This window comes from Cupressus sempervirens, chromosome 7 (assembly GCF_028749045.1).
Source record: "Cupressus sempervirens isolate cs-2001-9-10 chromosome 7, ASM2874904v1, whole genome shotgun sequence".
Lineage (NCBI taxonomy): Eukaryota > Viridiplantae > Streptophyta > Pinopsida > Cupressales > Cupressaceae > Cupressus > Cupressus sempervirens.
In genome coordinates, this window is record NC_143124.1 from 267,130,630 (window position 1) to 267,202,718 (window position 72,089).

Genomic DNA, 72,089 nt, shown 5'->3' on the forward strand with positions numbered 1-72,089 from the left:
ATAGAATATTTGAAGAAAGTAAAGACATACCAAAGGAGAAGGAATAAAAGGCCACCCAAGCATTGGTAAGATTACCAACATCTAGTACTCCTAAAAAAATCCAAGAGCCAAATACTGAAGTTGTACCATTGTAGATCTCAGCATTGGGCTCAAGTTCCTTCAAAGTTTCTAAGGTAGTTCGCTATGGAGATGTAACTCTAGATGAATAAATAGTGATACCTAAGTATGATTATGCAACCATAATGCTAGAATAGATAGGCATAAAGCAACAAGCCTTAGTCAAGAAGAAAAATCAAGAAATGCTGAGAAAGGAGTATAGATAGAGGCAAGGATTAAAAGAAATCAAAGACATCTTCTTAGATGCATTCATCTTGAAAACACTTGCTTTGTGGAACTGGTGAACAATGAAGATTAGGACACTAATGCAAAACTTTTGGAATGATCTGAAAGGAAATTTCAAGAAAAAGTGAATGAAAAGATATCTGGTTACATAGCATTGATGCAAGTGTAAATGGCTACAAAAATTGAGAAAGTAAATAAGGTACTTGAGAACATTTTCTCATTGTACACCAGACTATGTGATCCCACACTCTTCACTCAAGAAACAGGCCATAAAATTTTGAGTCTGGAGATAATTTTAAAAGTCTTAGGTATGCAACTACCTTAGAACCCAACTCAGATTGAGAAGTAGTTTAACTCATTACTTCAATCACAAAGTCAATTAGTTATGTTAATAGAAAAAGAGGCTAATATAAGAGCCAAGTTGATTAATATCGAAGTCTTCCTTACCCCCCATATGGAGATACTCCATAAAGAACTAGGATATGCAAAAAAAAATTTGAAGAAACATCTTAATCTTTCTATGTTAGACAGACTAGTTCACCTTGCAACAGAGCTAGCAATCAAAATAAAGTCAATACATTTTGCATGTGACAATTGGGATATTGTTCTTAAAATAATCATGGAGGTCCAAAAATCCTTTTTTAATAAATACACCATAAGTGTATAGACCCTTTGAAATAAGTGTCAAAAAGGGTGAGATAAAAAAGAAAAGGGGGAGATAAAAGAAAAGAGAAGGGGGGAGATACAAGTGAAGGAAAAGGGGGTGATGAAAAAGGGGGGAAATTAAACCAAAGGGGGAGAAAATAAGAAGAAGCAAGAAGAGAGAAATGAAAGGGGAAGCTAAATTAGTTTTTGACCCCAATGATTTATATTTTGAAGAAAACATATACAGAGACAAATACAGAGCAAAGCATATATCAGATGATAGAGCATCGGATGAAAATACATTAAAGAGAAAGAGTATCAGCAAGGGACAGATCTACTCATAATGGAGAATAGATTTTTGATGTAGATTAAACACATTAACTCAGAGGGAGTTACAAAATTTTGACGTATATAGTCTATTACAAAATTTTGAAATTTTCAAGTTTTGTATATAAGAAGAGTTGTGAATATATTATACTCAAGAATATTAGATAGTTATGTACAGTCAAGTGTTTTTGATATTCGTGAATATATTATACTCAACAATATTAGATAGTTATGTACTGTCAAGTGTTTTTGACACTCGTGTCAAAGGGGGAGATTGTTGATCTCAGATTGGTTTTGACAATTGAGTGTCAACACACTTAAGTCATTTACTTAGTTCATGCCAAACTAGTAATACATGTGATGCCTTGCCTAGACATCCTTGGAACAAGGATGAAATACAAGCCAAGATTATCATTTTTTACAAGTATGAATGCACATGTCAACATCATATAGGGATCACTATGACTACAATAAAAGACTTAACCTCCATCCTAGCAACTAGCAGACCTCCTGACACCACTACCAAACTGACACAACACTACAAGAACAAAAACACTAGAAACTAACAATAGAAAAAGAAATCTCCAAACTACCCATCACAGGTAAATTGGGTCAACCCCATGGGTATTAGAAACTCAAAAAACTAAAGGAGACATGTCTTGTTTCTTGCCCTCTACCAGGGTTTCATGCAAAGAAGTGCATCGTGGCACATCAAGAAACACATTTTCATGCAAGAAAGTGCATTTTTGCATGAGGAAGTGTTGGTTGTACCAAAAAAACACCTTAGGATTTGCATAGGATTTGGTGAAAGAAAGTACCAAGTTGTGCCAAGAAACCCAACACACCACGTGAAGATTTCCATCCTCACATGAGAAAGTGCAATCTGGCAGGAGATCTTAAATCAACGCAAAAACACAAAACACAACAAAAAGCTAAGGAAATAAGGTAATGTCATTCCTCCACACTAGGGAGTACTGGATCCATATTTCAAGGAGAAAACACTTGACAAGCACTGAAAGACAACAAATTAGAATCTAACCATCTAATCATACAATGAAGGAAAAGAACACTAGGAACATCACAACGAACTAAAAGCAATATCGCACTTGGAAAAAAGACTATCTCTATACACTAGTCCCTAGTAGTGGTATGGGTAGCTATGTCTTCCAACCACATAGAACCCATAGGTCCACTCCCACCATGTTGATGGAGATAATGATCCAACTACAAACACACAAGAACAACATCCATGGCTAACGCTCACACCAAATAGTATGATAGTTGTAACCAAGAACCTAAGACAATGTAAGGAGTATAGGTCCTATTCAGACTCTCAAAAGGCTACTAAGTAGGGACTAACATCATGGAGAGTCACTCGGTATCAAAAAACCCAAGCTCAGATCATGCGGATTCAACATCCCTCAATGGAATGGCTTGGCACAAGAATTTTATTATTTTTAGTTTTATTACCACCCAATATTTTCTTTAGTTATAACTTAATTAAAAAATTCTTTAATAAAATGGGAAATGGACACCAAAAAGCATGATAGAAGCCCCCTCCATATGCTACCCTACCCTACCCATGCTCAACCTATGAAAAGTGCTTGTGGGCATGCATATTCCCAACCCAACCCCAATGATCATAACTTTTGAAAGTACCATGGAAGATTAGGCCTCACAAGTCACCTGACAAATGTACACGCACATACTCATGTATGGTGCACCACCATTATGAAGATCATAACACAAGGACTAGATGAGAACAAACTAAAAAAGATCACTCAATTGAAAACAACTTGGGAGGATGAATTCTACACAAATCTCAAAGACATAAAACCATACATCATGAAATCACTCCACCAGCCTCAATTTGAGAGTATGGATTCTACACGAATTCCAATGATGCAACAAGACCAAACATCATGAACTCAATAAACTAGCCTCAATCCAAGAGTATGGATTCTACATGAAACCTAGTGTCCACAAAACAATAAGAAAATAGGGTGGCATGCAAAATCAGGTAAAAACCCCAAATTTTGAAAAAACTTTGAAATTAAAACCCATTTGGCTTTTGGGTAAAAAAAAACCCAAAAATCTAAAAATAATTAAGTTCAAACATCGTATGCAAAAATGGCTAGCATAATGGTGCAAAACCCCAAACCCTCATCTTGAAAAATAAAGAAATGTTCGTACCTGCCCAACCAGGTAGAACTAGTGTACAAAAATGGAGGGAAACACTAGTTCTCAGCCTCCTAACAAGCAACTACCAAAAACAAATGTTGAAAGGGAGTAGAAACAAAAAAATGGCAAAGCCCTACCTCACAGCCAAAAGAGGAAAAATGGTAGTCTAAACTAGAAAATAAAAAGCTCGTAGAAGTGGCTAAAAATTGTGGTAATCCAAGGCCTCCCCAAACTAGATCCAACAAACTCAACCTCGCAATGATCCCATGCTCGCAGCTCCTGCAATGAACAAAATAGTAAATCCTCATGAAGATGATTTTGGGTTTTACTCTCAAACTTTTTAATTTGATGGTTAGAAGTGAGGAATTAAATTTGTTTTTCAATACTTATTCACTTTTCGAGTGAATAATCGATTAGGGCAATTAACCAGCCAATTTTGTTAAACCCTGAATTGACCCAAAAAAAAAAGGTTATTCCTCATAATGAGAATTCATTTAAGGAAAATCTACTAGAAATTATTTTTGAGAAGATTTAAAGCCTGAAAACCTAAAAACACAAAAAATCACTTAACACTTTCACGACAGAGTGACCTCTAAATACACATACATGCTCACAAGTCTAATCACATAATTCAAATGAGCTCAGATTTAATAATCACCAAAAGGATTAACTAAACAATTAAAATAAGGATATGTCAACCATACAGGGATGACATTGGTAAAATATGAATAGCTGAATCACTAACTCCATGTGCCACTGCCAGGGATATAAATCCTGCATGCTAAACAACATAATCAAGTGCAATTGCATATAATAATATAGCCAAAGAAATAAATGCATTAAATCACCTAATTTAACTATTTATTTAATTATATCAAAATACTCTATTTACATCGCTTACATTTGCATAAAGGATAACAATGTAGGAATGTAGTAAATAACCATAGCATTAAATCCATCACATAGCATAATCAGGGATATGTCCAAATATCGGATAACCATATATCATCATAAAACACACTATCATCTCAAAATGGCATCATCATGCAATATGATCAACTAAACAGCATAGTAGTCTAATATCTATGATACTGAAATCAAGGTATAACATCTGACCCTTAGGTCATCTCAAAACTAAAACATAACATAAGTAGCAAATATCTCTCTGATCCAAAACATAACAAGGTAAATATCCTCAACACAAAACCAAATAATCCAACATGTACAATCCATTTATGATTATTTAACCATTAAATAATGGTTTCTAACACAACATAAAAAGTCACATAAAATGCATTAGCAACCATAGTCATAAACATGACTAACCACTGCTATAGGAACCTAGTCCAGTTTAGCATGGTAAAAGTACACAGTGCAATCTCTGCACACATCTCAAGGTAATCACAGAACAACCTCATGATACCACATTGATCCTAGTAACCACTAGCACAAACTTCAGTGAACCATAAATCATCATAATCTCAAAAATTAGTCAAAGCATAAACAAAGCAATTGATATAGAAACATGACTCCAATCACCTCAATGGTGTAGACCACTCATGGTACCAATCACAATCCCATATCAAGGAGAGATCAACAAGGTTGCATCCATCAGGATGACTTACAAAAGTCAAATGGGTAAGACACTACATCATCCTCCCCAAAGACTAGGCTTACTCCTGGAAGCCTACAATCCAAGAATAGAAACCAAAACACACCAAGAGAAAAATCAAAACTGAGCAATAGGAATGACTCAAGAAGCTCTCCACAAGTCAAACCCAAATCACTCCAACATTCTCAAAGCATCACATCAACCCAAAACATGTCAACCACAAGAGAATGGGTGTCACACTGACATAAGGTCCTCCAACAAGGAACTTCCTAAATGCTAGGAAAAAATCCATCTAGCCATAAAGTCAACATTATAAGGGAAGGAAAAAGTCACTCTACCTCATCCATAGGTGCCCAACTAAACATGTGCCTACCACATAACCACAAAAAAAGGTCAAAAATAGTGCACACTTCAAACAAGAGTTGGAATCATGGGCAAATAACCATCCCAAAATTCCCAGGAACACAATCATGTCACACATGAGCATTCTTGAAACCACGTAAACTCATCCTTTGAACAAAGTGGATGACAATTTACTAACAAAATTGCACACCCCAAAAGACTACTCACTACCACTAACCACCAAGTGTAGGAGCACAATGCCTCTCCAAAGTAGAAAAGCTCAAATATCACTGAGAACTAGGGTTACACAACCCAACCAGACAAGATATCACCTTTCCACAAGGTTGCAAAGACTTTCATCAGTGGACACAATCATGTAATATTGGCATACCAATTCATAAGATGGTAACATGTGTCCAACGATACCATGTACCTCTAGCACCATGTTGGGAATACCACACCCAACCTACCGCTAAACTCAATCTCTAGCATCAAGTCAATGGTCTAAGAGAAAACTTGACTGAGACAATCCTCTTGAAGAAACAAGCTTAAGGAGGAAGAAACTGCAGAGTATTAGGATTGAGAGGGAGTCTCTCTCAACCTTTGCACTAAATCAACCCAAGGTGCATTAGGGAACTCACAATCCCACCAACCATCAACATACTCATTTGAAAACACTAACTGAGCTAGTGGCATAACCACACTAGCCTGCTTTCTCAAGAGAGAAAAGAATGTGGAGATGTACCAAAGTCAAAGTCCAAAAAGTAGAATCTATACTAATCAAAGAACTAAGTCACTCCCAAATGATAGGGCAACATCAACCTTGAGCAAGGAATGCTCACAAACCACACTTCATGTCACAAGGGTGGGATGGTGCTATAGGAAACACACAACCCCATGCACAAAATCAAATAAGTACCTAGTAAATTATTAAGAATTTTTAACACCTCCCTAAGAATAATCATGAAGGGTTAAACTTCTACAATAGCCATAAATGTGACATGTCACGATTGAATTGGCTTCTACTCAATAAAGAGTACTTGAAACAGTGATCTGCACCTTTAGAAGTGCAAAAGAATTTCTTGATGTTCCCCATGCAAAATTTTGCATTAGGACAATCTCATGTGAAGTTTCTCATCAAACCAAGTGAGAAAGTGCAATGAACCAGGTGAGAAAGTGCATGACCACTAGATTCTCCCATGAAATTTCAAAACAACACAAAACTACCTACACTTTGGAGGCCATAACTTTCACATTCAGACTTTGATTGGCTCCATTTGAAAATTGTTAGAAAGATATAAACAAGGCTTAAAACATGATGAAGCTTAGAGAGTTCTAAGACCTAGGAGGTTTAATTACCACTCAAGACAAAACATCAAAGGCAAAATCAATAGTCTCAGTTACCAAAACAAATGACAGACAAAATGTCCAAAACCACTCAAGAACACACATGCCCAACCCAACATAAGGCATGGAATGAAAGGTAGTTCACACACTAAAAGCATCATTACTTATATTTCATAATTTCATTAGTTAAACATAACATGAGCACTAATACACAAAGAACTTAAAGGTTTTCAAAGCAAGGGTTCAAGAGTCACTTACCCTAAAACAAGTACATATCTTTTAAATTTCTTTCAATAATAACATTACGTTTACTCATAATTTAAACCATCCAATTACATAAGAAATTTTACATCTATGAAAAAAACACTAGTATATTCTCTATGATATTATCCCTTGTACATACTCTCAGAGGTTCGAGATGAACATGGTAGAGTCACGATACACAACTGGGCATCAGTTAGAAACACATTCAGAATAGTCATCATGAACCAAAAAAAAAGTCCGAATGTGGAATTTGTCAATTCCAATAGTAAATCAAAAAAGGTATTAGTTCAACAATAAGTTGAATGTGACAGCTATCACAAAGAGAGCAATAGAAAAAATTTGATGACTACTCCAAGAGAGAAAAATACTGAAAACCAATGCTAGCCCAACAACATGAGGAAAATACCTTTAGCCAAATAGAATAAGGCATCAAACAAATCACATCACATGTGACAACTAAGAACAGTCACACAAGAGTGATAAATCACCACACAATTCTAAGGTATACATCATCCTAGCAATGTTAGAGAACACACTTAGACACACCAAGTAGTATACCATCAGTAACCTCATGCATATGCATACAACAATACTTTCCATGAAATGAAACATTTAGATATCCATCACTTTTAATAAAAATTTCCACAATGCTCAAGAAGTAATTAAATTGGGGACTTAAGTCATTAACCCAAGTATATAATACAAAACCTACTTCTTTGCAATGATTCATAATAAACACTTATTTCTCAAAGAAAAGAACCATTTCATTAGTATAACGACATAATACAGAGTCACAAATAAGAATATTTTATTTACTTACAAGTAGGAGAAAATAGAGAAACAATTTACCCTACTCCAAAAGGAGAAATAGAAGAGGCACTCTAAGCCATCACATGGACACCAATCAATGGTTCCATTGAATACGATCACACAAGAAACCAACCAAATAAGGCACATCAATTCCATCTATAGAACCAGGAAGACTCACTTCCTTCTCTTCACATTGATCTAGTCACATCTCTTGGACAAGAAAGTCCATCACAAGTAGATACTAAAGCAACAAAGATGATGAGCTCTTTACCAAGACACTTGCACTTATACAACACAGCATCAACTATATGGGCAACATATATGTTGAGATCCCAATGTTTGAACATGGGCTCTGATATGAGAAGTGATGCCCTGCCTAGAGATCCTTTAAACAAGGATGAAATACAAGGCAATATTGTTTTTTTTACAAGTATGAATTTACATGTCAACATCATATAGGGATCACTAAGATTAGAATGGAAGACTTAACCACCATCCTAGCAATGAACAAAGCTCCTGATGCTAGTATCGAACAAGCACAACACTACAAGAACCAAAACACTAGAAACTGACAACAGAACAAGGAATCTCCAAAATTCACAACCAAGGTAAATTAGGTCAACCCCATGGGTATTAGAAACTTTAAAAATTGAAGGAGACACCTCCTATTTCTCGTACGAGAACTTACCTCTACCAAGGTTTTGCATGAAGAAGTACATTTTGGCATGTGAAGAAATCCATTTACATGTGAGAAAGTGCATTTTCAGGTGAGGAAGTGTTGGTTGTATCACCAAAACACCTCAGGACTAGCATAGGGTTTCACGTGAGAAAGTACTGAGTTGCACAAAGACTTGTATCCTCACGCAAGAAAGTGCAATCTTGCTTGAGATCTTAAATCAACACACAAACATGAAACATAACAAAATGCTAAGGAAACAAGGTAACAACATTCCTCCACATTGGGGAGTACTCGATCCATATTTCAAGGAAAAAACACTCGACAAGCACTGAAAGACAAACAACTAGAATCTAACCATCTAATCATACAATGAAGGAAAAGAACAGAAGGAACATCACAATGAACTAAAAGCAATATCAAAATTAAATAGAATTAACATCACAATGAGAAATACAAAAAAACTAAGTATGCAGTTCCTCCTAACCATCAATAGCATCATAAGATCATCATGGATCCTAACCATCCCTCATGCATAACATCTCAAGCCACTAACTAGATCATTGGTACTATCATAATAGGGACATCACTACTAAAACATGCTACAATAAAAGCATAGGGAAATATAACATGCTAGTAATAAAGCATAAGATAATCCTACAAAGTAGATAACATCACCTATCACATGCTAACATCATACGAATAGGAGATCTAACATGCTAAACCAATAAGCAATAGATAATGCAATAAAGTAATTCACATCATCTAGTCATATGCCAAACATCATAATATGGCAATGCATCAAATAAACTAACATCATCTAAACATGATAGATAACCATTCCAATGAAAGCATAAATCAAAAGAAAGCATACTCTGGAACCGAAAGTACCAAGTGAAAACATCCAGCAATGGTTACACTAGGACAAAAGACCATCTTTGTACATCAGTCCCTAGTAGTGGTATGGGTAGCTATGCCTCCCAACCACATGGTACCCATAGGTCTACTCCCACTATGCTGAAGGAGATAATGATCCAACCACAAACACACAAGAACAACATCCATGGCTAACACTCACACCAGACAGTATGATGGCTATAAACAAGAAATTAAGAAAATGCAAGTAGTATAGGTCCTAGTTAGACACTCAAAAGGCTACTAAGTAGGGGTTGACATCATGGAGAGTCGCTTGGCATCAAAAAGTTCAAGCTCAGATTGTGTAGATTTAGCATCCCTCAATGGAATGGCTCGACATAAGCATTTTATTATCTTTAGTTTTATTACCACCCAATATTTTATTTAGTTATCACTTAATTAAAACTTATTCAGTCAAATGGGAAATGGACACTAGAATGCACAACAAAAGCCCCCTCCATATGCTACCCTACCCTACCCATGCTCATCCTATGACAAGTGCTTTTGGACATGCATATTCCCAACCCAACCCTAATGATCTTAACTTCTAGGAGTACCATAGAATATTAGGCCTCACAAGTCACCCAACAAACGTATGTGTACTACTTGTGTGTGGCACACCACCATCATGAAAATCATAACACAAGGATTGGATGAGAGCACAATACAAAAGATCACTCAACTAAAAACAACTCAAGAAGATGGATTCTACATGAATCTCAAAGACAATAAAACCAGGCATCATGAAATCACTCGATTGGCCTCAATTTGGGAGTATGGATTCTAGAAGAATCCCAATGATGCAACAAAACCAAAAATTATGAACTCACTCAACTAGCGTCAATCTGAGAGTATGGATTCTACACGAATCCTAGTGTCCACGAAACAATAACAAGGGTCCAAAAAAAACCATAACACCAAGTACAAAATCACTTAACCAAACACAAAGTCAAAAGTACATATGTGACATATATCCCAATGCAAAAAAAAAAGTGCAACGATGGTATGACTAATATCCAAATGGATAATTTAGGTCCACGACCCAATACATGCCAAGAAAACCCAAGAAAATAGGGTGGCACACAAAATGAGGTTAAAATCAAAAATTTTGAAAAATTTTTGAAATTAAAACCCATTCAGCCTTCGGGTACAAAAACCCCCAAAAATTCAAAAATAATTAAGATAGCGTATGCAAAAATGGCCAGCATAATAGCGCAAAACCCTAAACCGTCATCTCAAAAAATAGAGAAATGTTTGAACCCACCCAACCACGTAGAACTAACATACAAAAATAGAGGGGAAAACTAATTCTTAGTGTCCTAATAAATGGCTACCAAAAATAAAAGCTTAAACAAAGCGAAAATAATAAAATGGGAGAGCCCTACCTCAGAGCCAAAAGGGGCAAAACAAGAATCTCAACCAGAAAATAAAAAGCTCTCGAAGTGGCTGAAAATTGTGGCAATCCAAGGTCTCCCCGAGCTAGATCAAATGAGCTCAACCTTGTGACAATCCCATGCCCATAGCTCCCACAATGAAAAAAAAAGTAAATTCTCATGAGGAGGATTTTGGGTTTTACTCTCCAACTTTTTAATTTGAAAGTGAGAAGTGAAGAATTAAATTCCTTTTTCAATACATGTTCACTTTTTGAGTGAATAATTGATTAGGGCAATTAACTAGCCAATTTATTTAAATCCCAAATCGACCCAAAGAAAAATAGGTTATTCCTCATAACAAGAATTGACCTAAGGCAAAGCTGCCAGAAATTAAATTCGAGAAGATTTAAAGCCCAAAAACCAAAAAACACAAAAAATCACTTAACACTTTCACAATAGAGCGAACCTCTGAATGCACAGACATGCTCATTGGTCTAATCGGATAATGCAAATGAGTTCAGATTTAATAATCACTAAAAGGATTAATTTAATAATTAAAATAAGTATACGTCGACCATACAGGGACGACATTGGTAAAATATGAATAGCTGAATCACTAACTCCTTGTGCCACTACCAAGGATATAAATCCTGCACACTAAACAACATAATCAAGTACAATTGCATATAATAACATAGCCAAATAAATAAATGCATTAAATCACCTAATTTAACTATTTATTTAATTATATCAAAGTACTCTATTTATATCACTCACATTCACATAAAGCGTAATGATGTAGGAATGAAGTAAATAACCATAGCATTAAATCCATTACATAACATAACCAGGGATATGTCCAAATACTAGATAACAATATATCAGCATAAAACACACTGTCATCTCAATATGATCAATTGAAGGACATAGTAGTCTAATAGCTATGATACTAAAATCAAGGTATAACATCCAACCCTCAAGTCATCTCAAAAGTAAAACATAACATAAGTAACAAATATCTCTTAGATAAGAAACATAACAAGGTAAATATCCTCAACACAAAACAAAAGAATCCAACATGGACAATCCATTTCTAATTATTTAAGCATTTAATAATGGTTGCTAACACAACATAAGAAACTAGAGTCATAAACATGACTGACCGCTGATACAAGAACCTAGTCCAGTGTAGCATGGTAAAAGTACATAGTACAATCTCTGGACACATCTCAGTGTAATCATAGAACAACCTCATGATACCACATCAATCTTGGTAACCACTAGCAAAAACCTTAGTGAACCATAAATCAAATCATAATATCAAAAATGAGTCTAAGCATAAACAAAGCAACTGATACAGAAACATAACTCCAATCATCTCAATGGTGTAGACCATTCATGGTCCCAATCATGATCCCATATCAAAGAGAGATCAACAAGGTTGCATCCATCAAGATGAATGTGAGGCCTCGCCCCGACCCATCGTAGCATAGTGATACATTACCCTTATTTTGTTATTCACGACTCGAGATGTCGAGACATTATCTGATGCTTAGAACATATTTTATTATTTCTTGTTGTGTGATGTTATTTTTAGATATATTTGATGATTTTCATATAATGTTTCATGTATATGTATGTTGATGAAATCAGTAAAGGTAGGATCGAGGCTTTGATTTAAGATATTTTAAATGGTTAAGAATTAAGTAGGATAAAGAAACCCTTATTGATGTATGTTTTAATTTATGTGAATTTTTGAATATGTATACATTTATGTACATATGATTTTATGGGACTATTGATGTGTGCAATGAGTGTGCAGATATTTAGCCAAGAAACCCTACAGAGGAACATAACTGATCTCCATGTGCTAAATTTGAAAACCTTGTTGTTCGTAATTCACATTTTTGTATTGTGAGAAGTATGTATGCATCTTCCTTGTTTAGTGGATGTTAATGTTTGTAATTATGTTCTTTCAGTATCACTTGACACTCGTAAAATGTCTATGTGTGTCGGTGTGCTGTTAGGGTTAATTGTTTAACCTTGGGACCAAGTTGGTTTAAGTTAGAATAGTAATTTGGACCTATTTTATTCCTAGATTTTATTTGACTCTAAACCTCTTCTTAAGGCTTTAAAACTTGTTTTTTTTCTAACCATAGGGTATGGGTATGGGTTAGGGGTCTTTCCCAACCCCTAAGCCCCTTGCTTTGACTTTTGAGGTCACTCAAAAAGTCGCTTTTTGCCTTTGTGCGAAAATTGATCATGGGTATCTTGAGTTACCTCACCTCATCTCCACTTGGGGTTTAACCATAGTGTAGGTTGAGTTTGGAGTTCCTACGGTGGCTAGTGGGTGGAAATAGTTATTGCTCCTTTTGGGTGGTTGAGTTGGAGGCTTATTTGGAGGCCTTCCTTGGACTAGTGGGGTGGTTACCCAATCTATACTTTTAGAGAAGATTTTCTTGAAGCTTGAAGAAGGAAAGGGATACTCTACTCAAACTTGTTCATTGTCATTACCTCTTTGTGAAGGTAGAAAATTCTCATCTCCCTTATTCAGATTTTATGTTTGGTTTCATGTCCATGTTGTCTTGTTGTTGCTTCACTGTTGTATGGTTGTGGGTATGTGGGAAGATTTGAAAACCATGTCTTTTTGGTTGTTTTCCTTCCTTGTTTATGTTTGCAATTTTTTTGTGAGTTTTCCTTACATGGGTGTTTTGGTATTACTCACCCTTGGAGAGTGCAGAAGTGACCAATTTTGGGAAAGGTCTGTTTAGTTGGACTCCAACCTATGTAGAGTCTCTTCTTAGGATGAGAAGAGGGATAAAGGGTAGGGTGTTATGGGCCCTTACCCGTCAGCACAAACCTAGTATGAGTATGGCAAGTTTAAATGGAAGAATGAAAGTTCTTGGTTATTAGCCCCGATTGGGCATCTGAATGGGTGTTGTGCTTGACTTCTCCTGTTGGAAGAATCCACCTTTCCCTAGTCTTGATTCATTGTGAATCTTATTGTGTAAACCATGTATGATTATGCATGCTTGATGTTCTTTTGGTTCTGCTTGGTTGTCACCCAATCAGATATTGGTTTCCTCCATGGTTCTTGAAATGAGATTCAGAAAACATTACAAACTCCTTGATTATGATCATGAAGAAAATCTGATAAAGTTATTGAAAATTGGGATTAAGATCCTATTGTAAATTGTATTTTTAAACCTTATTGTATATGGCAACGAAGCCGGGTTTTCTTCCTGCTTCTTTCCCGGCTGAGCCTTTGAATCAAGTTAGCCAATAAACTAATGGTTGAGTGTATTTGGTTCTCATAATATTTGATCATAATGTTCAGTTGTATGAGTGCTCATCAAAATAGAATAAATAAATTTGCATATATATAGATGGGAGAATAGAATCATAGATAATGTCTTGATTTATGAATGTTCAAATTTTAATTACGATAATGAAGAGTTGAATTGATATAGTGAGTTTCAATTATGATGTATAAGTATTATGATGAGATCAATCAAGAGCAAACCCTATATTATGAAATCAAAGATATTTCATTTCTTGATAAATTTCATGGTGGTTATAATCAAATTTGAATGAGAATAATCCACCACCTTTTTTAAAAAAATTATGTGTATAATATCATTCACCTCCTAAGTTCTTCAAATATGATCAATTGGACTGAGAGGTTGCATTCTTGAAACCAATAAGAATAATAATCAGAATTTAGAACTCATACCATGTCCTTGAAGAATCAATATAAAACATACATGTTTAAATAAGAGATTGAGAGACTATACCTAATGTACTCCTTTGCATTGGAATACTTGTATTAAGGAAGAATGTTAATAATAGATTTATTCTACTCCTTAGTAACATAAATGAAATGCATAAAATGTCATGGCCATGCCTTGTTAAAATTTTGCTTCAAAAAAAAAAAATGCACTCCCAGGAGTAAAAACTCTCTGGAAAATACATGAGGAGAAATTTCTTTCCTTCCAAGACCACAGAGCATATTCTTGCTCAGATTCCTTTCTAAATGAAATAAGAAACAAATAAATATTATGTCAATCTCATGGGTGCATAATTTTGAATACATAAATAGGTATATTTTAAAAAAAGGTTAACATCATAATATCTTTCCTTCCACCCATAAAAATTTATGTATTCATTGCCCTCCTTGGTCTTGGACGTCAGTTAGCCTTGTTTTTAAAAGGTTTTAGTGTCTTTCCCAAGTCAAAGTGAATGGGATGGGAGGGTGATGTTATCCTACCACCTTGTCCCATCCCCATTCTTCTCCATTCCTAGTGGCCAGTTGGGGAAGATGGCATTTATGTGAGAAAGGAAATTGAGGTGGTCACTTTCATTCCATAAAACTCCCTTGCTCACCTCTGTTCATGTGCCCACCTCTTGGGTTGCATTTTCCTTACCTTGGGCTACGTGACAAGTGGGGTGGAGAAAGCTATGTCATGACATGACATTAGACTTGGATGTTGGCTTAGCTTTTGTGTGGTCTTTGATGTTGCAAGTTAATGCTTATTTGAAACTTAAACTTCATTCCCCCCTACGTACCTTCTCCTTGATGTGCAAGTTTGGGGTTGCGTGGGGCCTAGGGAGAGGTGTAGGGAGGGGTCAGATCCACTCGACTTGTAGTCAAGTGGATGTTAGGAGCTAGGGTGTAGGTAAGATCTTAGGGCAGGAGGGTTAGTGGTTAGGTGTTAGTTAGTAGGTAGGCTTAGTTAGTAGTATTTGATTTAATTGTATTTTAGTTTAAATGTAGTTAGAAATTTGGAATATGATTTAGTATTAATTTACATGGTTTAGTATCTATTAATTGGTTGTTTAATTAGTATAGTTTACCTTTGGTTTTTTTTTTTTAATTTAAATTTTGTTTTAACTTATTAGTTTAGTCTAGTTTCTTTTCTATATACTATTATTTTAATAGTTAGTTTCAATGAAACTTTAAATTGTTAAAGTATAATTAGTTAATTTAATAAAGTTTTAAGGTTATTCTATGTTTTGATTAAGGACTCCTTGTGTCGATTGTTAATAATTTTTAGTGACTTAGTTATGGGTTAATTTTATAAGTACTAATTTAGTTAGTTTTAATTTTAAATGTACTCTTACTATTTTAACCATTAAATAGTTTAAATTTATCAATTAATTGGCTATTTAAATAAGTTTTAATGTAGGTTTGATTCATTTGATATTGCAATAAAATTGAGATCCGAATTCATGCACATTGTTATCTATGTAAGTTTTATTGCATATCATTATAAGTTAATATAATATCATAATTTTATCGAGATTAATCTAATAACAAAAGTTTTAAAATTTTAATGATGTTATCATCCTCATGTTTAAAACCTTAGGATTGAAATGTAAAGAACCTGTACTAAAGCTTCTATCTCAATCATATCAAACTTAGAGCATGTTGAATTTTAAATCAAAAAAAAATTTGTTGTGTTCTTGCCCTCATAGTTTGGGCATGACAATGAATTACAAAAGTCAAATGGGAGAGGCACTATAATATATGTCGAGTTGAAATGAGTGTCGATTCACTCATGTGCCAAGTCACTCAAGTGTTGAGCAGATAGACCATGTTGAGTGATTCAAGTGCCAAGTAAATAGTAGATGTAGAGCAGTTCAAGTGTCAAGTGAAAAATACAATTATAGTATGTGCCAAGCATCAGTAACTTCAAGTGTCGAGCAACATAGATTAGACATATTTTTTTGTGATTGCACAAATAACTATGTAAACCATTGTTCATTTGACCAAAGGATAGAATACAATCCTTGGAAGATAAGGATGAATCTGTATGCGGACTCCCTATGCAATTACATGCAACCAACTAGAAAATAGGAAGGATTAAGTGGCAAAAAGGATGAATCTTAGTCATAGATTCATACTTAACCCTAAGTCTTCTAGTCTTCTTAAGGAGGACAAAACCCTAAAATTTATATGAGTGTGTAAGGAATTGAAGGAGAAATATAGAGAAGTTTGCATGCAAAAATTAGAGCATTTCATGGAGACTTAGAAGTTATAGAGAGTAAATTGTAGAATTAGTTGGAGAAGAACAAAAAATAGAGGAATACAACAATTGTTACATCAGATCAGGAAGGATCAAGAAGGATACTATACATATTTGATCTTTAATTAGGCTACCAGAGGTAATCAAAAGATCTATGTTGAAACATCCTAATAATTGATTTTAGTTAAATCCCCTAGGTGGAGTGGTCCTTACAAACTATTGTAAATCCTTTAATAGGGTGACATTCTAAGTGGATGTTATGAAGTCCTTTAGCCAAGAATACTTTTAATAGGGTGTTGAAATCCTCTAACAAGGTGGGACTTAACAATCCTTGTAAGACTTTAATAGGGCATGCCTTTCACAAGGTAGATCATGATGCATGGTCAATCCATTGTAACCTTAATTGGCTACCCTTTATTACTGTAGTAGTGAAGAATTGTGGCTCTCATCCCCACCCTAGTTTGACCTTCTCTTTGGAGGGTTTTTAGGTAATCATATAAGGTGTCAAATGTGTGATTGCTTATATGTTTATATGATTTAGATGTATGTGGTTTACATGTTATTTCAATTTATCTATTGAATGTATGAGATAGATGAGTGGTGAAAAATTTTATGGGTTCATGTTTTTACTTTTGATTCACACCCTCCCCCCCCCCTCTTAGAAGTTTACATTTCCTACTTGTAATTCCAATAGCTAGGAGAATCATCATCCACATAGATGAATGTACTATAATCTTTAGGTTCTTCATTACATGAAATGTCACTTCTTTCTATAAACTTGTCAACTTTCACATTTGCACTTTCCACAACTTTGTTAGTGTTAAAATTTAACTATTTATTTATCTTTTATTTTGGTAGAATATCCTAGGAATATGCCTTCATCACTCTTTGCATCAATTTTTCCATTCTTGTTATCTTTCAGTATAGAACATCTATTTCCAAATGTTTTAAAATATTTCACATTAGGAGAATATACATACCATGGTTCAAAAGGTGTAGCATTTGTACCTTTCTTTGCTTGTACTCTATTTAGAGTATAGACAACAGTATTAATAGCTTCTCTCCAGTACTTCTTTAATACACTCTTCTAAATCATTAATGTTCTTGCACAGTCTATTATTGATCTATTTCTCCTTTCAACTATCCCATTTTGAGGAGGGGTCATTAGTGCTAAATCTATCTTTTAATTCCTCTATCAATGCAAAATGTATTGGACTCATTTGAAATGAATTCACCACCTCTATCAGATCTCAAGAATTTTAGATTCTTCCCTATTTCTTTTTCAACTTTGGCTAAATACCACTTGAATAGCTTGAAAGCATTAGATTAAGCTTTAACAAACATACGTTAGTATGAACCAATTCCAAAATATCACTAGTAAAGTATATTTTTCTCTTTAAAAAGACTTGATTGTTTTTCCCAATATACATTGTTTACACATGGCATTGTCAAGCTTCTTTAGTTTAGGCAACCCTCTTACTTTCTTATTTTACTTATATTCACTAGATTGTCAAAGTTCGCATGCCATAATCTCTTGTGCCATAACTAAACATCTTTTTCTGCAAACAAAAATGTCTCATTTGATAAATCTAAATATAATGAGTTATCTCTTGCCTGATCACCAGTTTTAATGAAATTACCATCAACATCATGTATCTTGGCCTTCCTATTGTGAAATTCAACTTTGTAACCTGATTTTTTCAGCTGTGAAACACTCAACAAATTATAGTTAAGTCCTTTAACTCAATAAATATTATCACATTTATCTTGTCAATTAGTTGAATAATGCCTTTATCTTTTACAACACATGGGATATCATTACCAAATTTAACACACCCACCTTTATATGGACCAATAACCTCAAATTTATCTTTATCACTAGTCATATGATTGGAGCATCTACTATCAATTATTCATCTATCACTCTTTTTTATATATGAGATTAATGTAGTTTTCTCATCTTCATCAGAATATTCTTTCATAGAAACATAGACAACTTCATTTTTATTACACATAGATTAATTATTAGTTTCTTCTTCAACAATAGAACATGATTTCTTACCTTTTTCGTCCTTTCTTCTCTTGTAGTCTTTGTCATATCTTCTTCCTTTGTACTTTATTCCCCTCCTTTCTTATGTATCCTCTCTATTAGGACACCTAGTAGCAATCTAGCCAACCTTTTTGCATGAAAAAAGAAGGAAATTTTACTTATAATTTACCTTTTCCTCTTCCACATATTTTTGCAATTATGGCTTCAAGTTCATCAATCTCATCATTAGAATTGTCACTATCACTTTTCACATGTTTACCTTTTCTTTCGCTAAGGACTAATTGTGACTTGAATGCAGATTCAATAGTAGTAGGTGTGTAGTTATCAAAGTTAGACATCTCAAAATTAATTTGTCTACCAATTACATCTTCTAAGGCCAAAGTGTTACCTAGTGTGTATCTCAGTTCTTAGATTGCAAAAACTCTAATCACATAAATAAAGAGTAGAGTCCTCAATACCTTTCTTATTAATGTTTCATCTTTTATTTCTCCATTTGCACAATAAATAGCATTAACAATGTGTTTGACTCTTGTGTAGTATTGCACTACATTCTCACCTTCCATCATTCTCCTATCATCAAATTTTCATCCCAGGATTTCACACTTGGCTCTTAAGACATTGTCATCATCTCCATATATGGTTTTCAATTTGTCCCACATTTTATCTGCACTATCAAAATCCTTTAAGTCATCAAAGTAAACACAGCTTAGGGCTAAGGCAATCTCCAAAATTGCTTGATTCTATTCATGCTTCTACTTCAACTGATCAATTGTTAGATGAGTAGTGGTTACCTTTACATACTTATTGTCTACAAAGTTGATAGCAGAATCACTAATACTCAATATGTGCAACCTCATTAAGGATTGCCATGTGGTAAAGTTCTCCTTTTTTAGCTTGGATACATCTCTCTTATGAGTCATCATCTTTAGCCTTAAGTACTTTCAAATTTTTCTTCATAATCACTACACTCTAATACCAACTATTAGAAATGTTTAGAATAGATGAGGTGGGGGTATGGTTGGGGGGGTGAATTAGTTACTCAAGGTCCTTAAGTACCACTTGAACAATTAAACACAAATGCTTGTTATTATGCTTATCCTATTGTTGCTCAGTTTCTATTGCAAAAATATTGTCTTAAACATAACATGCTTTCCTTAGTGAAAAAATCATCAAATGTAAAAATGTAAAGCATGCAACACAAATTTGATACTAAGATTTTACGTGGAAACCCAATTTGGGAAAAACCACCAGCAATATGTCACCATTTTTTCACTCTTTCAAAGTGAGCCCTATTAGGATCCAACACTATTAAAGGTTTATAAAACACAGAGTGGCCTTATTAGAGGACTTTGGTCATTCCATTTAGAATGTCACCCTATTAAAGGATTTACAGAGATTGTTAAATCTTTAAATGACTATTAGGTCAACCTATGTTAAAAGGATTTTAGTACAAATTGTTTACAATGATTAGAAAGAAAATAGTAGGTTATTATATGTATGATTACAACTCACTTTGCAAATTTAGATCTCTATTTAGTTCAAGTGTTGACTCACTGATAAACTCTTCATCATCATCTTTGTTCTCAATTCACTTGGAAACCTTTCAAGAAATCTATCCACTCTTCTCAACAACACTTAAACCTTCTACTTAGATTCACTTATCAACATCAACATCATCTAACTAAGAAATCTCCTTTACCTTTGCATTCACTCACTTGTGTGCTTTTGATCCACCGTTGTCTATATGCCTCCCTTACATCTACTTGTACTCACACTCTTTCATTTTTTCAGCTTTCTCCCTATTTAAGTAGGCAATTATTGCTTTATCATTTTTAATCATCACTATAGATCTTTGGGGTTACAATCAAGTTTGATGTGGTTTGTTGTATCTTTCTATCTTCTTGATTATCCTTAGAAACTTCTCTAAAATTAGTATATCAAGTCTTTATCTATTCCTCTTCTTGAATTTAATGATCTGACTCATCAATATTATCTTCAACATGATTTACATCTACCAAGAAATCAACTAATTCAGCTAAATCTCATGATTTCCTCAAATTCACTCTCATATTGTTACTCAGAAATCTCTAAATTTTTGCACTCAGTCATCACTAATTTACTTGGTCATTGTAAAGCTTTTGGCTTGGTATCAACTATCTTGCTCGATATCAACCATCTTGCTCATTCGATACTAATACTTAGTCAACACTAGATTTTCTCAACACTACTTGTAGCTCAATTAAGACTAGCATCACTTGGAATTCCTTATTCTTTTACTCTATTCCTCGGCTTGGCTTAACTTTCTTGAAATAAAAAATTACTTTTCTTTATCAAAGTCCATCTAATCGAATGTCCATTATAACTTCCTTTTAATAACTCAACCTTTTCTTTAGATGTTACTGTTATGAGCAATTTCTTGAGTCCTCTTCATCAATCAAATAGATACAATATTTAGATTAGGTGGCAATATCACTTATCAATAGGTATGACATCCATGACAAAAAAACAATTGCTCCGATTGTACGTTTCTAAAAAGGGTTAGGAATTCCATAATGTATGATGAGATTGTAGATTCTTGCAGTGGAATTGAGTTGTAAGTCATTATGGATTGTATTCAATGGATAATAATAATATTAGACTTGTTGTTGGTGTATGTAGCCTAGGGATTGTGTGAACCACATTAAATTTTTGTGTCTTATGTTCTCTTCTGTATGATTTATTATTTTTTGAGATTGGTTATATTTGCATGTAATTGTTCTTTCTATCCATGGTAGATCCTAACAACATACGTTAGTCACTTCTTATATCAAACTTACCAATGCCATCATCTCTCTTGATATAACATTTTCTTCCAAAAATTTTGAAAATATTTCACTAATAGTGTTTGTCAAAACTAAATTTCATAAGGTGTCTTATTTGTATGTTCTATGATTGGCACTATGTTCATTGTATTGTCAAACTAACTACCGATGTTCCCCTTCAAGATTTTTGGCATGGCTTAACTACCTCTTATGTTCTATAAGTCTAGTGGTTGTTTTGAGCATTAATAGGTCAATCTTTTGGTGCAACATAAATTCTAGCTTATAACAAGTGGTATTAGAGCTTGATCATAGGTTTGAATCTCCTCAAGTAATGCTAAAGGGAGATTTTTGGACTAACCGCCAATGTCCCCCTTTGAAATTCATGACATAGCTTAACCACCTATTGTGTTTTATAAGTCTAGTGGTTGTATCAAGCATTAAAACATTAATCTTTTAGTGCAACATCAACTCTAGCTTGTAACATGTATATACTACTATATTAATTTCTTCTCTCCAAAATAACTTTGATACATATTTCTCAAACATCATAGCTCTTTTTTTTTCTATCATAGACCTATTTCTTCTCTTAGTAATTCCATTTTACTCAGGAGTCTTAGGATCTGATAGTTTACTCTTGATACCATTTACTTCACAAAAGGTGTTAAACTCATTTGAGTTAAATTCTCCACCTATATCAAATCTAAAACATTTAATCTTGAATCCAAATTCATTCTTAACTCTACCCTTAAAGAACATAAACTTTTGAAATTCTTCAAAATTTTCTCTAAGGAAAGCTACCCACACCATCCTAGTAATTCACCAACATTAATCATGAAGTATCTTTCACCATAGAATCCTCTTGTCTTAGTGGGACCATTCAACTTTGTATGAACAATCTCCAATATTGCTATTGTAGTGAATGTCTTGCTAGGAAAGGAACTCTTGTTCATCTTTGTCATAAATAATGAATGTCTTTCCTATGAAATATAACTGACATCCCTTATTAGTAAACTATCCAACACTCAATAGATTAAGTTTTAATACATCAACAAAGTAAACATCATCAATGTTAGTTTTCCCATCAAGAGTAATAGATCACAGTCCCTTGATATGACAAGCAACATTATTACCAACTCTAGTAATTCCTCCATCATGGCTCTTGAACTAACAAATTTATGATCCAATCATTTTTCTTCTCAACTTGTAACACTAGGGATTTCTCTTTCTAAATTCTTTTTAAGATTTTATTATTTTACAGCAACAAATCCTAACTCATCATCACTTTTACTCCAAAATCTTTGATTAGAGTCATCATCTTCATTTGAATACAAACATTCTTTAGGAATTCTATACTTGAAATTCTTTTTGTATGCTTTCACTCTTTTAGGAAATTTAGAAGAATAATGACCAAATTCATCACAAGTCCAATATTTAAATATTTTACCTCTATCTGGTTCTTTCCTCACAAGCAAGGTAACTCATTCTTTAATCCTTCTATCTTCCTCAGATTTGGATCTACTACTACTAGCATAATCTCCACTGGTGCTTTGCACATCATGACAAGGAAGGGCATACACTTAATGCACTAAAAGTAGTTTCTACTCTAGGAAAATCTCCAGACTATTTCAACCTTATTTCTACTACTTCCAAAAGAGTTTCTTTGTTAAATTTATTAGTACAAGGTATCACTTGCTCAATCATCTACATTGTCTCCTTGAATGGTGGTGTTAAGGTTTTCAAGATCTTCCATATAATCTCATCTTCATCTTTAGTTCCATTATAGGACTTGATTCCTGCAAAATTTAATAATATTCTAGCAATATAACTTCTTACATATTCATCTTCCATCATTTTAGCCTATTGAAAAAAATCCAATTTTGCGATCTGATTCTCTTTGCAGGCTTAGCACCTTCAAAAGTAGATTCCAATTCTTTCCAAATTCCATGAGATGTTTCTAAGGATTTTACCTGATTGTATTCATTTTTAGGTAAAGCTAACAAAAGTGTTTATCTAGCAAGAATGTTACACATTAATTGATCTCTTTTAGCTTCACTATATTCTTCAAGTTTTCTTTCTTCCACAATTTTCTTTCTATTCTTTGTCATCAACCAATATCTTGGACCCATGCACAACAAATGTGTCTTCATATTCTCTTTTCATCTATCATAGTTAACTTCATCAAACTTGGGAATTTCTTTTGTTGAAATGACATAACATTGATCTCCTTAAGTTGTCAAGATTTTTCTTCAAGGACTTGAAGATCTAATACCAATTGTTATAGAGTAAAGTCCATCAAGATAACTAAGAGGGGCAGGGGAGGGGGAGAGGGGTGAATTAGTTATCTCATCAATACAAATTTTATCAACCTTATTAAACCTTAAACATGTGATCAATAAAATTAGAAACTATAAGAAGATACACATACACATCCACAATAACACCAAATATGTTGACTAGGGAACCCTTAATTAGAGGGAAAATCCTAGTGGGGATGGTAGCCACAAAATAATGTACTAATATATAAGTTCCTTGTAAGAGGATGGACTCTATTAGGAGTTAATGAGATACATTCAATACATATCAATCCCTATTAGGAGAATTTGAATCAATGTTAGGAGATTCCAACCCTGTTAGGAGTTGTGCCAACCTTGTTAGGAGTTGTAGAAGATAGATGAACCCATTATCAAAATAGCTTCAAGGGAAAGACTACCAAACTCAATATCCAACTAGTCTTTTTATTATTCATTTTAGAATAATAGAAATGCAATTTATCCCTAGAAACTCAAACTCTTTCTATTTCCTCTTACTATGCCAATACCATACCAAATACCTTTCAAATCTCAATACTAGATCTTTAACTTTACATCTCAATAATCCCTTTGATCACTTGCTAGAATTATATTCATAAATTGACTTCAATATATACTTCATCACAAGGAAAATAACTTTAATTTAAACCATATCCTCAAATTAATTAATTGAGTTGGCCTTGAGGCTTTCCTAATTAATTATAATAGGAGCTTATTAAGATAACATAACTCATTGCATCTTTTCACAATTACAAAGTATCGTTGGCTCACTATCTTCGAAACTTTTTACATGTGTGACCTTAGACCTCACATACTTTCTAACATCATCATTAGGTTATCTATTGTCACTGTTTAACATTTCCCATCATGATTCTATCTCTATTAAGAGATATAATCCAAACATTGGAAAACACTTCTTGGGTACTCTATCTACACACTACCTTATCTAAATCACAAATAACTTTCACATATTTTTGAATTCCTATATGTGCACTTATCAACATCATCCATATACACTATAGAACATATCATCAACTCTGATTGACCTCATCACCAATACTCTAATTTGTACGACCTCATTCTTTGTCTGTTACTATCAGGGTCTTAATAGATATAATATGATGTTGAAATCAATGAAAAATACAACCATAAATGCAACATGCCAATCTTCCAAATGTTCCATAAATTCTTAGGATACTTCCCCAAAGGAATATCATCAATATTCATGCTAACATGAATAGCAGGTGATTGCTAATAATGTTTATGATATTTTATGGTATTGAAAATGTTTGAAGGGACTATAGGATAATTGAACATAAGTGATTGATCCCCCCTCTTAGTTATCTAACATGAATACCTCTTTCCTTTATGGATGACTCCACTATATCCAATAAAGGAAAACACTAGATCTAGAGAAGGAATCTACACACAATTGTTGGAATTCTTTAGAATAACTAGTGGGTATGAATCAGTTATCCAAGGTCCAAATATACAAATAAAACATTTTTAGTACTTCAAATATTCATTTCCATAAAACCATATAATGTATACATCCATTAGAACATCCAGTACCTTAACTTAGTAGGTCACTATCCTAGGTCAAAATAACTTTGCAGTAATGTAAGCACGAAATACCACAAACTCATTCACACAATTTGACACAAGGATTTTACATGGAAACCTAATTTGGGAAAAACCACTAGTAATATGCTACCAATTTTCACTCTTTTGAAGTGATGCCCTGTTGAAGGCTAACCATATTAAAGGTTACAAAGCACATTATTAAATGTGACCTAGTTAAATGATTTCAATCATCCTATTAGGAGTGAGCCTTGTTAGAGTACTTTAGAACATTCTATTATAATGTCACCCAGTTCAAGGATTTACAAATAACTACTAGGACAACCTTAATCCAAAGGATTTATCTAGACTGATATAGTTGTTAGAAAGTAATAGTAGGACTTGATCTAATAATAAAACCTAACTCACTTGCAAATTATAGATCTTTGGTTCAATCCTCCATTATACTTAGCATTCATATTCTTCATCTTTGACAACTTGTTTAACCTTCAACATTCATCCTCTTAAGCCTTCTTTCATTGTATGCCAATTGTAGACTCTTCTACTTGGCCACCATATGAAGAAAAACCCTAGACTCCTTGTCTTGCTTAGTTTCTCACACATGAAAATAGTTTCTTCTAGCCTTGTATCCTCTTATAAAGATAATTTAGGTCTTTTGTTGCTTAACCACAATTTTCCATTTTAGGGTTAGATAAGATTTAATGAATCTACCCACCTTTCCATTTTAGTCCCTTCTAAAAAAATCTTCTACAATCCTCTAAAAATTTACCTCAAAATTATTTATCTTGAATTTATGTGCCACCAACTCATCATACTTATCTTCCACACACTTCACACAATTCAAGAAATCAAATTAGTCAACTCAATCTTTTCAAATCTTTGATTTAACTTGTTTCATTATCACTCGGCATCCACATTGTTCACTCAGCAATAACAGTCTTTTGATGCTCAGCCAACACTAGGTTTCTTAGCATCTACTAAGTCTTCCTCACTTGGTCATCAATTTTATTTCCATAACACTTGACACATACTAAATTTAACTAATGCTCAACACCTATTGTATTTTTTGACACACAACACTTAATAAATTATGCTTGGCCTGAACTAAGTTTTCTCAGCTTACACTATTTTCTTAGTCAGGATTAGTAGACACTTTTTATGAAAACTCTTCTTCTTGGCTTAGCCAAAGTAACCATTTACTTTAGCCTTAATTAGATCAATAATACATCATATCATCCATGTATTATTTGGTCTTAGTGCTCCTTTTATACACCAAATAACTCAACCTTTCTCTGGGCACTCTTGCTAATCTTATCTTTTCAAATCCTCTTCATCAATCAAACAAATGATAGCATTAAAACTAAATGTAATTATCTTACCATGAAGTAGCAAGTTTGATATCATTGAACAAATTATGATTGTTTCATGATAGGTTCCATCTTTCAAATAATCTCTTATCAACAATCTCCCTATTTGGTGTTGATGGCAAGCCAATCCCAAAAACAACACCAAAAAGAGACTTAATACATTTGAAACTGTTAGTCTATCAATTTTTTCCTTCCTCTATATAGGGAAATGTAATATTTGTCAATCTGCTTCAATGTATCTTGTCCCTTTGACTTCTATGTTATATCTCCCTCTTTAGGTTATCTCTCCCTCTTTGACAACAATGAAAAAGACTTGTCATCTCAATATGCAAATATAATCAATTCAGGTTCTCCCTCTATCACCTTGTTTGTGAGTGTAAATCTTCTATTTTAACTCCTCCATTACTTTAGTTAGCTCCTAAAGTTAGATCCACTACATCAAATTTTTAAATCTGACATTCAACTTAGTTGATGTAGGGTACTATTCTTTCTTCTTCAGTGCTTTGGATAGGGGTATCACCCTAATTTACCTCTAAGATATTCATGTGCATCCTTAGGTAAAGCTTTTGTGAATATATTAGCTATTTTTTCCTTTATATTCACCTATTTCATTCTCATTTCTTTGTCTCGAACCAACTCTCTCAAGTAATGATACTTCATTATAATGTTCTTTGACTTTGTATGCATCGCAAGGTTCTTAGATATGTTTATAGCACTTGTACTATTACAATAGAGTATCATAGGTTTAGTAATTTCCTCCTTCATTTCTTTGAGTAACTGTTTGATCCATATCACATTTGTACAATTCATTGCAACAACCACATATTTAGTTTTAGTAGTAGATCGTGATATACAACTTTGTTTCTTACTAGTACATGAGACTAATATTTTTCCTAAGAAAAATGCTTCATCGCTTATACTTCTTTTGTCATCAATATTTCTAGCTCAATTAGTATCTATATAGGCTCTTAATTGAAACTTATCATTCTTCTTGTAGTATAGACCATAGTCTTTTGTTCCTTTTAGGTATCTCATTATCCTTTTAATAGCCATCAAATTGTTCTCCTTAAGATTTGCAGAGAATCTTGAAACAATATCAATAGCTAATGCAATGTCAAGTTTTCTATGAACTACAAATTGTAATTTACCAATCATTGACCTATACAGTGTTTGATTTACTTCAGTAGAATCATTTATTTTGGATAGTTTGTATCCTATCACCGTAGGAGTACTAACTAGTTTTGAGTCCTCCATACTAAAGAATTTTAATATTTCCTTCACATACTTGGACTGAGTGGTGTAAATACCATGTTTCATCTAATATACTTGCAATCCAACAAAGAACTTTATCACTCCAAACATACACATTTCAAACTCTTTCTTTATTTCATTTGCAAATGTCTTACACAATGCATTTTGCCCTCCAAATATGATATCATCAACAAATGTTTCAGCTAGTAAAATCCCTTCACCTCCTTCTATCTTCAAATATAGATTGTTGTTATCATAGGTTTTCTCAAAACCAATCTTTACAAGATAGTTGTGAAGCCTCTCATACCATGCTCTTAGAGCTTGCTTCAAACCATATAAATCTTTGTACAATCTACGTACCATGTTCTTGTTGTTTGGATCAAAAAATCCTTTTGGTTGTTCAATGTAAACCTCATCTTCTAGTATATCATTTAGAAATTATGATTTCACATCCATTTGATAAACTTTAAATCCTTTTTATGAAAAGTAAGGAAGAAGATTTCTTACTCCTTCCAATCTTACAACTGGGGTAAATGTCTCTCCATAGTCAATTTAATCTTCTTATGCATACCCCTCACAAACTAATCTTGCCTTATTCCTTGTGACTTCACCATTTTCATCCAATTTTTTTACGTACACCCACTTGATTCCAATAACATTCTATTCTCTAGTCTAGGTACTAGATTCCATTTATTTTTCTTCTCAATCTAATCAATCTCTTCTTTCATGGCTTTACTCAGGTCTTCTTTCTCTAATGCATCCTTCACTCACTTAGGCTTATGCATGCTTAAAAAAAATTTATCACTTCTTAGCCTATTCCTTGTCATTGATCTAGCTTCTTTGTCTCTAATAATTTTTCTAGTAGGGTGATGTCTTCTGACATACTTTAACAATCTTGTTCACGCTCTTCTTTCTACAATGGGTCTGTCAACTTCAGAGTCATTATGCACTTCTCTATCAAGTAACTTGGCTGGTATAGGAGCACCCTCAAAAAATGAATTTTTTTAATACACTTCAAGGAATTCTTCAAGGTCCTAAAACCTTTAGGATAGGTTAAGAATAGTGGTTGTACATTTGGACCCACTTGTAAGGCCTAGTTCCAAGTTTGGCACAAACATAAGCCCTTGGTCAACTATTATGAAAGGTGTCTAATAGCCAAAAATCTTAGGATAGATTGTTATTTTCATCTATTAAAATGTTTTGGTCATTTTTGGATCACTCTGATAGGTTTGAAACCAAGTTTGGTTATTAGTTGCAAAGTTGCATAATCAATTGCATTGTTGCCAAAAAGTTGTCAAGCAACTTTTAAGCAACATTTTGCAAATATTGTAAAATAATTTCCAAATGGCCAAATTAGCTTAAAAAATTGTTGTGACCATTGTAAATTCCTAAATATCCCTCATAGGTGGGTGGTAGGATCATTGAGATGTGATTTTTTTTGTCAATCAATAAAACAAAATGTTTTCCTTGCAAAATTGATGTTCAAACATCATGTATGGATAGATTGATCTGAGAGGGTGACACATTTGGATTCTCTAGTGATTCACCTTTCTAATGCATTTTTTTGGAAGAATTGAATCGACTTACAATTTGAAATATTGGAATTTCCCTAACTGCTACTCTAGATTTTGTTGTAACCTAGGATAGTGCACAGTCCAAGATAGGTACACTGACACCCCCCTCTCCACCATTATGTGAGGTGGTGACCAAGTTTCAAGGGGGGGGAAAAAATATTTTTAAAAACAATTAAATCTCCTAAGCATGGACTACAAAAAATAATGGAGGGGACAGGGGGTGACGTCATCCTATGTGATGACCAAAGACTTTGCAAAACGCTTTCCAATAAAACTTTTTTTAAAAATTCATTCCAAGAGCAATGCCCAAGGGAAGATGGTGACACATTTAAGTCATAAAGTTTATTGGGTAAGTTTAGGATATTTAGTTATGTTTTTTTTTTTTTTTTTCGATGGTTATTTTATTATTGTTTTTTTTTTAAAAAGAAAAAAGGATATTTAAGGAATCATTTTGATTCTCTGTTACCAAAGGCCATTTAATTAGTTTCTCCCATACAAATTCTAGAGCCTCTTTGGCTCTAGGATATAAAATTTTTTTGTCAAATTTTTTTCTAATTGTGGATTTACAAAGTAATGTATTTTTTTTTCAAGGTGTATTTTTTTTTTTGGATGGATTTAAAACAAAGATTTAATCATTGTGACACAATAATACAAGATTAATTGATATCTTAAACAACTTGAATTGACCTAGCAACCATAACCATTTTTCTTTCCTTAACATAGTTTTCTCATATTTAATATATAAGGAACTTGAAAATTTTGCTTAATTAAACCATCATCCTATCATCTTATTTTTGATGTGCATCAATCTAATTGAAAATTAAAATTAAATCACATGATAAACAAATATACTCAATCACCATTTTTATTGGCAAACCTGATTCAAAGGCTCAGCCAGGAAAGAACCAGGAAGAAAACTCGACATTGTTGCCATTACAAAAAAGTTTGAAATACAAATTACATAGGATTTCAATCTTTAATTACAACAATTTAATTGAATTTCCTTCATGACCCTCATCAAGGGTTCCATAACAATTTCTGCAACACATTTTTAAGAATCATGGAGAGAATAAAATCTGATAAAGTGACAACAAGCATGACCGAGAGACAAGAAAACCTGCATATTCATACAAGGTTTACATAATAGGATTCATAATGAATCAAAAATAGGGAAAGGTGGATTCTTCTAATAGGAGAACTTAGGCACAACACCAAAATAAATGCCCAATCGAGGCTATAAACCAAGAACTTCCATTCTTCCATTTTAACATACCAAACTCATACAAGTTTTGTGCTAACAGGTAGGGTCCCATAACACCCTACCCTCTCTCCCTCTTCTCATCTTGAGAAGAGACTCTACACTAGTTGGAGTCCAACTGAAAAGACCTTTCCCAAAATTGGTCACTTCTGCCCTATCCAAGGGTGAGTAATACCAAAACACCCATGCAAGAAAATCTCAAAATTCAAACATAAACATGAAAGAAAATATTCAAGAACATGGTTTTCAATCCTTCCCAACATACCCACATACATACAAGCATCCAAACAACAACAAGGTAGCATAAGCATGAAGCAAGCATGAAAATTTAAACAAGGGAGATGAAGAACTCCTACCTTCACAAAGAGGTAATGGCAATTGAACAAATTTGAGTAGAGTTTTTCCCTTCCTTGCTTCAATCTTCCAAGACTCCTCTATAAATGTAGAGATTGGGTAACAAGCTAATCTACTCCAAGAAGGGCTTCTAAATAAGCCTCAAACTCACCCACCGAAAGGAGCAATAACTTCTCCCACTCACCTACAAATCTAGAAGTTCCTAACTCAACCCACACTATGGTTAATCACTAGGTGGAGGTGAGGTGATGCAACTTATGGTAGCCATAGTCAATTTTCGCACAAAGGTAAAAAATGACTTTTTGAGTGATCTCAAAAGTCAATAAAAGGGGCTTAGGGGTTGGAAAAGACCCCCAACCCATACCAATACCCCTTGGGTATAAATATTTCATGTTTTAAAGCATTAGGAATAGGTTTGGAACCAAACAAAAGTTAGGAAATAATTTAGGACCATATAACAACTCTAACAATGCAAATTAAGCACTAATCTAGATTAGGGATGACTAAACTCGATTAAGAACCAAATTAGCAAAAAGACACTAACTTAATTCAACTTAGGTCCAAAGGTTACACAACTAACCCTAATAGGCATGCTGAAGATCACAAACAATTCATGAGTGTCAAGTGACACTAAAAGAACATAGTTATGAACATTAACATTTACTGATCATAGAAAGATACATACATACATCTCACAATAAATTTGATTACGAACAACAAGGTTTCAACAGTTAGCATATAGGGATCACTTATGTTCCTCTGTTGGGTTTCTCATCTAAAATATCTTTCACACTAATTGCACACATTAGTAGTCTCATAAAATCACATGTACATATGTATTTACGTATCAAAAATTCACATAGATTAAAACATACATCAATAAATTAGTCAGGATTTTCTCTCATTTCTTAACCATTAAAATCTCTTAAATCAAAGTATCAATCCTACATTTATTGATTTCATCAACATACATATACATAGAACATTAAATGATAAACATCAAATATCTGAAAGTAACATCAGACAGCATGAAATAATATAATATGTTCTAAGCATCAGATAATGTCTCGGCATCTTGAGTCATGATATCAAAATAATAGTAATGTATCACTATGCTACAATGGGTTGGGGCAAGGCTTCACATCCTCCCCCACTAGGCATGAACTTCCTCCTGGAGTTCATAAAAAAGATAAGGGTACTGAGATAACATATATGCTACATCCTCCCATGAAGCCATGACCTCATCATAACAATCCCACTGGACCCTAACTTGGTCCAGCTCTTGGCCTAAAAGTGCTAGGATCTATTGAGCAATAATACAAATAGGCTCTAGTGCTAGTTGTCCATCTGACTCCACCTATAAAGCATCCCAATCTATAATATGAGACTCATCATAAATGTATCCTCTAAGTACTAAAATGTGAAACACATCGTGGATGCATGATAGGCTAGGTGGAAAAGATAAATGGTATGCAATAGGTCCTATCCTCTCTAGGATCTTGAATGGCCCAAAAAACCAAGGTGCAAACTTAGAGCCCTTTCCAAATCAAATCAGACTCTTGTGCGATTGCATCCTCAAGAACACTCTATCACTAACCTGATACTCTCAATCTGTCCTCTTTACATCAGCATACTTCTTCTACCTATCCTATGCCTCTTTTAGGTGCTATCTAATTAGGGTCACCTGCTACTCCATCTCTTTTACTAACTAGGGACCAATAGATACTTGATCCCTGATCCTATCCCAACTCAAGGGCATCCTACACGGTCTTTCGTACAAGGCCACATAAGGTGGCATACCTATGGAGGAATGGTGCCCATTGTTATAGGAAAACTCGACAAGATGTAGGTATTCCTCCCATTTGACCTGATGGTCTATCACGTACATATGTAGCATATCCTCCAAAATCTTATTCACTCGCTCAGTTTGACCATCTTTTTGAGGATGGTACCCTGTACTAAAATTGAGCCTAGTGCCCAAAGCTGCCTACAACTCTCTTTAGAATGAAGAAGTGAACAAAGAGTCTTTATTGGAGATGATCTTACAGGGAACACCATGAAGTCTAAAGATGTCCTACAGGAACACCTGAGCTATGTCTCATGCTATAAATGTAGTATGCATAGGTGAGAAATGGGAAACTTTGGTCAATGTGTCAACTATCACCAGAATGGCATAATGGTGGTGAGATGACATAGGAAGACAAACAATGAAATCCATAGATATAGTATCCCATTTCCACTCTATAATCTTATGTGGCTGAAGAAGCCCACCAGGATGACGGTGCTCCACCTTCACCCTCTGTCACTCAAGGCATCTTGAAACTATGCTAGCAATCTGCACTCTCATGCTTGGCCAATGATACAACTTCCTCAAATCTACATGCAACTTCTTAACACCGGAGTGCGCTACATAAGGTGCTTTGTGAGCCTCAAGTACAATGAGCTCATGCAAACCCCCAATGGAAGGTACATACATACGTCCCCTATGATGCAAAAGTCTGTTGAAATCCAAGGAATACTCTGAAAACTTCCCTTCAAGGGTCTTTGAGCATATACTAATTGACTCACTTCTGCATAAAGCTCATCGACTGGTAAGTGATGTAAGATCCGCTCTCTCAAGTTAGTGCAAGTAGTCATAGATGAAAGCTCATGGAACCTTCTACTTAAGGCATTTGCAACCACATTCTTCTTTCCCTTGATGTAATGAACATCAAAATTGTACTCACAGAGAAACTCCATCCACCTTCTTTGCCTAGCATTAAGGTTTGGCTATGAAAATATGTACTGCAAACTCTAGTGATCGGAATGAAGCTCAAATCTATGACCCAGAAGGAAGTGTCACCATCTCACCAAGGCATGAACCACTGCTGCAAGTTCTAGGTTGTGAGTAGGATAAATGATTTCATGAGTCTTCAACTTCCTAGACTCAAAGGAAATAGGTTGTCCATCCTACATAAGGATTGCACCTATACCATCTAAAGATGCATCGGTGGACACCACAAAATCTGCAACAGGATCTGGTACTGCAAGAATTGGTGCACTCATGAGGGCTCTCTTGAGCTCTTTAAAAGCTCTACCACACTTCTCTTTCCAATAAAACTTCTTCCCCTTTTTCTGAAGAGATGTGATGGGGTGTGCCAATCTAGAGAATCTTGAAATGGAATGTCGGTAATATCCTGCTAGCCCCATAAAGCTCCTCACTTCAGTAACACCGGAGGGTGTTGGCCAATCCATGATGGCCCTAATCTTTGATGGGTCTACTAAGACTCCATCACCTAATATGACATGACCCAAATAATGTATCTCAGGTCTAAAGAATGCACACTTTGGCAAGCTACCAAAAAATTGATTCTCTCTTAGCTTCTGCAATACCTGCCTCAGGTGCTCTTCATACTCTTTATCAGCATGAGAATAAATTAGAATGTCATTAAGAAAAACAACCAAAAAATTATCCAAAAATGTATAGAATACTCCTTTCATGAGTCTCATGAATACAACTAGAGCATTTGTGAGGCCAAAGGGTACCACAGTGAACTCGTAGTGGCCATACCTAGTATGAAAAGCTGTCTTGGGGATATCACTATCCACAATCCTCAACTGATGATAACCTGACTTTAGATCAATCTTTGAAAATACTCAGGTACCCTATAACTGATCAAAGAGATCATTTATTTTGGTAAGGGGATATTGGTTCTTGATGGTCACTTTGTTCAATTGTCAATAATCGGTACACAGCCTAAGTGATTTGTCCTTTTTCTTGAAGAAGATCACTAGTGCACCCCAAGGTGACACACTAGGTTGAATATGCCCCTTCTCTAAGAGTTCCTCCAACTAATCCTTTAGGTCACTGAGCTCATAAGTAGTCATCCTATATGGTGCTCTCGAAACTGGCTCAGCTCCAGGCACAAGGTCTATGTGAAAATCCACTGCTCGAGGTGGAGGCATACTAGGAAGCTCTAAAGGAAATACATCTACAAACTCCTACAGAATCAAAAAATCATTGAGGGATGGCTCACCCTCTAAATCTTCCTCTTTGTCACTAATGGTGATAGTGAACAACTGGCAACCCTTTTGCATGCACCGCCTAAGCTGCATAGTGGAAATCATATGAAGGGATACAAGTCTCTTCACTCCAAAGATCTCCCTAGAGATACCATCATCATCCACAAATTCCACCCTCTTTTGTTGAAAATCAATCTTAGCATTGTGGGCATAAAGCCAATCCATGCCAAGAACAACATCATAAGAACCTTAAGGGGTAATGCGTAGATCAGTCCTAGTGGACATGTCTCCAATCTGCATTTGACAAATCTGCACCATGGAACTAACTAACACTCTGGCCCTTAAGGCTAACTCTACTTCCCAACTAACATCATGTCTTACTACCACTAGCCCACAATGCTCCACCACTTATGGAGATATAAAAGAGTTAGTAGCTCTGGAATCAAATAAAACTACAACCATATGGCCCTATATAATATATGTACCCTTGATAACTATGGCCTGATGCTTAGCCTAGCAGTTATCAACCGCTGTAAAAACTCTATGGGATCTACCCATGTCACCAACTATCAGCTCTGAAAAAGCTCTACTCTAATCACTAGATGTCTATTCTTGCAAACACTCCCTAGCTATATGACCCATGCCACCACAAGTGTAGCAGGGTCTTCGAGTATAAGATCGTGCAACCTATGATCCAGATTGCTATGGGCTTCCTAACCTATTGGATCCACTATAGCCACCCTTATAAGATTACTAAGTCTTCACTGATTGTGACTATGAGGCCTATACTTTTAGATCTTTCTTGGGACCCTATGACTGCCACTGCTTGGGCTTGGAGCCTTGATAACCCTGAGAAGGTTTTTGCTACTACTACTGTGGTTTTAGTTGCTGAGACTGTTGGCCCTTAGAGGACCCTACTATATAGTTCTAATTCTCTTTCCAAGGGGGTTTCTACTAGGAAGAGTTTCAGTTGTGAGACTGATCTTGTGACTCTTGTCTACCTCGAGTATCCTCAGCCACTAGTGCTATCTCCACTACCTATATGAAGGTGGTAGGGAAGGCCATCTGAGCTGGGCCTTGAAGTGAGAAATTAAAACCCATAATAAAGTGATGCACCCATAGTTTCTCATCCTTCATGTATTCCACAGAAAGAAGGAGCTCAAGAAACCTGCTCTCATACTGAGCCACTATAAGACCTCTCTGATAAAGAGAATGAAACTCCTCTATCTGTTTTTGTCAAAAATGCTCTGACAAGTACCTCTCTCAAAATATTTTTAGGAAAGACTCCCATGTGAGGGTGTCCATCCTCACTCCACCTACGATCTCCTCCTGATGCCACTAATTGGAGGCATCCCCTCTCAACTGATGAACTACTAGGTGTGCCTTTAGATTACTCACATAGGGTCATAATCCAAAGCACTGATGTAGGCTCTACAACCATGCTTCTACTATTGTTTCCTCAGTGGAACCCGTATACAATGGTGGCCTAAGTCATATCAATTCTGTGATGTCATCTCCTATATGTCTCAGAGGTCTGTCAAGTGGGGGTCCTCTCTAGTGTATTAACTCTTCCTTGTGCTCACCCTGACCCTAAATTTATCTTGGTGGGGGACTCCTAGTCCTCTCTCTAATTCCAGGTCTGCCTCCTCCGAGTCCCTTTGCTTCCACTACTGGAATCTACTGAACTGGCTGAACTACAAGCACTACTCTCTGCTGGACTACATAGATCAAAGTTTGAAGTGTATCTATAATGTCCTAGTTTGATTTTGGTGGTGGTGGAGGTGGAGGTGGTGGTGGTGGAGGTGGTCCATCGTCCTATCCTGCTCTACCACCCCTAGCCCTACGACCTCTGCCTCGTCAGTTGCTTCAAGTAACAGGAAGCATCTTCACAAATAAAAGTTTGAGTTAAGTTTAGGAAGCGCAAAGGTTTAAGGTTCTTAGTATTGAAACATGGGCCCTGATACCAAAATTTCATGCCCAAACTACGAGGCAAAAACACACAAATATTTTTTCTTTTAAAAAAAAAATTAATAATCAAAATGCTCTAAGTTTGATAAGTTTGTGATCATAGTTTAAGTAAGTTTCTCTAAATCTCATCTTAAGTTACATATCTTGTGAAGGAATACATCGTTAAAATTTGAAGCTCTCGTTATTATATTTATAGCGATCATTAAACACATTATTTCACTAACTTCTCAATGAGATAGGAAGATTATTTAAATAACAATTTTAAATGAGTTTGGTTTTAAAATTAATTGAAATATCTAATCAAGGACTAGTTAAAAGAATTAATACATCTACTCATACATATATATATATACTTTATTTAGCTTTTCTTAAATTTCAATTTTAATTAAAAACCCATAATATTATTAAGAGTTAAACATTTATGAAGTTATTAACAATATAAATTACACTTAAATTTGAATAGGTGATAAGGAAATCAATTTAACATCTTCTATTTGTCTAACAAATACTCACGTGATAAAACAGGATACTAGTTCACAATAAGCTTACTAAAACTTTAAAAGTATAAAATTTCTACTAAATATATTAAAATTTAAAATGAATAACTTAAAACAAATAACAAAACATGCATTAAAACTTTCTAAATTAATTAAACCACTAAATTAATTTTAAAACTAAATTAACTACATCCAACATAGTTGAACCTTTAAATTCAAAACTAAATAATATTCAAAAATAAATTAACATTGATAATACAACTATCTAAATTTACATTAACATTTTTAAACAAATAAACATTAAACAACATAAAGAAAGACTAACATAAAACTTTAATAAATTAAACTAACTTAAATTAACATGCTAAAATAAACTACTTACAATTTTTAATAAATTAAACTAACTAAACAAAATAAATTACATAGACAAAACTAACATATTAACTAAACCTAACATCATACTAACCTACTTACTAACACACACCCAAAAACTAACTTTCCTATACTAACATATACTTTCCCCCCATACACTTACTCCCCTACTCCCAATGTCAAATCGATCCCCCCCCCCCCCGCCCCTTACCCATGCACAATCTAAATTTGTGCTTCCGAAGCGCTGCACTCAGGATAGCACATAGTCCAAGAGATGTACATGTAGGTAATCATACATGTATACATACATGCATGCATGCATGCATCCATACATACATATATCTATGTATGCAATATGTATGTATACATAGATACATTTATCTATGTATACATATTTTGATATATGTATGTATGGATGCATGCATGCATACATGCATCCATACATACATGCATCTATGTATAGATACATGCATAAAAATATATATATGTATGTATACATACATAAATGTATCTATGTCATACATAGATGCATACATGTATGTAAGCATCCATGCATGCATCTACATGCATCCATCCATACATACATACATGCATCTATGTATACATATATGTACCTATGCATGCATGCATATCCATGTATGCATGCATACATGTATGAATCTATGCATACATACATGTATCTATATATGTATACATGTATGCATACATATATATGTATGTATGCATCCATGTATACATACATACATACAGATATCTATGTCATAAATAGATGCATGCATGTATGTATGTATCAATGCATGCATGTATACATTTATGCATGCATCCATCCATACATACATGTATCTATGTATACATGCATATTGCATACATAGATATATGTATGTATGTATGCATGCATGCATGCATACCTCCATAGATACATGTATGATTGCATGCATGCATGCATGCATGTATCTATGTATGTATGCAAGCATGTATCTATGTATGTATACATGTATGCATGCATGTATCTATGTATGTATGCAATCATGTATCTATGCATGTATACATGCTTGCATGCATGCATCCATACATACATGTATGCAAGCATGTATCTATGTATGTATACATGTATGCATGCATGCATCCATACATACATGTATTATGCATACATACATACATACATGTATTTATGTATGCATCCATGCATTCATAGATGCATGCACGTATATATCCATGCATGCATAGATATATCTATGTATCTATGTATGTATGCAAGCATGTATCTATGTATGTATGTATGCATACATCCATCCATACATATTGCATTCATCGATATATGTATGTATCTATGCATGTGTCTATGTATACATACATGTATCTATGTATGTATGCATGGATACATAGATGCATGCATGTATGTACACATCCATCCATGCATAAATGCATGCACATATGTATGCATGTATGGATGGATGAATCCATACATACATGTATCTATGTATGGATGCATGAATGTATCTATATATGTATACATGTATGCATGCATCCATCCATACATACATGTATCATGCATACATACATATATACATGTATCTAAGCATGCATGGATGCATACATAGATACATGTATGTATGTTTGCATGCATGCATGCATGTGTCTATGTATGTATAGATGTATGAACGTATTCATCCATACATAAATGTATCTATGTATGTATGCATGGATACATATATGCATGCATGTATGGATGCATCCATGCATGCATCATGCATACATACATGTATCTATGTATGCATGCATGCATGCATAGATGCATATATGTATGGATGCATGCATGTATCTACATATGTATGTATGCATGTATCTATGTATGTATACATGTATGCATGCATCCATCCATCCATACATACATGTATCTATGTATACATACCTATTGCATACATAGATATATGTATGTATGTATGCATGCATGCATAGATATATTTATGGGTGCATGCATGTATATATGTATGTATACATGTATGCATGCATCCAAACATATATACATGTATGTATGTATACATAGCTATTGCATACATAGATATATGTATGTATGCATGCATGCATGTTTGTATGCATGTAAGAATGGATGCATCCATCCATTCATGTATCTATGTATGTATACATGTATGCATGCATCCGTCCATACATACATGTATCTATGTATACATACATATTGCATACATAGATATATGTAAGCATGCATGCATGCCTGCATGCATCTGTGTGTGTCATTACATACATACATACATACATATATATGTATGTATGAATGTGTATGTATGTATGCATACATATATATATATGCATCCATACATGCATACATACATATATGTATGCATGCATGCATGTGTGTGTGTGAATACATACATACATACATACATACATACATATATATACATACATACATACATATACATATGTATGATGCATGAATACATACATCTATATATGCATGCATGCATACATACATATTGCTTTCATGCATACATATATGTATGTATGCATGCATCATACAGATGTATATGTATGTATGCATGCATTCATGCATATGTATATGCATGTATACATAGATATATGTATATGTGTATACATATATAAACATACATACATATATGTATGCCTGCATGCATACATACATACACATATCTATGTACGCATGCATGCATACATATGTATATGCATGTATACATAAATATATGTATGTATATCTATGTATACATGCATACATAAATATATGTATGCATGCATGCATACATACATATATTATATGTATGCATGCATCATATGTACATATATGTATGTATGCATGCATGCATGCATACATACGTATATCTATGTATACATGCATGCATGCATAGATATATCTATGCATGCATGTGTGTATACCTAGATATATATATGCTTGAATGCATGCATATGCATACATACGTATATATGTATGCATACATCCATACATACATGTATCATGCATACATATGCATGTATGCATACATATATATGTATGTATGCAATGCAATACATACATAGATAGATGTATGTATGGATGGATGCATATGGATGAATGATATATATATATATATATATATATATATCCATCAATACATATATATCTATGTATGCATGCATGCATAGACATAGGTAAATGTATGTATATATATATATATATATCTATGCATATATACATACATATCCATATGTATCCATATGCATATGTCCATACATACATATATATCTATGCATGCATGCATCCATGCATACATGTATCTATGTATGATGCATGCATACATGCATCATGCATAGATATATGTATGCATGCACACACACACACACACACACCCACACACACACACACACATATATATATATGTATGTATGTATGGATATATTTATAGATTTATGCATGCATCCATACATACATACATGTATGCATGCATCCATCCATACATACATATATATTGCATGTATGTGTGCACGTATGGATGTATACATACATGCATGCATGTATACATGTATGCATATATGTATATATATGCAAGAATACATATATATGTATGTATTCATGCATATATATGTATGTATGTACATATATATATGTACATACATAGGCATGCATGCATATATACATATATCTATTGCATAGAACTCTTGATCATAAACAGAATTTTTTTTTTTTCTATCATTCAATTTTTCACTAAAATATGTAATAGGCTTAGCTTCTTGGCTTAATACAACATCAATAGTGCTGCCACTAGCATCACAATCTACCTGGAACACCTTTCTAAAATTTGGAAGTGCCAACACAGGTTGTTCTATTACCTTCTTCTTTAGCCTTTCAAAACTTTTTGTAGCTGCTATAGTCCATTTGAACTCTTTTCTATCCCCTCTTATTGTGTCAGTTAGGGGTGCACATATGCCACTGAAATTCTTAATAAACTTCTTGTAAAAACTAACCAAACCATGAAATGATCTTAACTCAGTAGAAGACCTTGGAGTAGGCCATTCCAAGATGGCTTTTACCTTCTCTAGATCCATTTTGAGACCTTTAGGTGACACTACAAATATGCAATAAATTTTCTTCTAAAGTCTTGCTGAAAATTACAATATCACCCAAATAGACAATAACAAATTTTCACAAGAACTTCTTAAGTACCTCATTCATAAGCCGCATGAAGGTGCTTGGGGCATTTTTCAATCCAAAGGGCATGACTAACCACTCATAAAGATCCTCCTTGGTCTTGAAGGCTATTTTCCACTCATCTCCTTCTTGTATCCATATTTGATGATAGCCACTCTTGAGTTCTATTTTTCTGAATTACTGAGCTCCACTCAAGAAGTCCATAAGATCATCCATTCTTGCCAAAGGAAATCGGTACTTGATGGTTATCCTATTTATAGCTTGAGAGTCTATACACATCCTCCTCTCTCCATACTTCTTTGGTGCCAGTACTGTAGGTGCTACACATGGACTTAGGCTCTTCTGAATCAAGCCCTTCCTCAATAGCTCCTGAACTTGTCTATTTAGCTCCTCTGTTTCAGTAAGAGTCATCCTGTGAGCAGCCTTGTTAGGAAAACTAGCTCCTGGAATTAGATCTATCTGATGACTAATTTTCCTTACTATTGGCAATCCTTCTAAAACATTATCAGAGATAATATCTCCAAACTCTCCTAGTAAATCTGAAACTTCAAGTGGTATTTCACTACTACCTTCTTTATCTTTCCTAAGAATCAAAGCATAGCACATACACTAATGTTTCACTCCATCTAAAAAATTTCTTCCATCAACAAGACAAATCCTAGCACTGCTACATACCTTTTCACCTTCCTTTTTCATGGGCTTTAGTTTGTGGCGAACTCCATCCTTTATTAGAGAGTATGTGTTTGCATGACCATCATCTACTGCATGCCTATCAAACTGCCATAGTCTACCCAACAATAGATGGAAAACTGTCATGTCCCCTTTTCAAATAATTATAAAAGAAAATCTTTGCTAAGGCAGGCAGGCCCAAGAAAGTGAAGTTTCGGAAAAAGGGGGTTAATCTTTGGAAACTGTTGGACTAATAAATGAAAATTATTATTAAAATAAGTTTCATTAACCTCTCTTGGATGTGAGTTACAGTTATTCCCTCTTTTAAGGGGTTTGGAGGCATTTTGGGCACATTCTAGAACTTGACTTTTGCTCATTCTTTGTTATTCTTCAGAGGCTGCCAAACCTGTGGAGAAGGAGACCCAAGAACGGGAGTTTGTAGGTTTCCAGGGAGACCCAAGAATGGGAGTTTGTAGGTTTCTAGGAAGGCTAAGGATGGGAGTTTGAAGCCATTCCATGTGCATGCTCATACAGAGTTTGCCTTTGTGCTGAATAGTGCAGATTTGTGAGTTTTCAGGTGTGTTTTTGTATGAGTTTGGTGTTTACAGTTGAGTATTTCATATCAGTTTGGGTTGCTACTGTATATCAGACTTTTAAATGTTAAAATAGAGCTGAATATATATATTGGGATGTGATTGAACTTCTGAGATAGATTATTAGTGTTTTTGTGGTGTTTTCGGGCATATTTTGTGCTATTTCGGGAGCCCGATGAGCATAGTTTTGGTCCTACATTTTCGAGCTGTTGTGTAAAGGCTATACAAATCTAGAAATGTCAATTTGTAGGCTGTTATTCTGCTGAAAGTTTTGTAAAAATTTTTATTTTCAGATTTATTAATAATAGGTGAAGTTGTGAAGCTTTAGCACTATTTTCAGCATACCCGATTTGGGGTTTCTTGAGGAATTTGGAGGATCTTTGTGATATTAGTTGTTTGATCTTAGAGATCTGATTAAAAGTTGGAAATATCACACAAAAATCAGAAAAGGGACATTTCAAAAACATCCATTGGAATAACATCATAGAGAACTTCATCATGGTAACTCCCAATTTTGAATTTCACTAGACATTGTTCACTTACCAGGACCTTATGATCATCTTTCACCCAAGCAATTCGATAGGGTTGGGGGTGTTTCTCCCTTTTAAGCTTCAGCTTAGAGACCATCTTCTCTAACACCAAGTTGTCAGTGCTACCACCAACAATGATAACATCAAACATTTTTCCTCAGATTTACACTTGGTATGGAATAAACTCCTCCTTTGTCCTAGTTCAATCTCACCACTTAGTAGGACCCTTTCATTCACTAAAGTCTCTCCTCTTTTTTCATCCTTTGTATATGATGACTGTGCATCCTCATTCACATGAGCAACCCTAGCTTGACCCTCAGCTCTCCTATCTATCCTTCCTTGTCGTTGAGGGCATTCAAAGGCATGATGACCTTCATTGCAATGGAAATAGGTACCATGGAAGCCTCCTCTTCCTTGTCCACATCCTCTACCTCTTCTTCTTTGATTTTCAAAGTCTTGATCACGAGAGCGGTTGAAACCCTCATTCCTCTGGTTTCTACTAGTACCCACATCTTCATTTTTTTTTTGGATTTCATTTCGACCTCCAAATGACCTACCACTTCCCCTTCCTCCTTGACCATGCCCTATTTGTCTACCTTCAAACCTTTTATTCAGCTTCTCTTCGAATCATAGAGAAAACTGATATGCCTTTTCAACGCTGGTCATTCTTACCAGACTTAATTCCTCCTAGATGCTAGGTTGCAACCCACTAATATAATGAGCAACCTTCTCCTTATTTGCTTTTGCATGCCCTGCTCTAATCAAAATTTAATAAAATTCTTCTGTATTCTTGGACTGATCTTCCTGCTTGCTTTAGCCCATGCATCTTCTTAAACAAATCAAGTTTGTAGTCCATAGGAATGAACTGCTTCTTCAATTTGTCCACAATGTGATCCCACCTTGTGATCTTCTCCTTTCCTTTTTTGTTTCTTTCCAATTGAACCTCTTGCCCCCAGATTTTGGCATAGCCTTTGCAAACATAACCCTATCTGGGTCCTTGATATCCTCATACTCAAAGTATTCTTCTAGTTCATTGATCCAGTCGATCAACTCATCTAGTTTCAAATTCCCTCAAAATACACCCACATCAATTGTAGCTCTTTTCCCAAACTTATTAATGGCCCTAAAAAAGCCTTTCCTCTGCCTGATTCAGAACTTCCCTGTCAAATTCCCCTTCTGGTCTAATTTCTTCTTCTTTATTGTCATCCTCACTATTGTCACCTGCGGCAACATTTGTTCCTCTACATAGCTCCTCGTGCAATGCTTGTACCTACCTTTGGAGGGCTCTAACCTCCTTAGGATGAATAGCTCTGGCCCTTCCACCATGCTCAGTTCATGGAGGCATCTTCTTAACTCAAACCCACAACCACATAGTCCTGGTGCAAACTGTCTCACAGTCGGTGCTTTGTCTACACACTTAGGAAAACCAGCTCTGATACCACTTGATGGAGACACCACCCAAGTGATAAATGGACATAATAGAAAAGAAAAATTTTATTAACATTTTAAATAAGATAATACTTCTAGTACCGAGATAATAGACTTCAAAACATGCCCTATGGGCTTACAATAGCATAAATTTGGAGATAATTTCTCCTTTTAGTACCTCCTCTCAAACTCCAATCCAAACTGCATTTTACAATGCCAGAAATGTCCTTAAATAGACCCCAAAGGGTTAAGGACTAGGAATAAATTCTAGAAAGTGCTAGTAGGTATCCAACGACCAAGCAGAACAGTACAGAAGCTGTGATAAAAGTTGGTTCAAATCTAGAAGAATCCAAAAATGGTAACCAAACTTGCGAGAGGCATAACTTTTTAACCATAGCTATGATTGACAAGCTGTTTACATTTTTAGAAAGCTCTCAAAGTTCTCTATAGCCCTATAGATAGACTTTTATAATCCATCATTTTTTGGCCCTTTTTGAGGTCATTTAATGCCCCTAACCTAACTTTGAAGCATTCTTAGGAGGTCTCTTTAGAAATTGAAAAACTACAATAACTTTCAAACTGTGGGGCCTTTTGACCTGATTCTTTTTTCAGAATGCTATAAATTACAATTACATTCATGCAACCAATTTACACCTTCTAGTTCACCAAAATGATGGCTCAATTACATACTCTTTTTTTTTTCAGCATTTACATGTATCCCAAGGTGTTCAAATACTCTATCCTAGAATACTAATAGTGAAACTATAAGAGTTAGAACTTTTATTTGACCCAAATGGGTAGCTAAAAATGAAAACACATGAAATCAAAACTAAGTTTAAGTACATTTTTTGGGTGACACGAGATTGCCCTTATACCTCTGGATGCTCCTACATCACATAAATAGATACATGTATGCATGCATCCATGCATGCATGCACATATATATCTACACATGCATGCATCCACAGATACATATATCTATGAATGCATATGCATACATACATATATACATAGATAAATGAATGTATACATAGATACATGTATGTATGTATGGATGGATGCATGCATGCATAGATATATGTATAGATATATGTATGGATGCATGCATGCATGCATGCATCCATCCATATATACATGTATCTATGTATGTATACATGCATGCATGCATCCATCCATACATACATGTATCTATGTATATATACATATTGCATACATTGATATATGTATGTATCGATGCATGCATGCATACATAGATATAGGTATGGATATATGTATGGATGCATGCATGTATGTATACATACATGTATCTATGTATGGTTACATGTATGCATACATCTATATGGATGCATACATGTATACATACATAGATACATGTATGTTTACATAGATACATGCATGCATGCATGCATGTATGTATGCATACAAACATGTACCTATGTATGTATAAATGTATGCATCCATATATATGGATGCATGCATGCATGCATGTATGTATGTATACATGTCTGCATACATATAGATACATGGATGCATGCATGTATGGATGTATACATACATCTATCTATGTATGTATACATGTATGCATACATATATATGGATGCATACATGTATACATACATAGATACATGTATGTATATGTAGATATGCATGCATGCATAGATATATGTATGGATGCATGCATGCATCCATCCATACATACATGTATACATGCATGCATTCATACATACATACGTAGATACATGTATGTATACATTGATGTATGGATGCATGCATGTATACATGTATGTATGGATGGATGCATGCATGCATCCATACATATATCGATACATATATCTATGCGTGCATGCATGTATCTACATATACATACATGTATCTATGTATATATACATGTATGCTTCCATATATGCATCCATACATCTATGTACACATACATGTATCTATGTATGTATGTATGGATGCATGCGTGTATACATGTATGTATCGATGGTTGCATGCATGCATAGATATATGTATGGATATATGCATGCATGCATCCATACATACATGTATCTATGTATCCATTTATATTGCATACATAGATATATGTATGTATGCATGCATGTATACATAGATATATGTATGGATGCATGCATGTATGTATAGATACATGTATCTATTTATATATACATGAATGCATTCATCCATCCATACATACATGTATCTATGTATCCATATATATTGCATACATAGATATATGTATGTATGCATGCATGCATGCATGTATACATAGATATATGTATGGATGCATGTATGCATGTATACATACATGTATTTATGTATAAAATATGTATACATACATACATAGATATATGTATGGATATATGTATGAATGAATGCATGCATGTATCTATGTATACATCCATGTATCCATGTATATATGCATGTATACATATATGTATGTATGGATGCATACATGTATCCATGTATGTATGCATAGATACATATATATATGTATGAATGTATACATATATGTATATACATATATATGCATATGTATATCTATGTATGCATGTATGTATGTATGCATTCATACATACACAAATACATGTATCTATGTATCGATATATGTATGTCTGCATGTATACATGTATGTATGTATGGATATATATGCATGCATGTATATATATATATATATGCATGCATACATATATATGTATGCATACATACATATATATGTATGTATGCATAAATGCATACATAGATATATGTATGTTTGTATGTATGCATCCATCCATCCATACATACATGTATCTATGTATATATGCATGCATGCCTATGTATGCATGCATTCATAGATATATGTATCCATCCATACATAAATGTATCTGTGTATACATACATGTATCTATGTATGTATACATGTATGCATGCATCCATCCATATATACATATATCTTGCATGTATGTGTGCACTTATGGATGCATACATACATACATGCACATATACAAGTATCTAAGTATGTATATATATGCATGAATACATATATATGTATGTATGCATGCATGCATGTACATCCATACATGCATATATCTATGGATATGGATATTTATGTATACATAGGTATATATATGTATGGATGCATATATGCATCATACATAGATACATGTATGTATCTACGCATGCATATATATATATATATATATATATATATATATATATATATACACACACATTCATCCATGCATATATACGTACATATCTATATCTATCCATATGCATATATCCATACATAGATATATAGCTATGTATGTATGCATGCATACATACATATATATATATCTATGTATACATGCATGCATGCATAGATATATCTATGTATGTATGAAATGTATACATAGATATATGCATGTATGCATACATGCCTATGTATATACATATCCATGTATAGATATATGCATGAATGCATGCATGTATGCATGCTTGCATGCATGCATCATACATAGATACATGTATGTATGGATGCATGCATCAATATATCTATGCATGCATGCATCCATACATACATGTATCTATGAATGCATATGCATACATACATATGCATGCATGCATGCATCTATTCATGCATATGCATACATACATATATACATAGATACATGTATGTATGGATGGATGCATGCATGCATAGATATATGTATCGATGCATGCATTCATCCATCCATACATATATGTATGGATGCATGCATCCATGCATATATATATCTACTCATGCATGCATCCATACATACATGTATCTATGAATGCATATGCATACATACATATGTATGCATGCATATGCATTCATACATATATACATAGATACATGTATGTATGGATGGATGCGTGCATCCATCCATAGATACATGTCTCTACAGATGGATAGATGGATGCATGCATCCATCCACACATACATGTATCTATGTATACATACATATAGCATACATAGATATATGTATGTATCGATGCATGCTTGCATGCATGCATACGTGGATATATGTATGGATGCATGCATGCATGTATACATACATGTATCTATGTATGGATACATGTATGCATACATATATATGGATGCAGACATGTATACATACATAGATACATGTATGTATACGTAGATACATGCATGCATAGATATATGTATGGATGCATGAATCCATGCATGTATACATGTATACATACATGTATCTATGTTTGTATTCATGTATGCATCCATATCTATGTATGTATAAATGTATGCATCCACATATATGGATGCATACATGTATACATACATAGATACATGTATGTATACATAGATAAATGCATGCATGTATTTATGTATACACACATGTATGCATACATATATATGGATGCATACATGTATACATACATAGATAGATGGATGCATGCATGCATCCATACATACATAGATAGATACATGTATATACGTACATGTATCTATGTATAGATATATTTATCTATGTATATATACATGAATGCATGCATCCATCCATACATACATGTATCTATGTATCTATATATATTGCATATATAGATATATGTATGTATGGATGCATGCATGTATACATAGATATATCTATGGATGCATGCATGTATGCATACATACACATATTTATGTATACAATATATATGCATACATATTGCATAGATAGATATATGTATAGATATATGTATGAATGGATGCATGCATGTAGCTATGTATACATCCATGTATCCATGTATGTATGAATGCATACATGTATCTATATATCGATATATGTATGTATGTATATATATACATGCATACATATGTATGCATGGATGGATGCATACATACACACATACATACAGGTATACATGTATTTATGAATGTATATATATGCATGCATGTATGTATTTATATGCATGCATACATATGCATGGATAGATATGTATGCATGTATATATGCATGCATACATATATATATATATATATATATATATATATATATATGTATGCATGCATGCATGCATGCATACATATATCTATGTATGTATGCAATGTATACATAGATATATGTATGCATGCATGCATCCATCCATCCATACATACATGTATCTATGTATATAATCATGCATGCATACATAAATATATGTATCCATCCATACATACATACATATGCATGCATCCATTGATACATACATGTATCTATGTATGTATACATGCATCCATCCATGCATACATATATCTTGCATGTATGTATGCATGTATGGATGCATACATACATACATACATGTATACATGTATGAATGTATGTATATATATGCATGCATGCATATGTATGTATGTACATATATATATATTTATGCATACATGCATGCATGCATAGATATATCTATATATGTATGCTATGTATACATAGATATATGTATGGATGTATGCATGCATGCATACATAGATATATGGATGGATGCATGAATATGTATGTATGTACATATATATATATGCATGCATACATAAATATATGTATGAATGCATGCATGCATATGCATCTATATATATATATATATATATATATATATATGCATCCATGTGTATGTATGACAATATATATATGCATGCATGCATATGTAAGGATGCATATGCATGCATGCATGCATAGATATATCTATGTATGTATGCATGTATACTTAAATGCATGCATGTATGTATGCATTTGGCATAGATATGTCTATGTATGTATGCATGCATATATATATCTACGTATATATGCTATGGATACATAGATATATTTATATATTTTGTATGTATGCATGCGTGCATATCTATGTATGTACATATATATATCTATATGCATGCATGCATAAATATATCTATGTATATATGCATGTATGGATGTGTGCAATGTATGTATGCATGCATATGATTCCGTACATACATGTATCTATGTATATATGCAGGTATACATGGATGCATGCATGTATGTATCTATACATGTATACATGCATATATCTTGTATGTATGCATATGCATGTATGGATGCATACATCCATGCATGCATCTATGTATACATGCATACGTACATGTATACATGTATGTATGTATGTATATATATATGCATGCATACATATGTATACATGTATGCATGCATGCATGCATACATACATATATTATGGATGCAATTTATACATAGATATATGCATGGATGGATGCATGCATTGCATACATACATAGAGAATCTATGCATGCATACATGTATACATAGATATATATATGTATGTATATGTATGTATGCATGCATGCATACATAGATATATATGTATGCATGCATATATATACATACATGTATACATGTATGTATGTATGTATGCATTCATACATGCATACATATATGCATATGGATGGATGCATGCATTACATACATACATAGATATATCGATACATCTGTACATAGATGCATGCATGCATATATATACATGTATACATTTATGTATGTATGTATTTATCCATAGATGCATACATACATGCATATGAATGGATGCATGCATTGCGTACATACATAGATACATAGATAGATGTATGTATGAATATATGCATGCATACATATATGCAAGCATGCATACATGCATATACATATATATGTATGCATACATGCATATGGATGCATGTTACATGTATGTATGGATGTATGTATGCATGCATGCATGCATACATACATAAATAAATGTATGTATGCATCCATAGATGCATGAACGTATGTATGCATGCATACATGCATATGCATACATAGTAGATATATACATGTAGATATATCTATGCATGCATGTATACATGCATATGCATATATACAAGATATATACATGTAGATATATCTTTGCATGCATGCATGCATAGATATATCTATGCATCCATATCTATGCATAGATGGATGCATAGATATATATATATATATGCATGCATGCATTCATGCATACATGTATCTATGCATGCATGCATGCATGGACACATATATCTATGTTTGTATTTATGGATGCATGCATTCATGCATAGATATATGCATGCATCCATCCATCCATACATACATGTATCTATTTATCCATACATATTGCATACATGTATGCATGCATTCTTCCATACATAGATGTATATATGTATACATACATATTGCATACATATCATCCATCCATACATACATGTATCTATGTATACATACATGTATGCATACATATATATGTATGTATGTATCTATGCATACATGCATACATAGATATATGTATGCATGTATGCATAGATACATACATACATATATATGTATCCATACATGTATACATACCTAGATACATGTATGTATACAAACATACATGCATGCATACATATATACATATATCTATGTATGTAATATGTATGTATACATAGATACATGTATGTATGGATGGATGCATGCATGTATCTATGTATGATGCATGTATGCATAAAGTTCTATGTATGCATACATGTATGGATGTATGCAGACATGCATGCATGCATACATATCTATGTATGCATAGATATGAATGCATGCATGCATACATATATCTATGCATGCATGTCTATGTATGCATGGATGTATGGATGTATGCATGCATGCATCCATCTATCCATATGCATGCATGCATACATACATAGATACATGTATGTAAGGATGTATGCATGAATACACACATATATATGTATGTAAGGATGTATGCATGCATACATACATATATATGTATGCATACATGTATACATACATAGATACATGTATGTATACATAGATGCATAGTCTCATAATTTCTCAAATTTAGTATTACTACAAAGAGTTTAGAGAATAGACTTTGATGCAACTTGAACAGGCAAAACAGGAGCTCATATGCAAAAGTTACGCTCTGTCAAAGTTTAGGTCAACAAATAGACTAGAGGGCTAGATAAAAGGTGAAATTAGGCTATGTCAAAAGTGGTCAACAATGGATTTCAAAATGAAGAGCCTGATGAGAGGTTTCCAATGACATTCATTTCATCAAAAATAAAGATCAAATGTGAAAGTTATAATAGTTTGAAGTTCGAATAAAAGTGTGGATTTTGATGATGTTAGCATGACATCATGAAATCTTAAAAAGAGGGAAGAAGTTCAAATTTGAATTTAAATAGTTATTTAATTTGAATTTAAGAAAAGGGATAATGGGATTTGAACTCCCAACCATTACCCTCCTAAAACTAAGGTCAACCAATAGGTTATTTATGGCATATGTAATTTTAGAGGAAGAGTTGTTATGTATCCATAAAAAAATCCACCCAACCTTATTTAAATAAGGTTATTTGTTAAAACAAACCCCCTATTCATGGAGTAAACTCACAACCATAAATTGGTAAAGGGGGAGATTCGAATTTATGTAAAAAAAATAGGGGATTATGTTGATTAATTATTTTAGCCCATTTTTGGCTAAATTTCATGTATAAAAGGAGGGGATTTAGAAGAGATGAACAATTAGCTTGGAAGGAAAATTTTCTCTTGGGGGAAAGTTTTGTAATTCTTTAGAGAGTTTGTAGGTGAGAGATTATTGTAAGCATGAAGTTATTATTTTCAAGTGCAAAAGACAGACAAACTGTAAAGGTTGAAGCTTAGATGTTGTAAGAAGGCGTGTTTTGCCTAGCAACATTAATAAAGCGGTCCCCAAATTGAGAAGTGGACCTAGAGATGTAGTTATTTCTTATCTCTTCTGTCTCTTTCTTATTTCTCTCATTTTTTAAAGTCATGTTCTTGATTTTATGTTATTAAACACATTATTAATTTTGAGAGTTTAAAGAATAAATCTTCTTGTAATTTCAACAGTTTAAGATACATAACCACGCAATTACTGCCTAGATCGGGAATTAAATATGCAATTTGGATTAAGTTAAAAAATTGTAAATCCTAGTTTCCAGATCAAGTTTGGTATCAGAGCCTATTCTTGCCAAGAAATTATAGGTGGTGAATGTTAACTAGGTTGAAGTTGAAGCAAGGAAAAGGTGAACTTGAAGAGTTCAATACAAAAATTGGAAAATGAAGGATTTTTCCTTAATCAGAGATGGAATCTGAACAACATGTTCTTGAGTTTGATGTAGAGGCATTCCAAAGATCTTTTGTGGAATTAAAGGCTTTGGTCAACACTCTTCTCCAAGAGAGACATGAACAAAAATTAAGAAAGGCGGATAAGGCTAAGAAGAAAGAAGAAGTTAAATCCTCAGCAAAAGATGAAAAAGGCAAAGGAGTAGGAAATGGTAGTGACCCTCCTGAACCTTCATCTCCATCCTCTTCATCTTCTTCATTGTCTTCTTCTTCTCTATCTAATTCTTCTAAAAAGAAACATTCTGTGAAGAAATCATTGTTAAAGTTTGATGTAAAGTTTGATTTGCCTATATATAATGGTGAATTGGATACTGAAAAATTGGATAATTGGCTTAAGTAGATCAAAGTGTATTGCAGGGTTCAAAATATTTTTGATGATTCTTCCAAAATCCAGCTAGCTACTCTTAGAATAGGAGGTACTGCATTAGTCTGGTGGGAGAGTAAAATCCAGGATGATCTTGCTACACATGGTAAAATCACTTCATCTTGGTATGAATTTACTTCTGCTTTGAAGAAACAATTTTATCCATTGGGTTATATGCAACAAGCCATTATGGGTTGGAAAAATCTTAGGCAAGGTAAAGGGTAGTCTGTGCAAGAGTATACATAGGTGTTTAGGAAGAAGGCATTAACTCTTGGAATTCCTCTTTATACCCAAGATACTTTATTAAATTATATAGGTGGAATGCATTCATATTTGAAGCATACAGTATTGATGTTTAGTCCTTCTAACTTTGATGAAGTATGTGTTCAAGCGACTCATATTGAAGCAGGTGGAGGATATGTAAGTTTTAGTTCAAAGAAGGAATTTTATCCCCCTAACAACATCAAGAAAGGAAAGAAGGTAGCCATAGTGAAGAAAGAGGAAGGTTGCAAACCTACATGTTCGCATTGTCAGAAGAAAGGACATGTGGAAGAGAAGTGTTGGAAATTGCATATGGAATTGAAACCAAAGTGGTTTAAGGATCATAAGGGTAAGCAAAATTCTATGATTGTTGTTCAAGATCTTGGATTAGATTCTAGTGATGAAGCGACACTATTAGCTCTGGGTTTGAAAGGTAAAATTTTTGTTGATTCTACCACTGATGTTTCATATAGTTCCAATTCAAAAAGTCATGTTTTTCTTGAAGATAGTAAAAGGTGTGAACTTCTTCATATAAGGGTGATTTCAAATAACACTAAAATTGACACATTGATAGATAGTGGGTCCCAAGTTAATCTAATTTTAGAAGAAATTGTTAAACAATTGGGATTGGAAACTAAGTCACATAGAATACCTTATCCATAAGGTTGGGTGTGCAATGATAATAGATTGCGAGTTACTAAGAAATGTAAGTTAAGCTTTGCAATAACATCTAAGTTCATAGATGAGGTTGAATTTGATGTGGTTATAGTTGATATCTGTGGGATTGTATTGGGTAGCCCATACTTATATGATAGGAAAGCTATCTTCTACAGGGAACATAACAAGTATCATTTGTTTAAAAATGGGATTGAATACATTATAAGAGCTCATCACATTAAGAATGGAGGATCAATAGTAAATACAGGACATTTTTAAAAGATTTTAAATGCAAGTAGTAAACTGACTCTCATGTTTGTAGCAGCTAGTGAGGATCAGGTGCAAGCAGAATCAAGTCTTCAGCTAGTAATGGTAAAAGAGGATATGAAAGGCTCATTTTCTAACAATGTTTCTATATGAGAGGTTCAAAATGTTAATACTCTTTCCATTTCATCAGTTATTTCAATTTTGTTACTTCTACTTCTACTAGTTGATGCTATATGGTTGATGGATGTAATAGTGGAAACTGGTGGATTTATGGTTAATTATGTCAACAATGCTATCTCATATGTCTTTATGATTGTGGTGGGTCATATGTTCAAAATTCCAATAGGACATACAAATGATACTCAGCAAGTGTAGAAACATTTCCCTTGTTCAAAATGTACATAAAAATAGACTTTTGGAGGTCCAAAAGCTTCTCAGTGGGGAGGAATGATCCAGGTCGATCCAAAAGGCAAAAAATTTCAATAGTCTGATAATCTCTCAAATTTAGTATCACTACAAAGAGCTTATAGAATAGAACCCGATGCAATTTGAATAGGCAAAAAAGGAGCTTGTATGCAAAAGTTACGCTCGGTCAAAGTTTATGTCAACATGCAGAGTAGAGGGTTATATAAAAGGTGAAATCAGGCTATCTCAAAAGTGGTCAACAATGAATTTCAAAATGAAGAGCCTAATCAAAGCTTTCCAATGACGTTCATTTCATCAAAAAATAAGATCAAATGTGAAAGTTATAATAGTTTGAAGTTCAGATAAAAGTGTCGATTTTGATGATGTTAGCATCACATCATAAAATCTATGTATACATTGAATACATACATAGATATATCTATGCATGCATGTATACATGGATATAGATATGTATGTATGCATCCATGCATAGATGCATGCATGTATGTATGCATCCATACATATATATGTATGCATGTATTTATGCATGTATATGTAGATGCATGCATGTATGAATGTATCCATGCATAGGTGCATGCATGGATGTATGCATCCATAGATGCATGCATATACATGTATACATGTATGTCTGTATGTATATATGTATGTATGCATGCATGCATATCTTTGTATGTATGCAATTTATACATAGATATATTTATGTATGGATGCATGCATGCATACATGCATATATATGTATGCATCTATATACACACATACATGCATGCATATATGATAGATGCATGCATGGATTGATGCATCCATCCATAGATGCATGCATACATACATATGCATACATAAAAGATATATACATATATGTATGTATGTATGCATCCATGCATACATAAATCCATGCATCTATGTATGAAATAGATACATGCATGGATGTATGTATCGAGGCATGCATAGATGTATGCATACAAGCAAGCATAGATGCATGCATGTGCATAGATGCATAAATACATGCATGCATCTATGTATGACATAGATACATGCATGGATGTATGCATCCATGCATGCATGGATGTAGATGCATGATTGGATAGATGCATGCATACATGTATGCACATACATGCATGCATGCATATGCATGGATACATCCATACATGCATGCATCTATATATGTAAGCATGTATGCATATATGCATGAATGGAGTATATGCATGGATGCATACATACATGCATGCATCTATGTATATATGCATATATGCATAGATGAATGCATCCATGCATGCATGGATAGATGCATGCATACATACAAGATCTATACATGTATATATGTATGTATGTATGCATGCATCCACAGATACGTGCATAGATGCATGCATGGATGTAGATGCATGCATGAATAGATGCATGGATGTATGTATGCATGCCTACATGCATATGCATACATACAAGATATATAGATGTATGTATGTATGCATGAATGGATCCATACATGCATGCATCTATGTATGTATGCATGTATGCATAGATGCATGCATGGAGCATATGCATGGATGCATACATACATGCATGTATGGATGCATACATACGTCCATACATAGATATATCTATATATATATCTATATCTATGTATACATGCATGCATGCATAGATATATCTATGCATGCATGTATGCAATGTATACATAGATATATGTATGTATGTATGCATGCATGCATGCATAGATATATCTATGCATGCATGCATGTATACATGTTTGTATGCATGCATAGATATATGTAAGGATATATGCATGCATCCATCCATACATATATATATCTTGCATGAATGTATGCACGTATGCATACATACATAAATACATACATGTCTGCATGTATGTATGCATACATGTATCTATGTACATGCATGCATATGTATGTATGTACATATATATATTTATGTATACAAGCATGCACGGATAGATATATCTATGCATGCATGCATGTATCTATATATAAATGCATGAATGAAATACATGTATGTATGAATGTATGCATCCATCCATAAATCCATCCATATATCTATGCATGCATGCATGCATCCATACATTTATCCATCCATATATCTATGCATGCATGCATGGATATATGTATGAATATATGTATGGATGCATGCATGCATGATATATGCATGCATGCATGTATACATAGATATATGTATGGATATATGTATGGATGCATGCATGCATGATGGATGCATACAACCATACATACATGTATCAGATCCATGCATACATGCATACATACATAGATACATAGATGCATGGATGTATGTATGCATTCATACATACAAGATATATACATGTATACATATATGTATGTATGCATGCATGAAAGGACATACATGCATGCATATGCATCTATGTATGCATTTATGCATAGATGAATGCATCCATAACTGCATGGATAGATGCATGCATACATGCATATGCATACATATAAGATATATACATGTATATATGTATGTATGCATCCATGCATACGTAAATGCATGCATGGATAGATACATATATGTATGGATGGATGCATGCATACATGTATACATACATAGATACATGTATGTATGGGTACATGCATATACATGGATGCATACATACATTCATGCATCTATGTATGTATGCATGTATGCATAGATGCATGCATGATGCATGGATAGATGCATGAATACATGCATATGCATACATGCATGCATGCATGTATGCATCCATGGATTGATACTTGTATGTATCAATGGATGCATGCATACATGTATACATACATAAATACATGTATGTATGGATGCATGCATGCATGCATCCATAAATACATATATCTATGTATATATGCATGCATGTATACATAGATATATGTATGGATGGATGCATGCATCCGTACATACATATATCTATTTATACATTGCATGCATACTTAGATATATCTATGCATGCATGCATGTATACATAGATATATATATGTATGTATGCAATGTATACATAGATATATGTATCTATGGATGCATGCATGCATACATACATATATATGTATGCATCTATATACATACATACATGTATGGATATATGCATCTATGCATGCATATATATACATTCATATATACATGTATACATGTATGTATGCATAGATGCATGCATGGATGTATGCATCTATGCATGCATAGATGCATGCATGGATGTATGCATCTATGCATGCATAGATGCATACATGTATGTATGCATGCATAGATGCATACATGTATGTATGCATGCATACATACAAGATATATATATGTATACATGCATGTATGTATGCGTCCATGCATACATGCTCAGTTACATACATACATGTATCTATGTCATGCATAGATGCATGCATGTATGTATGGATGGATGTTGATGGAGACACAACCCAAGAATAGAATGAACACAATAGAAATAGAGAAATTGTATTAACTTGAAAATAAGCTAGTACATTTAGTACGGAGAAAATAAACTTCAAAACATGTCCTATGGGCTTACAATAGCATAAATCTAGAGATAATTTTTTCTTCGGTACCTCTTCTCAAACCCCACTCTAAACTGCCCTTTACAATGCAAGAAATCTCCTTAAATAAACCCCAGCGGGTTAAGGACTAGAAATACATTTTAGAAATTGCTAATAGGCATCCACCAACCAAATAAAAGGCTCCAGAAGCTGCGTTAGAAGTCGACGCAAATCTAGAAGAATCCAAAAATGGTAACCGAACTATTGGCAATCATAATTTTTGAACTGTAGCTCTGATTGACGAACTGTTTATATTTTCAGAAAGCTCTCGAAGTGCTCTATTTTTTGGCCCTTTTTGAAGTCTTTTAATGCCCCCTAACTTGACTTAGAAGCATTCTTAGGAGGTCTCCAAAACTCAAAAAACTATAATAACTTTCAAACCGTGGGGCCTTTTGACCTGATTCTTTTTTTGGAATGCTCTAAATTACAATTACATTCATCTGGCTAGTTTACACCTTCTAGTTTACCAAAATGATGGTCAAATTACATACTCCTATTTTTTTGAGATTTATACATATCCCAAGGTGTTCAAATAATTTATCCTAGACCACTAATAGTGGAACTGGGAGAGTTGGAACCTTTATTTGACCCAGGATTGGCACAGGATTTCCCTTATACCTCTAGATGCTCCTGCATCAGACACCCAGGGTAGATTTAAAAGTGATCATGTCATTTTATGAATGGTAGAGGAAATCCCAAATGGGAAACCTTAGCTGCTGAAATCCAAGTTGAGTCTTCTATCGATCGTCCTTTTCACTTGACTAAATACTCTTCATACTGCCTATTTCTAGTACTCCTACCCACACAATGACCTATAATGTCTTCTATCTCCTCCTTCTTAGAACCAGGAATCAGACATGTCTCTAACACCAGCTCCTCGTCTGCACCATTATCATGATACTCTGTTAAGTTTGCAATGTTGAAAATGGGAGAAATGTGAATACCATCTGGCAGCTCCACCTCATATGCATTTTCTGAGTTATGTTTCTTCAGAATTTTGCAGGGGCCAAATTTCTTCACTTTTAGCTTGTTGTAAGTACCAACTGAAAATCTTTCTTTTCGTAAGTGTACCATGACTAGATCCCCTGCTTGGAATTCCTTATGTCTTCTCTTTTGATGATGGGGACACAACCCAAGAACAAAATGGTCACAACAGAAAGAGAAAATTATATTAACTGAGAAAATAAGCTATTACAAATAGTACAGAGAAAATAACCTTTAGGACATGCCCTAAGGGCTTACAATAGCCTAAATCTGGAGATAATTTCTCCTTTCAGTACCTCCTCTCAAACTCCACTCCGAACTACCTTTTACAATGCCAAAAATCTCCTTAAATAGACCTCGGAGGGTTCAGGACTAGGAGTACATTCTAGAAAGTGCTAGTAGGCATCCATCGACAAAATAGAAGGCTCCAGAAGCTATGTTAGAAGTCGGTGCAAATCTAGAAGAATTTAGAAATGGTAACCAAACTTTCGGGAGGCATAACTTTTGAACCATAGCTTCGATTGACGAATCGTTTACATTTTCGGAAAGCTCTCGAAGCACTCTATAGCCCTATGGACTAGCTTTTCTCGTCCCCCATTTTTTGACCTTTTTTGAGGTCATTTAATGCCCCAAACCTGACTTTGAAGCATTCTTAGGAGGTCTCCAAAACCCAAAAAACTGTAATAACTTTCAAACCGTGGGGCCTATTGACTTGATTCTTTTTTTGGAATGCTTTAAATCATGATTACATTCATCTAGCAAATTTACACCTTCTAGTTTACCAAAATGATGGCCCAAATACATGCTCCTATTTTTTTGAGATTTTCAAACGCGCTGATAGTGGAACTGTGAGAGTTGGAACCTTTATTTGACCCAAATGGGTATCCAAAAATGTAAAGACATGAAATAGAAACTAAGTCTAAGTACATTTTTTGCTTTGGGTGACACAGAATTGCCCTTATACCTTTGGATGCTCCTGCATCAGACACCCAGGGTAGATTGAAAAGTCACCCTATCACTTTATGGATGGTAGAGGAAATCTCAAATGGGAAACCTCAGCTGCTGAAATCCAAGTTGATTCCTTGATCGACCATCCTTTCCATTTAACCAAATACTCTTCATACTGTCTATTTTTGGTACTCCTACCCACATGATGATCTAGAATGTCTTCTATCTCCTCCTTCTTAGAAGAAGGAATTAGACATGGCTCTAACACCATCTCCTCATCTACACCATCATCATGATACTCTGTTAAATCTGCAATGTTGAAAATGGGAGAAATTTGAATACCATCTAGCAGCTCCACTTCATATGCATTTCCTGAGGCATGTTTCTTCAAAACTTTGTAGGGGCCAAATTTCTTCATTTTTAGCTTGTTGTAAGTACCTGCTGGAAATATTTCTTTTCGTAAGTGCACCATGACTAGATCCCCTACTTGGAATTCCTTATGTCTTCTCCTTTGATCAGCCCTAGCTTTATACTCTTGATTCATCTTGGTAATGTGTGCTTGAACCTCCTCATGTAGACGCTTGATATGTTCAGCAAATTCCTCAGCTTCAGCACTTGTCCTCTCCCCTTGTTCTATCTTCCTCAATTCTGGTGCAGTCCTTGGGCTATTCCCATATACAATTTGGAATGGTGATTTTCTAGTACTCCTATTTATAGAGTTATTATAAGAAAACTCTGCCTGTGGTAGAATCAAATCCCATCCCTTGGGTTTATATCCAACTAAACATCTCAGCAAATTGCCCAGACTTCTGTTTACCACTTCTGTTTGGCCATTAGTTTGTGGGTGATGCATGGAACTGAATTTCAAGTCGGTTCTTAACTTTTTCCACAATGTCCTCCAGAAAACCCCACAAATTTAGTATCTCTATCAGAAACTATGCTCCTTGGAAGACCATGTAGTCTTACCACCTCTTTGAAAAATAAGTCTGCAATATGGACAGCATCATGAGTTTTGTGGCATGGAATGAAATGTGCCATTTTGGAGAACCTATCGACCACTACGAATACTAATTCATTACCCCTTTGTGTCCTTGGAAATCCAAGAAAAAAATCCATACTTATGTCCTCCCATGGCCTTGATGGAATAGGCAATGGCTGATATAGGCCAGTATTGTGAATAAACCCCTTGGCAAGTTGGCAAACCTGGCAACTCTGTACAAACTTCTTCACATCCTGTGAAATTTGAGGCCAAAAATAATGTTCTCTAAGGATGGCAATGGTCTTATCTTGACCAAAATGTCCTGCCATCCCTCCACTATGTTTCTCCTTAATCAGATTTTCCCTCATGGAACTCCTTGGAATGCACAATTGACTACCTTTAAACAACATACCATCCTGAATCAAATAGTCTAACCACTTGGTTCTATCTATAGCAATAGGTTCTTTAAAAGCTTTCCATGTTTCAGCAAAATTAGGATCCTTGGGGTACAAATTTTTGAGTTCATCAAACCCAACTACTTCAACCTACATTACTGTAAGCAACAACTGTCTCCTACTTAGTGCATCTGCAACCCTGTTAGATTTTCCACTTCTATGCTTCAACACAAATGTATAGCTCTGCAAGAACTCTACCCACTTTATATGCCTCTAATTCAATTTACCTTGGCTATTTAGGTACTGTAATGCCTGATGATCAGTATACAAAACAAATTCTTTTGGCAATAAATAATGCCTCCATTTCTTTAAGGCTTACAATAGCATAAATCTAGAGATAATTTCTCCTTTCAGTACCTCTTCTCAAACTCCACTTCGAACTGCCTTTTACAATGTGAGAAATCTCCTAAAATAGACCTCGGAGGGTTAAGGACTAGGAGTAAATTCTAGAAAGTGCTAGTAGGCATCCATTGACAAAATAGAAGGTTCCAGAAGCTGCGTTAGAAGTCGGTGCAAATCTAGAAGAATCCAAAAAAGGTAACCGAACTTTCGGGAGGCATAACTTTTGAACCATAGCTTCGATTGATGAACCATTTACATTTTTGAAAAGCTCTCAAAGCGCTCTATAGCCCTAAGGACTAGCTTTTCTCGTCCCCCATTTTTTGACCCTTTTTGAGGTCATTTAATGCCCCAAACCTGACTTTGAAGCATTCTTAGGAGGTCTCAAAAACCTGAAAAATTGTAATCACTTTCAAACTGTGGGGCCTATTGACCTGATTCTTTTTCTAGAATGCTATAAATCATGATTACATTCATTTGGCCAATTCACACCTTCTAGTTTACCAAAATGATGGCCCAAATACATGCTTCTATTTTTTTTTAATTTTCAAATGCACTAATAGTGAAACTATGAGAGTTGAAACCTTTATTTGACCCAAATGGGTATCCAAAAATGTAAAGACATGAGACAGAAACTAAGTCTAAGTACATTTTTTATTTTGGGTGACACAAGATTGCCCTTATACCTCTGGATGCTCCTGCATCATTTGATCAACCCTAGATTTATACTCTTGATTCATCTAGGTAATGTGTGCTTGAACCTCCTCATGTAGACACTTGATATGTTCAGTAAATTCCTCAGCTTCAGCACTTGTCCTCTCCCCTTGTTCTATCTTCCTCAATTCTGGTGTAGTCCTTGGGCTACTTCCATATACAATTTGGAATGGTGATTTTCCAGTACTCCTATTTATAGAGTTATTATAAGAAAACTTTTCCTGTGGTAGAATCAAATTCCATCCCTTGGGCTTATCCCCAACTAAACATCTCAGCAAATTGCCTAGACTTCTGTTTACCACTTCTATTTGGCCGTCAATCTGCGAGTGATGTGTGGAACTAAATTTCAAGTCTGTTTTCAATTTCTTCCACAATGTCCTCTAGAAATACCCCACAAATTTAGTATCTTTGTTAGAAACTATACTCCTTGAGAGACCATGTAGTCTCACCACCTCTCTGAAAAACAAATCTGCAATTTGGACAGCATCATGAGTTTTGTGGCATGGAATAAAATGTGCCATTTTGGAGAACCTATCAACCACCACAAATACTGAGCCATTACCCCTTTGTTTCCTTCGCAATCTAAGAAAAAAATCCATACTTATGTCCTCCCATGGCTTTGATGGAATAGGAAATGGCTGATATAGTCCAGTATTGTGGCTAAATCCCTTGGCAACTTGACAAACTTGGCAACTTTGTAAAAACTTTTTCACATCCTATGAAATTTGAGGCCAAAAATAATGTTCTCTAAGAATGAAAATAGTCTTATCTTGACCAAAGTGGCCTACCATCCCTCCACTATGTTTCTCCTTAATCAGATTTTCTATCATAGAACTCCTTGGAATGCATAATTGACTACCCTTGAATAACATACCATCTTGAATCAGATAGTCTAACCACTTAGTTCTATCTATAGCAATCGGCTCTTTACAAGATTTCCATGCTTCAGCAAAATCAAGATGTTTAGGATACAGATTATTGAGTTCATCAAACCCAACTACTTCAACCTGCATTACTGTAAGAAACAATTGTCTCCTACTTAGTGCATCTACAACCTTGTTAGATTTTTCGCTTCTATGCTTCAACATAAATGCATAGCTCTGCAAGAACTCTAGCCACTTCATATGCCTCTGATTCAATTTACCTTGGCTATTTAGGTACTTTAATGCTTAATGATCAATATACAAAACAAATTCCTTTGGCAATAAATAATGCCTCCATTTCTTTAAGGCCTGAACTATTGCATAGAACTCTTGATCATAAACATAATACTTCTTCTTTGCATCATTCAATTTTTCACTAAAATATGCAATAGGCTTACCTTCTTGGCTTAATACAGCCCCAATAGCGCTGCCACTAGCATCACAATCCACCTGGAAAACCTTTCTAAAATCTAGAAGTGCCAACACAGGTTGTTCTGTCACCTTCTAGCAGACCTTGGAGTAGGCCATTCCAAGATGGATTTTACCTTCTCTGGATCCATTTTGAGACCTTCAAGTGATATAACAAACCCCAAAAAGACTAACTCTCTTTTTGCAAAGATACACTTCTTTAGATTAATTAACAATTTCTCTTCCCTTAGCCTTTCAAGGACACTACAAATATGCAATAAATGTTATTCCAAAGTCTTGCTGAAAATTAAAATATCTACCAAATAAACAATAAAAAAATTTCTCAAGAACTTCTTAAGTACCTCATTCATGAGCCGCATGAAGGTGCTTGGGGCGTTTGTCAATCCAAAGGGCATGACTAACCACTCATAAAGACCCTCCTTGGTCTTGAAGGCTATTTTCCAATCATCTTCTTCTCATATCCATATCTGATGACAACCACTCTTGAGATCTATCTTTGTGAAATACTAAGCTCCACTCAAGCAGTCCATAAGATCATCCATCCTTGGCAAAGGAAACTGGTACTTGATAGTTATCCTATTTATAGCTCAAGAGTGTGTACACATCCTCCACTCTCCATCCTTCTTTGGTGCAAGTATTGTAGGTACTGCACATAGACTTAGGCTCTCCTGAATCAAGCCCTTCCTCAATAGCTCCTAAACCTGTCTATTTCGCTCCTTTGTTTCAGTAGGAGTCATCCTGTGATATATATAGATATATATCTATATATATCTATGTATGCATAAATAAATACATACATATATATCTATTTATGCATGCATGCATCCATCCATCCATACATACATGTAACTATGTATATATGCATGCATATACATACGTAAATGCATATATCTATGGATATGGATATGTATGTATACATAGGTATATATATGTATGGATGCATGAATGCATCATACATAGATACATGTATGTATCTACGCATATATATATATACACACATATTTATCCATGCATATATACATACATATCTATATCTATCCATATGCATATATCCATACATTGATATATATCTATGTATGCATGCATGCATACATACATATATATCTCTATGTATACATGCATGCATGCATAGATATATCTATGTATATTTGAAATGTATACATAGATATATGCATGTATGCATACATGCCTATGTATATACATATGCATGTAGAGATATATGCATGAATCATACATAGATGCATATATCTATGCTTGCATGCATGCATCATACATAGATACATGTATGTATGGATGCATGCATGCATGCATGTATATATCTATGCATGCATGCATCCATACATACATGTATCTATGAATGCATATGCATACATACATATGCATGCATGCATGCATCTATACATAAATATCTACGCATGCATGCATCCATACATACATGTATCTGTGAATAAATATCTATACATAAATATCTACGCATGCATGCATCCATACATACATGTATCTATGAATGCATATGCATACATACATATGCATGCATGCATTTGCAATCATACATATATACATATATACATGTATGTATGGATGGATGCATGTATGCATGCATGCATCCATCCACACATACATGTATCTATGTATACATACATAGATACACGTATGTATACATAGATACATGCATGCATAAATATATGTATGGATATATGTATGGATGCATGCATCCATGCATGTATACACGTATACATACATGTATCTATGTTTGTATTTATGTATGCATCCATATCTATGTGTGTATAAATGTATGCATCCATATATATGGATGCATACATGTATGTATAGATAGATAAATGCATGCATGTATTTATGTATACATACATGTATCTATGTATGTATACATGTATGCATACATGTATACATACATAGATACATGGATGCATGCATGTATGGATGTATACATACATGTATCTATGTATATATACACGTATGCATACATATATATGGATGGATACATGTATATAGACATAGATACATGTATGTATACATAGATACATGCATGCATGCATAGATATATGTATGGATATATGTATGGATGCATGCATGCATCCATACATACATAGATAGATAAATGTATATACATACATGTATCTATGTATAGATACATTTATCTATGTATATATACATCAATGCATGCATCCATCCATACATACATGTATCTATGTATCTATATATATTGCATACATAGATATATGTATGTATGGATGCATGCATGCATGCATGTATACATAGATATATGTATGGATGCATACATGTATGCATAAATACACATATTTATGTATACAATATGTATACATACATATTGCATACATAGATATATGTATGAATATATGTATGAATGGATGCATGCATGTATCTATGTATACATCCATGTATCCATGTATGTATGCATGTATACATATATCTATGTATGAATGCATATATGTATCCATGTATGTATGCACAGATACATATGTATGTATGCATACATGTGTGGATGCAATCATACATCCATACATACATGTATCTATGTATCGATATATGTATGCATGTATATATAGGCATGCATACATATGTATGCATGAATGGATGCATACATACATACATACATACATGTATACATGTATTTATGTATGTATATATATGCATGCATGTATGTATTTATATGCATGCATATATATGCATGGATACATATGTATGGATATCTATATGCATGCATACATATATATTTATGTATGCATGCATGCATGCATACATATATATCTATGGATACATGCATGCATACATAGATATATCTATGTATGTATGCAATGTATACATAGATATATGTATGTATGCATGCATGCATGCATCCATCCATACATACATACATATGCATGCATCCATTGATACATACATGTATGTATGAATGTATACATGCATTCATCCATGCATACATATATCTTGCATGTATGTATGCACATATGGATGCATACATACATACATACATGTATACATGTATGAATGTATGTATATATATGCATGCATGTATATATATGTATGTACATATATATATATATCTATGCATACATGCATAGATATATCTATGTATGTATGGATGTATGCATGCATGCATACATAGATATATGGATGGATGCATGTATACATGCATGCGTATGTATGTATGTACATATATATATATATGCATGCATACATAAATATATGTATGGATGCACGCATGCATATGCATCTATATATATATATATATATATATGCATCCATGTGTATGTATGAACATATATATATGCATGCATGCATAGATATATGTATGGATGCATGTATGCATGCATGCATAGATATATCTATGTATGTATGCATCCATATATATATCTACGTATATATGCTATGGATACATAGATATATGTATATATTTTTTATGTATGCATGCGTGCATATATATATATATATATATATATATATATATATATATATATATATATATATATATATATGCATGCATGCATAGATATATCTATGTATGTATGAATGTATGGATGTATGCAATGTATGTATGCATGCATATGATTCCATACATACATGTATCTATATATATATATGCAGGTATACATGGATGCATGCATGTATGTATCTATACATGTATACATGTATATATCTTGTATGTATGCATATGCATGTATGGATGCATACATCCATGCATGCATCTATGTATACATGCATACGTACATGTATACATGTATGTATGTATGTATGTATGTATATGCATGCATACATATGTATGCATGTATTCATGCATGCATGTATACACACATATATTATGGATACAATTTATACATAGATATATGCATGGATGGATGCATGCATTGCATACATACATAGAGAATCTATGCATGCATATATGTATACATAGACATATATATGTATGTATGTATATGTATGTATGCATGCATGCATACATAGGTATATATGTATGCATGCATATATATACTGTGAGGCCTCACCCCAGACTGTCATAGCATAGATGATACATCTGTATTGTGATACTTCTAGTTCAACATTATGGTACACTTTTGAGACTATAAGGTTTATCATGCTAATATATGCATTTCAATGGCCCACACATTAGGACCTAATTTATGAGATTAATGATATCCATTTCATGTTCTAAATCATTTCAATTAGAAAATTTAAATTTTGAAGAAATGGTAAGGTTACTTGCTTTGTAGATATTCGGGATTTGGATATTTAAAAAAACTTAGAAGGAACATGTCTTATTTCAGTAGTGTTTATAATTATAAAATATACTAAGGACCCAATTTTATGTGTATGTAATGATCAAACATATTTTGAAACTATATTCTCCAGTTAGGTTTATGTGTGTGTGTCTTATGAAGAGTTATCCTAGTTGATTTATCTCCGAATAAATGTTTTGGGAAATGGTAATTGAACCCATACTATGATGATGAGATGCCATAATTTAAATTATATTTTAGGTACTCTACAGTTATTTCTGGAAACATATGAGTTCATGAGGGAGTTTCCTTAGAAAGGTGTTGATTTATACCATTATGGAAGCTATGAATTAATAATATAAAGATGGTAACAAAATGCTAAAATTTTCCTAGATAGTGTTTACTTGTATGAATATGCATATGGTTACTTGGGCAAAAAAAAATAGAATCACTACAAATTGCATATGGAAATTTCATTAGACGAAGAAGTGTTTGCAAGATAAGAATATTGGATGGTAATAAAATGCTAATGTTTATTATTCAAAGTATATTGGAAACATAGGATGTAGTTCTTTCACTTGATGATGGAATTTGAACATATGTTGACATCATTATGTTACATCCTAGCTAGTTGAGTGTTTCTATGAGTTATACTCCTAACTCTATTATGCTTACCTCTCTATGATGATTGAATATTTTAAGTAATTTTGTGAGGGATAATTGATCTAAGAGGATAAAATTTGGTGCAAGGCCCCACTTTGATTCCATAATAGCACTTTACACACTTTTATATCAGGCTCCATTTTTTGATAAATCATATTGATGACTAATGAATTTGACTACTATGATAGGAATGGATATTGTAGGATGTGATATTTTTACATGTTGATTTATGATTTAAATATAGATAAATAATAATTTTTTAATTATGACTTAATGTAATATGAAGATAAATTTTAATCTGATCATGATGATTTAATGTGATATGTAGATAGATGTTAATTTGACGGCTTATGTTATGCAGATTTGTTATTCTAACATCTTGGATGATTTAAATGCGAATAAATAGGAAAATTTACTTGAATTATGGTTATCACTATATGCATATACGTTATACATGTTATATGACTCCTTGGACTACTGATGCTTTAGTTTATTATGCAGGAAGTGGAACCATAGAAATTCTTGGGGGAAACAAGTTCCAAACCCTGTGAACACAGTTAACCAAGGCGAACCTTTGGAAGGTTCAAAAGCCTCATTGTGAAAGTAATTTTCTTCATAATTGTATGGTTGCTTTCTTGCTTGTGAATATGTTTAATCATAACCTGAGTGCAATAAGGGCATGGCAAGGAAAATGTAATGTATTTTTATGTGTGTCACTTGACACTTGTATAGTCTATGTGTTGATGACATGTCACCTATAGTGTTGATCTCAAGGTTACTCAATCTTGGTCCTCTCCCTTCTTTTCAAATTAATGCTTAAGTACACCCATTTGGGAGAGACTGTTAATATGGGTCATGATCATAGGAAATTCGAATTTGGATTTGCCTAGGGCTTCAAAGGGTCATTAGGTGGTCCCAAAGTGCCTTTTATGTTGAAATAAGCTAACCCTATGATAGTATAACAAGTTAGGGACCTAATTTTGATCATGCGAGTGCCTAGACAACCTAGGGGGCCCCTTTACCCATGAATTCTTCCACCATTTCGAAAATGGACTTGTCACATGTGTTTCCTTCCATGTTCCCACTAAGTCAAAAATAGAAAAGTTAGAGGAGACAAGTTTGTAAGAAGTAGTGGTTTAGTGTTTTTGCTAAAATAAGTTAGTG